This window comes from Triturus cristatus, chromosome 4_2, assembly GCF_964204655.1.
Source record: "Triturus cristatus chromosome 4_2, aTriCri1.1, whole genome shotgun sequence".
Taxonomy (NCBI): Eukaryota; Metazoa; Chordata; class Amphibia; order Caudata; family Salamandridae; genus Triturus; species Triturus cristatus.
The window spans coordinates 157,236,220-157,308,308 of NC_140586.1; the positions used below are offsets into that span (position 1 = coordinate 157,236,220).

The 72,089-nt window shown below is 41.1% G+C and overlaps 1 long non-coding RNA gene across 2 annotated transcripts; it reads right to left on the minus strand.

Annotated features, from left to right (window-relative positions):
* Nucleotides 1-28,694: 28,694 nt before the first annotated feature.
* On the minus strand, nucleotides 28,695-35,623 carry LOC146833233 (uncharacterized). 2 transcript variants are annotated; one of them, XR_014960547.1, is made up of 4 exons: nucleotides 35,544-35,623; nucleotides 34,754-34,780; nucleotides 34,503-34,565; nucleotides 28,695-28,753 (listed from the first exon to the last, which is right to left on the minus strand). It is a non-coding gene; the product is annotated as an uncharacterized LOC146833233 (long non-coding RNA). The 2 variants fall into 2 exon arrangements; XR_014960546.1 differs by lacking the exon at nucleotides 28,695-28,753 and having other exon boundaries at nucleotides 33,391-34,565; nucleotides 35,544-35,619.
* Between the last annotated feature and the right edge of the window lie 36,466 nt (nucleotides 35,624-72,089).

Here is a 72,089-nt window from a genome sequence, read left to right on the forward strand (position 1 = left end):
GCAACTTGCTCACTACTCACGTGTTTTGAAAAAAAAAAAATCCGGGCTGGCGGTATCGGCATAAAGCATGCACCGCCTCTCTTTTCTTATGCACGCCGTGGCGTGCTACATCCTGCTTGTTTTTAAAGGCGTGCCCTCTATGAAAGCTTCACTTGGCAGCTGTGCGGTCACTAGGTCCGTTTCCTTTAATAGGTGAATGGGGAGTGAATAATATGCTATATAACGTTTAACTGTCTTACATGTGATAACATAAGTGGTGGATGCTTGCGCAAAACATATTTGTGCAGTAAAACAATGAAGTGAGCGCAACGTCAAACGGCTGAGCTTTGGGTAGTGATTGGCCGGCCGCCTGTTAATCTATGCAAAAGGCAGCAGCGTGCCATACAGAGACAGATGTACCTAAGCATACTAGCATGACCTGGCTTGTGGAGAATCCTAACTCCAATCAAATCTACTCAACAACAACAAGCGAAACATCGACTGATATACCCATGTGTAATATAATTGAACCGTCTTGTTTTCAAGACATTGTCTCATAAAGAGGTGTCATCAGGTGTCACTCTGCCAGGCCCGCCTAGTCTCTTGTGACACCAGCGTCAAATGAGGGACAGACCTGTGCGCACCAAAACACTGCAGACACATTGACTGCAGATGTGACCGTCTCTGGAGCTGTAGCCGTGTGTCACGCTGCTCCTCATTTTATCATCCTCAACATACCGGTATTTTTTCATGCCACAAGTCCTATAAAATATGCTCTACGTGTTTTTGATATTGCTCGCTGGTAGAGTGCTAGACTCGTTTGGGTGATATGGGCACACACAAGGTGGCACTCCTTTTATCCTCTTGGGAGGTGCCCGGTGTTTCACTGCGGGAGTGTTGCTATTTTCCAGGAAGGGTATTTAAATATTATCTCACTTGCAAAATAAAATTGGTGTAAAAGATTTTATTAAAAGGAGCATTGGGAAAGCCAACATGCCTCACCTTTAATAACGAGTCATAGAGGTATTTGTTCTGCCAATGTTTGTTTGTCCCATATAATGAAAATTCCAAAGTGCCCCTCAGTGGATAGGTATGCATACGCGCGCATGCATGCACAGCATCCTAGAATGCCTTTTTAGGTAATGATAAAAAAACATTACAAAATGGCGGCACATGCGTGATCATGCCTCCACCATTGACCTCCGTGTATGTGCAAATGCATGTTGAGGCACTAGACGCCATAGTGGAATATTTGTTTTGCTTTGATTTTCCTTTCCAAGTGGCTGATGACTATACATTTATAAAAATAGAGTTTGGGTTTGACACAGCACAAACTAAAATAAGTGTGTAGCCTGGTAGCACTGTGCAGTCGCTGTGCCATTGCTAAAATATATTAAAAAAAGCATTGGCATAGCCAATAGGTCTCGCTTTTGGGACCTTATAAGTATTTAGTTATGCATCACAATATCCTTGGTACAACAAATTCAACTGTTGCATGGCTAAACACTTATAAGGTCCCAAAGGCGAGACCTATTGGCTATGCCAATTCTTGTTTCACTATACTCTTTATCAATATTAGAATGATTTGCCTTTAACTACACAGACTTGTGACAAATCCAGCTTTGTCTATCACTTGCTTGATCTTCATTCATAACCTTTACACATTTATTAGTTAACTGTCCAGATCTTCCAATAATGTAGGATTACAAGCACTCCACAACTTTTTCTGAATTGCAACATTAGAAATATGCATCATAAATTGTTTGTGAATATATTCATCTTGATTACATGTGAATGCACAATTCACAAATAGTGCCCTGAATCCTGAAGCAATGAATCAATAGTTTCATCACTTGCTTGTACGGGAGAGAAAAGCTTGTAGTGCTCCAGGATAATATTAGTTTTGTTAATACAAGTCAAGTTGTTTCAGAGTTTTTGCGTACATGGGATGGGAATATCAGGCAGAGTGCAACATATCTTCCAACCCTCTTTACCTAATGAATGTAACAACATGGCTTCTCTTCTCATCAGCCATCCTTTCGTTGTCCGCAGCCTACATATATATTTTAAAACCATCAATCCATTCCTCACATGGAGTCACAGGATCACCTGGATTTGGCAAAATAATGTTGGAACAGACAAATTGTGTGCCATTCTCCAGCAAATTAAAATTAAAATAAGTAACATAGTCACCGTCGTCACACACAATCGTAGTGCATTAACTGCTGCCACAATGTCATAGTCTGGCCGATGTACAACCTGCAATAAATGCGTTGTTAACCGTATAAATAATTATGTTGGTAAAATATTAACAAGTTTCAGGTGTGCGCATCACCATGCCACGCTGAGAGCATACAACACAGTGATTCAGCATTGCCAAATAAGCATTTAAAGAATTTAGAATAGCGTAGCGCAATTAGTTACATGGTGTGAGTTTCACCGTAATAAATTAGTTACACACTGGTGTGCGCATCACCATAAACATACTGGCAAAGACATGCTGAATAAAGTGTACTGGTATGTGCATCACCGTTAATACAATGTCAGAGACGCGCTGAATAAACTTTAAAAAACAATACTCATTAGGTGTGCACAGCACTGTGCCAAATAGAATGCTGAGGAGATATGTGTGCCTTAAACCCAAAATGGCGGAACGTAATGTTACGCCAGCATTGCCCCTACAACTGGTGAGGAGATGCATGGATCTCAAACCAAAATGGCGGGATGTACTGTTACGCCAGCGTTAGCCCAACAATGGATGCTTCTTGATGTCATGTACGCGTTGTTATGACAATGCTGCATGCATCAGCCTGCCCTTGCAGTGATGATCCTGACGTCACTCCCTGGTGCTGTCGAAATGTGCTTCTCTCGCAGCAGCCAGTTGCACTTGCACAAAGTACAGCCTCCCAAAAAGGTGTTGTTAGTGTCTCCAATACCTTCTCCACCATGCACAATCACTGGAGTATAAATGTACGCTGACAGGCACAAATAAATGACACCTCTATAAGTCCAATCAGTGGATCCTTGGTTGGGTGGTTGTCCACTCGTAGCCAGAAATGTGGTATATTTCGCATACAAACGTCCAGGACACCGTACTATGAAAGATAAGTATCTTTACAACAAGGACTCCCAGGGCCGCTTCTCTCATCCTCAGTCCGCTACCAACAGATCTGTTTTCCTTTCAAGCTCAACCGCTGCAATCTCCCTGCATTCCACATTCCAAACGCGAGACATTGCAGCCCATAAGTCATAACGCCCCTGATAGACAGCGTGTATGTTTGGGAGCTTGTGTGGTCATGAAAAGACGAAGGGAACAATCCATGAAATTCTCTGATCTATGGCATGGGTTTTAGGAACCTTACCCTCTCTGAAGTTGAAAATCCTAGCACACTGTTGCCTTTGTGGCTCAGTCCGCACGGTATAAATGCCATTCATATATAAATACATTCAGGTGATACAATATTTAAAATTGTTGATTAGTAGGTAGGTTGATGCTCAAACCTCTCGTCTCCTGAAGGGTAGAGACTGATTCCTTTTGGAGTCCTCCACACCCAGCAAGCATCAGTCTGCATACCATCCTCAGCTGGTAGGAGAAACAGTAGAAAAGGAGAAGCAAATGACACTGAGAATGGTGACTCTGTTCCTTATTGTACTGAGGCTACAGCAGAAGAGCCCTTAACCTGAGCCAGGAGGGTAAAGAGGTATTCCTAGGGGGGATATGTCCTCCCAAAGCTTAATACTAATCCAAAATGGTATCCCACCTGATATGGAGACGGTCGGGCACTATTTTCAACTATAGGGGCACCATCCGCTCAGACGCGGGGAAGGAAGCAATTCCTTCTTGTTAAATAACTCTCACACTCTAGTAGTGTCATGCTTTATCATCGGGTTGTGATTGGTTTGAGCGCTGTGACCCGGTGCTCAGTCAGGGGCTGGAGGGGTGGGCATATTCTCCATGCAGGCTGTAATGCAGCCTGCATGGAGAACAGGGAAGTGTGCATGACTGTTTTGGGCGGCCCGAGAGGGCCGAACAGTCACTGCGCACAGGAGTGTTCTACCACTCCTCCCCTGCTCTGCAGGCCCTTCCCCTCAGACACGCTGCCATAGCAGGAGGACAAAATAATGTTTTCCTTTCTGTTGCTGCTTCCTGGCAGTCGGGCGATGCTCCTGCGCCTTAGCGGAGGAGCCGCCACTGGTCGTGACACAGGTATAAGAATTCCCGACACCACTGCAGCACTGTTGGTATCCCCAGCCCTTCAGAGTGAATGCAACGGGGAAGAGTACATTCGGTTACAAAGCCCCTCAAAGCGTCACCCCATTCATCAAGTGGAACTATAGACTGAGAAGCAGGAGCAGGAAAGGATGCTCAGCCTGTTTCCCTTTCCCCCTCTATCCCACATAATTGGCAATAGCAAAGCTTGTGCAGCATAAATCTCTACTGTACTTGTTTTCTATGTTGTGAACATTTACTGCTGTAAAGGGCTCTGACTCAAAAGCTTTGTATGGTCTTGTTATCTTTGATGTGAATATTTACTGTTGTAAAGCGCTCAGATACCTTCAGGTCTAGCTAGCACTATATAAAACTCTCAAATAAATAACTAAATAAATAACTAAATACATTAATTAATTAATACATGAATAAATAAATAAACTATTCCTGTGTGGACCTAGATAACCCAGCCTGCTGAACACTGTGTCTAGTCGGATAGTCTGTGTGTTGGCTGTTGTGTTATCTGCCTGTCGTGGTCTCTTATGCATTTACTCTGTCTTTGGGGATGAGCAGTCTGCTTCAGTAACTGGGCAGATCTGTGTCTTGTAGAACCTGAGAGCTACTTGTCATTCAGACTTCTAAGTTGTGGGTAATGCGAAAAGCCTTGGATTTTCCTGAGTCACCCAAAAAATGTATGTTGATGGGCTTTATCCATGGACGTTCAGCATTCAATTTAATTGAAGCCCAGGACAGAACAGTTTTCTGTGATGCAATTCATTTATAGGTGAAAGAAATTGATGTTTTGTAGGGGACCACTGATTCTCATATAAATAAGGTTGCATGCCATCTCATTTTGCTACAAAATGTTACCTTCATCTAACCACAATTTATTTTCCAAGCATGACCCAGTCATATTAGTGATATAAAAAGCTAAGTTGGAATCAAACCAAAGCCATCCAGTCACTCACAACATCATAGATAATTTCCAATTCATACAAACTCATGAAGAAATGTTATGGTTGTACAAACAAAACATATTTTGCATTAATAAAAAAAAGAACAGTTTTTTCCACAAATCAAACAGAACAAAAATATCAATACAAACAAAAACAGAAGGGCACGAACTCCAATTTGTTTAACTATTTGACTCGTATTGGTCATTTTTTTTTTAAAGCTTTAACATCATTTTGTAAGCATGCACATGCAAATGCACTCGCCTACAAAATGATACGGGCGGATACGTCTTAGTGCCGTGTTTTTCTGTTCACTCTGTGGTCATATTGCACGGTGAGTAGTCTATATATCGACTTTTTAACATCGAGGGACATAAATATCGAGACAAAAATATCGAATGTACAAAATATCGAAATAGATAATATCGATGTGAAAAATATCGTTTTTTTTTTTTACTGATATGTCGATGTAAGTAATATCGTTAGTAATAATATCGACATGTGAAAATATCGTTATTGTGTGTTTAGTAAATATTTTGAAGTTGTTTGTATAAATAGTTAAAATGTATATAATATGAGAAATATTTATATTGTTTTAGGGGCGGGATGTTGGGTTATAGGGGATAAGGGTGGGGAGTGTTTTAAAAAAGTTAATTAATTTTTTTAATATATTGTATAATTTAATTAGTAAATTTTATTTAAAATGTGAAATGTATATTTAATTTTAGGAGCGGGATGTTGGTTTATAGGGGATAAGGGTGGGAAGTGTTTTAAAAAAAATTATATATTGTTTAATTTAAAAAAAAAATAATTTAGAAACTGTAAATTAAATTTAGAATTTTACAAATAATTTTAGGAGCGGGATGTTGGTTTATAGGGGATAAGGGTGGGAAGTGTTTTAAAAATGTCTATATATTTGTTAATTTAAAAAAAAAAATTATTTAGAAATTGTAAATTAAATTTAGAATTTTACAAATATTTTTAGGAGTGGGATGTTGGTTTATAGGGGATAAGGGTGGGAAGTGTTTTAAAAAAGTTTAGATATTGTTTAAATTTTTTAAAAATGTATTTAGAAATTGTAAATTAAATTTAGACTTTTACAAATAATTTTAGGAGCGGGATGTTGGTTTATAGGGGATAAGGGTGGGAAGTGTTTAAAAAATGTTTATATATTTGTTAATTTTTTATTAAAATTATTTAGAAATTGTAAATTAAATTTCGAATTTTAAAAATATTTTTAGGAGCGGGATGTTGGTTTATAGGGGATAAGGGTGGGAAGTGTTTTAAATTTTTTTATATATTGTTAAATTTTTGTAAAAAAATATTTTGAAATTGTAAATTAAATTTCGAATTTTACAAATAATTTTAGGAGTGGGATGTTGGTTTATAGGGGATAAGGGTGGGAAGTGTTTTAAAAATGTTTATATATTTGTTAATTTTTTATACAAATTATTTAGAAATTGTAAATTAAATTTAGAATTTTACAAATAATTTTAGGAGCGGAATGTTGGGTTATAGGGGATAAGGGTGGGAAGTTAATTAAAAATGTTTATATATTTTTTAATTTAAAAAAATAATTATTTAGAAAATTTAAATATAATTTAGAATTTTACAAATCCTATAATTTAATATAGATTTGAGTCAGAATAGTAAATTAATTAAGTTCAGTGTCCAGCACTTATCTTAATTAAATATAGACTGGAGTGGGAATAGTACATTTATTCAGTTCATTGTCCAGCACCTACTGTAATTTAATATAGTTTGGAGTGAGAATAGTAAATTAATTAAGTTCAGTGTCCAGCACTTATCTTAATTAAATATAGACTGGAGTGGGAATAGTAAATTAATTCACTTCAGTGTCCAGCACCTACTCTAATGTAATATAGGTTGGAGTGAGAATAGTAAATTAATTAAGTTCAGTGTCCAGCACTTATCTTAATTAAATATAGAGTGGAGTGGGAATAGTAAATTAATTAAGTTCTGTGTCCAGCACATACTCTAATAAAATATAGGTTGGAGTGAGAATAGTAAATTAATTAAGTTCAGTGTCCAGCACTTATCTTAATTAAATATAGACTGGAGTGGGAATAGTTAATTAATTAAGTTCAGTGTCCAGCACCTACTCTAATGTAATATAGGTTGGAGTGAGAATAGTAAATTAATTAAGTTCAGTGTCCAGCACTTATCTTAATTAAATATAGATTGGAGTGGGAATAGTAAATTAATTAAGTTCTGTGTCCAGCACCTACTCTAATTTAATATAGGTTGGAGTGAGAATAGTAAATTTATTAAGTTCAGTGTCCAGCACTTATCTTAATTAAATATAGACTAGAGTGGGAATAGTAAATTAATTAAGTTCAGTGTCCAGCATCTACCCTAATTAAATTTAGATTGGAGTGAGCATAGTAAATTAATTAAGTTCAGTGTCCAGCACTTATCTTAATTAAATATAGATTGGAGTGGGAATAGTAAATTAATTAAGTTCTGTGTCCAGCACATACTCTAATTAAATATAGGTTGGAGTGAGAATAGTAAATTAATTAAGTTTAGTGCCCAGCACTTATCTTAATTAAATATAGACTGAAGTGTAAATTATTAATTAATTCAGTTCAGTGTCCAGCATATACTCTAATTAAATATAGGTTGGAGTGAGAATAGTAAATTTATTAAGTTCAGTGTCCAGCAGTTACCTTAATTTAATATAGACTGGAGTGGGAATAGTAAATTAATTAAGTTCAGTGCCCAGCAGCTATTCTAATTTAATATAGGTTGGAGTGAGAATTGTAAATTAATTAGGTTCAGTGTCCAGCACTTATCTTAATTAAATATAGACTGGAGTGGGAATAGTAAATAAATTTAGTTCAGTGTCCAGCAGCTACCCTAATTTTATATAGGTTGGAGTGAGAATAGTAAATTAATTAAGTTCAGTGTCCAGCACTTATCTTAATTAAATATATATTGGAGTGGGAATAGTAAATTAATTAAGTTCAGTGTCCAGCACATACTCTAATTAAATATAGGTTGGAGTGAGAATAGTAAATTAATTAAGTTTAGTGTCCAGCACTTATCTTAATTAAATATAGACTGGAGTGGGAATAGTAAATTAATTAAGTTAGTGTCTAGCAGCTATTCTAATTTTATATAGGTTGGAGTGAGAATAGTACATTAATTAGGTTAAGTGTCCAGCACCCACTCTAATTTAATATAGGTTGGAATGAGAATAGTTAATTAATTATGTTCAGTGTCCTGCACTTATTTTAATTAAATATAGACTGGAGTGGGAATAGTAAATTAATTAAGTTCAGTGTGCAGCAACTACCCTAATTAAATATAAATTGGAGTGAGAATAGTAAATTAATTAAGTTCAGTGTCCAGCACTTATCTTAATTAAATATAGATTGGAGTGGGAATAGTAAATTAATTAAGTTCAGTGTCCAGCACATACTATAATTAAATATAGGTTGGAGTGAGAATAGTAAATTAATTAAGTTCAGTGTCCAGCACTTATCTTAATTAAATATAGACTGGAGTGGGAATAGTTAATTAATTAAGTTCAGTGTCCAGCACCTACTCTAATGTAATATAGGTTGGAGTGAGAATAGTAAATTAATTAAGTTCAGTGTCCAGCACTTATCTTAATTAAATATAGACTGGAGTGGGAATAGTAAATACATTTAGTTCAGTGTCCAGCAGCTGCCCTAATTTTATATAGGTTGGAGTGAGAATAGTAAATTAATTAAGTTCAGTGTCCAGCACATACTATAATTAAATATAGGTTGGAGTGAGAATAGTAAATTAATTAATTTCAGTGTCCAGCACTTAACCTAATTAAATATAGACTGGAGTGGGAATAGTTAATTAGAATAGTTAATTAATTAAGTTCAGTGTCCAGCACATACTCTAATTAAATATAGGTTGGAGTGAGAATAGTAAATTAAATAAGTTTAGTGTCCAGCACTTATCTTAATTAAATATAGACTGGAGTGGGAATAGTAAATTAATTAAGTTAGTGTCTAGCAGCTATTCTAATTTTATATAGGTTGGAGTGAGAATAGTAAATTAATTAAGTTAAGTGTCCAGCACCTACTCTAATTTAATATAGGTTGGAGTGAGAATAGTTAATTAATTATGTTCAGTGTCCTGCACTTATTTTAATTAAATATAGACTGGAGTGGGAATAGTAAATTAATTAAGTTCAGTGTCCAGCAACTACCCTAATTAAATATAAATTGGAGTGAGAATAGTAAATTAATTAAGTTCAGTGTCCAGCACTTATCTTAATTAAATAAAGATTGGAGTGGGAATAGTAAACTAATTAAGTTCAGTGTCCAGCACATAGTATAATTTAATATAGGTTGGAGTGAGAATAGTAAATTATTTTTTTTTTTTTTTTTTTTGAAACCGTTTATTGCAATCTCAAATATATACAAGTATGGGCCTACAACCTTCCGGCCGGCCGCTAAAGTGACAAAAGCACATGACATACATACGATAAGGCACTTGGCTTTGCATAGACGATGAAGCAGGAGGTATCAACAACGTGGGCCACATAACTCTGAACCCACAATACGGTTTCGTTTTCTACAACACAACAACATAAAACCACACCCGCAAGGCAACCCACGATCAAAAATGACGACATGTGCCCCTCAAGTGGGGAACCCCAACCATCTAAAGAAATCCAGAGGGGGGGAGGGAAACTGATCCAGGACTGGGAGAACAATGTGCCCAGGGCTGAGGGAGGGGGTCAACTATGGGGATGGAGCTGGTGAGGCGGGAGGCAACAACGGCGGCTCGCAAATACCCCCGCGGTAAGCGTTCCAGGGGCCCCATATCTTCACCCATGCCCCAGGCTTACCCCGCGCCACGTATACCACCTTTTCTCGGAACATGCACCAATCCATATGTTCTTTCCAAGCCGACACCGCCGGGGGTCTCTGAGATCCCCACAGCTGAGCAATGTCACGTTTAGCTATCATATATCCCAGAGTCACCCATCGCGTCTGCGGAACCGAGTAATCAGTCGGTTCCCACACATTCAGCAGGCATCTCCTCGCTTCAGGCAACAGCGCGACATGTGTAACCGCTCGCAGGACCTCATGCACACCACGCCAGAATCGCTCCACCCTCGGACATTCCCACAGAATGTGTAAAAAAGTCGCCAAAGCACCACACCCACGCTTACACAATCCATCCTCAGCATAGCCCATACGCTGAAGCCTTGGCCCCGTCATATACACCCGGTGGAGTATCTTAAGCTGGACGAAGCGAAGGCGAGCCGGGATGGCCACCTCCTTCGGAGAGGCCACCGCGGAAATCCAGTCCTCGTCGTCCAACTCCAGCCCATCAGCAACCCAAGCCTCGCGGAGGCCAGTCAGTAAGCCCGAGCGGTCATTTATCAATTTCTTATAAATGAGGGAGATCGTGCTGTCCGGAACGTGGCCATCTAGCACTCTATCCTCCAGGGGGGAGGACTCCGGGATGGAGGCCACGTCTGGGAAGACGGAACCCAGTGCGTGACGGACCTGCAGGTAGCGAAAGTATTCACTGCCCTCCAGCTGAAACTCCGCCTGCAGCGTCTCGAATGTCTTGAATCCTCCCCTCGTCCAGAGATCTCCCACTGTACTGATGCCTATCATGTCCCACCTCGCGAAGCCCTTCGAGGTCCACAAAGAGCCAAGCCTCTCCGACGCATACAACGGAGACGCCCGGGTCAAACGGTCCTTCCATCCCATAGCTGCATTAGCCGCGTGCCATACTCGCACCATGACACGCGTGGGTCCCGTCAAGCGGGAATCGGGCACGCTAGTGTAAAGCGCTCGATTGTAGTCGCCACCGGGCAGGAGCATTTTGTCCATTTCAAATGCCGGGTTTAGGGCGGGCCCATAGAGGCCGTGATTAATTGCAGCTAACTGGGAGGCCCAGTAATACCGCTTAATATCCGGGAGGGCAATCCCTCCGTCGTACCACGGAAGCTTCAATTTTGCCAGGGCTATACGCGGCCTCCCGTCCCAAAACAGACGGCGCTGTAAGCTTTCCACCTCACGGAAGTAGCGCGCCGGGACCAAGTCCATAGTGTTCTGGAGAGCGTACAAAAAGCGCGGCAATGACATCATCTTGAACAATGCCGCCCGGCCGAGCGGCGAAAGCGGCAAGCGCCGCCAGCGCGCGACGTCCTCCTTCAAGCGCTGGAGGGGGGGAAGCAAGTTTCGCTCGTAGCGGGCCACCGGGTCCAGCGTGATATAGACCCCCAGGTATCGAAATCCCTGCGAGGCAATCTGGATCGGACAGCCCCGAGGGAGGACAGGAGCCTCCCCGGAAAGCACATAGACACAGGATTTAGCCCAGTTGATGACAAGGCCAGAATTACGGCCAAAGGAGCGCAGAACATCGACCAGGACAATCAGTGATTTGCGCGGGGAGGCTAGGTACAAAAGGATATCGTCAGCGTAGAGGGACACGCGGTCCTCATACTCGGGGGTCCAACGGAGACCTCGGATAGAAGGGTGCCACCGCAGCCACTCCGCCAGGGGTTCCAGGGCCAATGCAAAAAGGAGTGGCGACAGGGGACAACCCTGTCGCGTGCCCCGTCCCAGCACGAATGGGGCCGAGACTCGACCATTCACCACCACCTGTGCCAATGGGTAGTAAATTAATTAAGTTCAGTGTCCAGCACTTATCTTAATTAAATATAGACTGGAGTGGGAATAGTTAATTAATTAAGTTCAGTGTCCAGCACCTACTCTAATGTAATATAGGTTGGAGTGAGAATAGTAAATTAATTAAGTTCTGTGTCCAGCACCTACTCTAATTTAATATAGGTTGGAGTGAGAATAGTAAATTTATTAAGTTCAGTGTCCAGCACTTATCTTAATTAAATATAGACTAGAGTGGGAATAGTAAATTAATTAAGTTCAGTGTCCAGCATCTACCCTAATTAAATTTAGATTGGAGTGAGAATAGTAAATTAATTAAGTTCAGTGTCCAGCACTTATCTTAATTAAATATAGATTGGAGTGGGAATAGTAAATTAATTAAGTTCTGTGTCCAGCACATACTCTAATTACATATAGGTTGGAGTGAGAATAGTAAATTAATTAAGTTTAGTGTCCAGCACTTATCTTAATTAAATATAGACTGAAGTGTAAATTATTAATTTATTCAGTTCAGTGTCCAGCATATACTCTAATTAAATATAGGTTGGAGTGAGAATAGTAAATTTATTAAGTTCAGTGTCCAGCAGTTACCTTAATTTAATATAGACTGGAGTGGGAATAGTAAATTAATTAAGTGCAGTGCCCAGCAGCTATTCTAATTTAATATAGGTTGGAGTGAGAATTGTAAATTAATTAAGTTCAGTGTGCAGCACTTATCTTAATTAAATATAGACTGGAGTGGGAATAGTAAATAAATTTAGTTCAGTGTCCAGCAGCTACCCTAATTTTATATAGGTTGGAGTGAGAATAGTAAATTAATTAAGTTCAGTGTCCAGCACTTATCTTAATTAAATATATATTGGAGTGGGAATAGTAAATTAATTAAGTTCAGTGTCCAGCACATACTCTCATTAAATATAGGTTGGAGTGAGAATAGTACATTAATTAAGTTTAGTGTCCAGCACTTATCTTAATTAAATATAGACTGGAGTGGGAATAGTAAATTAATTAAGTTAGTGTCTAGCAGCTATTCTAATTTTATATAGGTTGGAGTGAGAATAGTACATTAATTAAGTTAAGTGTCCAGCACCTACTCTAATTTAATATAGGTTGGAGTGAGAATAGTTAATTAATTATGTTCAGTGTCCTGCACTTATTTTAATTAAATATAGACTGGAGTGGGAATAGTAAATTAATTAAGTTCAGTGTCCAGCAACTACCCTAATTAAATATAAATTGGAGTGAGAATAGTAAATTAATTAAGTTCAGTGTCCAGCACTTATCTTAATTAAATATAGATTGGAGTGGGAATAGTAAATTAATTAAGTTCAGTGTCCAGCACATACTATAATTAAATATAGGTTGGAGTGAGAATAGTAAATTAATTAAGTTCAGTGTCCAGCACTTATCTTAATTAAATATAGACTGGAGTGGGAATAGTTAATTAATTAAGTTCAGTGTCCAGCACCTACTCTAATGTAATATAGGTTGGAGTGAGAATAGTAAATTAATTAAGTTCAGTGTCCAGCACTTATCTTAATTAAATATAGACTGGAGTGGGAATAGTAAATAAATTTAGTTCAGTGTCCAGCAGCTACCCTAATTTTATATAGGTTGGAGTGAGAATAGTAAATTAATTAAGTTCAGTGTCCAGCACATACTATAATTAAATATAGGTTGGAGTGAGAATAGTAAATTAATTAAGTTCAGTGTCCAGCACTTATCTTAATTAAATATAGACTGGAGTGGGAATAGTTAATTAATTAAGTTCAGTGTCCAGCACATACTCTAATTAAATATAGGTTGGAGTGAGAATAGTAAATTAATTAAGTTTAGTGTCCAGCACTTATCTTAATTAAATATAGACTGGAGTGGGAATAGTAAATTAATTAAGTTAGTGTCTAGCAGCTATTCTAATTTTATATAGGTTGGAGTGAGAATAGTAAATTAATTAAGTGTCCAGCACCTACCCTAATTTAATATAGGTTGGAGTGAGAATAGTTAATTAATTATGTTCAGTGTCCTGCACTTATTTTAATTAAATATAGACTGGAGTGGGAATAGTAAATTAATTAAGTTCAGTGTCCAGCAACTACCCTAATTAAATATAAATTGGAGTGAGAATAGTAAATTAATTAAGTTCAGTGTCCAGCACTTATCTTAATTAAATATAGATTGGAGTGGGAATAGTAAATTAATTAAGTTCAGTGTCCAGCACATAGTATAATTTAATATAGGTTGGAGTGAGAATAGTAAATTAATTAAGTTCAGTGTCCAGCACTTATCTTAATTAAATATAGACTGGAGTGGGAATAGTTAATTAATTAAGTTTAGTGTCCAGCACCTACTCTAATGTAATATAGGTTGGAGTGAGAATAGTAAATTAATTTAGTTCAGTGTCCGGCACTTATCTTAATTAAATATAGACTGGAGTGGGAATAGTAAATTAATTTAGTTCAGTGTCCAGCACCTACTATAATTTAATATAGGTTGGAGTGAGAATAGTAAATTAATTAAGTTCAGTCTGTAGTGGGAGTAGTATGTTAATTAAGTTTGGTAAATAGCAAATATTAGAATTAAATATAGAGTTGAATAGGAACAGTTAAATTAATTTGTTTTAATTTACTAAAAATCTGTAGATTTTAGTTTTGGTTGGATAAAAGATAGAAGTTATATTAGAATGCAAATTCCAATTTTTTTTATAAAATAGTAGAAAGGAAAATAAGATTTGTTTTATAGTTGTTGGAATGTATATTCATTAGAGAGAAAATATTGTTTATTATTACGTATATTCTAATAATTAAATCATTGAAATAAACATGTAATAAAATAATTAATATTTAACATTGTATTATAGTCATAATTTTTTTATAATGGATATATATTTGTTTAATGTATATTTTGGACATGAATATATGAACACACAAAATTATTAAAAATAAAAAAATATGATTTATATAGTTGTTTAATATTTTTACATTTATATTGTGTACTCTCCAAATTTTTAGACTTTATTTGAATTTATAAGAAATTGTATGTTTTGAAATATATGATTAATATATTTTAATTATTAATATTTATATTAGATAATTAATATTGAAATTGTTTACATTTTAGAATATGTATTTTTTTATTTTTTTTTGGTATGTTGTAGATACAATATAATAATTATATCATGTTCATCAATTTATTTTGGTAATATATACAGTTTTATTATTATATTAATAAAAATATTTTATTTATTATATTTATTTTTATACGTTAAATAATTTTCACATACATAAAAAAATAGGTATTCTTTTTGAGTATTTTATTCTAATGTTTTACTAATTTTTAAAGTAATGTGTAATGTTCAATAAATAGTTAGGGCATTTATTAGTATTTTTTTAGTTGTTATGTTTGTTTGGGTCTTTTATTTTGTAACCGCTCGCTGTTGTTTTGGGTTATTTTGGTCGAATCCAGGTCGCGGTCGGGAGCTGTTTCGCGTTTGAGAAGGTAAGAGTTATTTTCTTTATTATTAAATAGTTTTAAGTGTTTTGTGTAAGTAGTAATGTTGTAATAAGTGTGTATGGATTGATGTTTTAGAAGTTAGGGTGTTAGTAATAGTTTTTATACGGTTTTATAATTTACGTTGTGTTCCGTGTTTGTGGCTTTGTTAGTGTTTTGTTATTTCGGTGTGTTAAAGTTTTATAGTGTTTGAATAACGTTTGTAGTGATGTTTTTAGGTTCCTTATGTGTGTTTGTGTGTGGGTGGGAATGTTTGTTTCTCTTTTGTAGGTTTTACGGAGAAGATATTTTCGTCGGTTTCAAACACTTAATTTTTTTTAAAGGAAGTGTGTATTAGTTGTGTTTACTAATGTTTATTTTACACTTCCTTTATTGTTCGGGTTTCCAGGAGCGGTTATTTACCTTTTTAATATTTTTCGGGATCTTTATGGTTAATGGATAGTCGTTTTTTTGCGTACACGTTGTTTTCGATAAACATTTGTATTTTTACATTTTATTTGGATTTTTTTTGATACCTATGGATTTTGAACTATCTGGATTTCTTTGGAGGGAATGTTATTATCCCATTGGAGCAACTACACAGGTAAGTTCATTTAAATATTTTAATTGTTGGTGGCCAAATCTTATATATTTAATATTGTTGTTGTGTACTTGGTTTGTTTAATTATGTTGTCTAAATATATGTCGATGTAATTGATTTATATATTTTAGACCACATAATTAAATATGTGATATAATAAAGTGGTTTATTTATGTTGTGATAGTTGTTTTAGTAGAATTGTGGGTTAATATTTAGGAAAGGGTTTAGAAGAGAGTTTGAGCTATTATGTTTAAGTACTCAAGTCCTCTTGTGGATGGGTATAGCTGTACCTGTTGTTGTAGGTAATTATACATTTGAGTCGTTTGTCTAGATTGTTTTGGTTTTAATTGTAGGACAGATTGTTGCAGTCTTAATTCTTGGAAACTTTGTTCCTTTTGTATGGCAATTAGTAGTTTTTGTAGTGTTGGAGTTGTTCTCCCAGTAGAAGTTAGGAATGCATTATGCCAGCCCTCGACGGCGTTGTTAGTTTTGGCTTGTTGGTTGAGTGTACTTACATATACATTCCACCAAGGTATTTGGAACTTGGGCTGACGTCTATGGCCTGATCTGTGTAGTCTCCCCACCCAGGTATCCTCAAAATAATCTAAGAGGGGAGATAACTTTACTTCATTTTGTTTGTAGAATGGACTTTCTAATAAAAGATTGTAATGTTCTGCAACATCTGTGGTTGGTACATAAGCTAGGGCTGTTAGAAGTTTTATTTGATGTGCAAAACTTATGTTAGTGGCATATTCTACACTTAGTGAAGATTTTTGTAAATGTCTCCATATACATTGGTTTAGATGGAAGTAACATCCTTGGATAGCTGTATGGGGGTACAGTTTTAGAATGCAATTTATCATGGCTTGCTCAAAGTCTATGATAATCCTTTGAGGGTAAAAATCATTTGATTCTTGTTTTAGTTTTCCTAGCATTTCATTATATGTTGTGTTTTGTTTGTTAGGTAATAGTGCATAAATTAAAGGTATGGAAGTGTTGTGATATTGACCGTGTATTGTGTAAAGCTGGTAGAATGGTTTTGGGCATATTGTAAAGGTGCCATCCATCATCCATGTTTGGCATTGTTGCAGTTTAGTTATATTGTTTGCAGTAGCAAACATTATGATTCTTTTTTCTGTGCTTTTGTTATCAAAAAAAATAAAAGGTTCATTATTGTGGGTGATAGTTAATTCTGGTGGAATGATGATCTCTTGAAAAGTTTTAGGGGATGGTATAGTTGTCGTGGTTGCTTTTTTGGTCCTAGCAATAGTTCTTTTTATAGAAGCAATTGATGGTAATTGGCCTCTTGCTTCTTTGGGCACTCTAGGTAATAGTTCTTTTAGGATTACACTTGTAGCAGTTTGTGAACCAGTGCTTAATTCTTTGATATTTTCAAGGGTTGATCTGACTTCTATTTCAGAGAGATTGGGTGGATGGTTATGCTCTCTTGTATATAGTACAGTTGTTTCTCTTGTTGTTGCTCGTCCGTAGCATTTGTTAGAATAATATTTAGAACACTTCCAGTTCACTTTTCGGTCCGTCTGCTTTTCTTGGGTGTATGTGTAACCCATGTAACACAATAGGAATTTTCCTTTCTGCGAAGTTATAAATTGAGCTTCTTCTGTCATCGTGATGTGTTAGAAATCTGGAAAAAATGTATATGAAAATATATGCAATAGTACTTTATATATTTAAATGAAAATAGCAAAAAAGCATTTTTTTTATATATACTTACCAAGTGTTTTTGGTTGTATTTGAATGAAGATATTGTTTGTAGACAAAATGCTGTTTAGTTGATGTAGTCTCTGAAAGTTAAAGAACATATATTGTTTTGGTTGGTTTAGTTTTTTAAGTGTAGTGGTATTGCTGTTTGGTATAGACTATATTTTTTTTGTTGAAACGTATTTTATTGTTTTACAAATCAACAACTCAAAAAACATTCCCCCGCCTTCACCTGTCCCGGCAGTACCACACATTATTCATCAAGACAAATTATTCAGGAGAAGGAACAAACTTCCCACCCAGTTCTCTACCCCCCCCCCCCACCACATGTCAATGTACCCCCGTCCCCTACCCCTCTTACTATGTGCCCCTCCTCCCTAATAAATAAGATGCAGTAGTCCAACCTCTCCCTAAGCAAACAGAGCCTTCCCTCATGGCCAGTGGTATAGACTATAGGTGTTAATTTATACAGGTTTTTTAAAACTTAAAAAAGAGAACATGGATTTGTTTAGGGGTTTAGGATGTTTTGGGGTTTGAGTAGGATTTAATTAATATTTTATAAAGTATTTTGATAGTATACTTACTTTTTAGTGAGTCTTTTCTGGCAATCTTCAATATTTTCTTTAGCTGTTTGGAGTAATATCTGTAGTGGAAACATAAAGAGATGAAATATATAAGTTAGTTATTTATTTGAGTAAAGATAAATTAGTGTTTTAGTTTAATTTGGCAGTTTAGTTAGAAAAGAATATTTACTTACGTTTTTAGAATAGTAGTAGGATGTAGGTTTCTTCTGTTTAGCAGAGTTTCTTCTTCGTTCAATGCTTTGGTTTAAGGCACAGTAGAAGACTTGTTTTAATTGGTTTATATAGTGGTTTTAAATTGTTTCTTGAATGTTATTGGTTGTTTTCTGTATGTGGCCTTTCTATTGGATGGTTTGAATTTTTTTTAGTTAATTGGTTTCCTTTTATGGAAAATGCTAAGTAACAGTATATTTAGTTTTAAAGGAGGAGAGTTTTAAATCATTATATATAAAAAGATTGTTTATAATGTGTAGTAATTTTTTTTAAATGTGTTCGAAATGCAAATGTGATAATTATTTCAGTGTTTTTTTATTATGTTGTTAAATATTGAGATCGCTATAAATGTTATGTTTATGTTTAAGTAGAATCTGATTAGAAAATGTATGTTTTCGGAAAATATTGTCTTTATGTTGTTTAAAGTATTGGTTTTATTAGTATTAGAATTGTCGATATATTTTAAAAAAACGATATTATTGATGTCTATATTTTGGTTATCGATATTTGTGACATGTGTTATATTTATTTACTCATGTCGATATTTAGTATTGCGATATTTATGTGTGCGATTTTTGTGTGATCGATATAATTGTATTACGATATTGTAGTGTCGATATTAGTGTAGTTTTTTAAATAAGTATACAATGTCGATATTTTTGATGTCGATATATTTGATGCGATATTTGTGTAGTTCGATAATGTGTCTGTCGATAATATGTCAGAGATCCATATTGCACATCATCGGGGAACCTATACGGACATCAGTAATAATCGTTGGCAAAGCCAAGCGGTCCCAAACGTGCGACCTATTGGCTTTTCCAATTCTTGCTCTACGCAGGCATCACCAACCAGGTATTTAAATAGACACAATGGTATGTGGGTCTATTTTTTGTTATTTTTTATGGCTGCATTTCTTCATATATTTTTTTAAATTTTTGGTATTTATCAATACTTATTTTTTTTCAGAGGCAAAATGAAACACAGAAATTGCAACTAGTATATTTTCACTCTTATTTGAAAGAGGAATGTGCACCCATATTTCGATGTCTGGAAGGTTTCAGTTTGCTGAGTAGACATGTACAATTCAATTAATTTTTTTAACATATTATGCTGTCATTTTGCACAACCAACTTTTGGCTAGTTAAAACTAATAACATTAAGAGACACTCAAAAGAAGACTAATTGTCTGTACTTTTCTGTTTTTAGTAATTGATACAGTGACACACTTGTTTTCCATCTGCACTTATATATAAAAATCAGAAAAAAACTTAAAACTAGGAGGCTTACTGAGCATGGGCCCCAAATACTGATTTCCTTATTTAAAGTATCTTTCTGTCTGAAGCGTCATCTCCTGTAACAATCCTAAAATCCTACTCTCTATAGCTTATTTGAATGAGGTTCTGCTTTTGCCCTCTGATCACTGCATATGTGTGGTTAGGATGATCCGTATACCCTGTTATTTTTTAGGTCGAAGCATTTCGAAAAGACTTCTTGGGGACATTCGGAAAGCTTCCCTGGGAATGCATCCCACCCATTGCTTACCATTGGCGTCGTAGTTTGTAACTCACATTTGCCTGCTTTATATTTGCTAACTTATTGTCTTTGTCCCTCCCATGGTCATTAGCCTGCCTACCTTCACTCCTTGTATTCTTCCAGGAGAGCTCGCTTCCTGTAAACAGGCCTTTAAATGTTTTCTTATCTTGTCACATTTGCTGTGCAGTCAAAGACAGAGGTAAAATGTCAGGCTCTGTATTCTCATGGAGCTTGGTGATTACTTTTCTTTTGCTGACTTCAAAGTGAGAGGATTTATGTGACAATCTTGCTGGATACTGGTGGCAGGAGAGAAAAGGTTTCTTACTAGTACATCATGAAAGTTAAATCTCTAAAAATGAACTGTTGTAATTCTGATGTGCGGTCGAAACAAATATTTTAACACGATCAAAACAAATTAATACAGTAGGGCAGTGGTTCCCAAACTTTTCACTCCTGAGGACCCCCATTGAGTTACTACTGTAAGCCGGGGACCCCCAAGCAATTTGTATGACTTAAATGTCAAACATTAAAACTGTAATTCCCAAAAAAATAAACACACACGTGTGCACACCAAACAAAGACTAGACTTGAATTACTAATGGTTTAAGTATTTTTACATTAACAATATTTTCAAAAATAAAAAAATATTAATGGGAAGGTTGGTGCTGCATCTCCCAACTTTTCATTGTTTGGTTTTATTTCGCTGCCCGAGGCTCCTGCTCCTCCCAAGGCTGGACTGGAAACCTAAAGCTGCTCTGGAAAATGTTGTCACACCAGTCCTCTTATAGTGCACACCAAGTGCAGCAAGTGAACCTGACCACTACAAAGGGGACTTTGGGGGGCTCGCCCCCAAGAAAATGTGGGTGAAAATGGTGCATTTTACAACGCAGTTGTCATTATATATTAAATTGTATTAGCTTTTAAAGCATTGTAAATAATGACTTTACTATGCACCAGGCTACAACAATCTTTTGGCAATCTTCAATGAATGACAACCTTCAATAATTCCCTCACTACTGCCCTCCAACAGTGCCTCTCATCTCTCCATAGCACCACTGTCACATATATTTAATTTATTTTATAGCACCTTTCATACCACTGTAGGGTGTCAGAGCACTTTACATCACAACCATACAGAGACAATGAATTATGTGTGTACATCACTGAATAGAAAATGTTACATAAGGCAAAAAGGACTACAAGGTGTAGGATTCTAGGATTCCCATGTCATTCATTCTGGTAGGCATTTTTTAAGAGTGCTTGGTCTAGAGAAGCACCAAGTCAGGATTCAGAACATAACACAGGGGTTAGCGTTGACTTTAATAATAATGATGTATTTCTACCCAAACAATCCTTTTTAGCAGCATCGGAATGATGAAAGACTGGGAAAAAGCATAACTTACTAACTTGTACAATGCAGTTTGCATGCAGCTCTTTGATGGCAGTTAATAGCTCATTGTGCTAGATTATGATTGGATCTTGTGAACTGTACAATAACAAAATAATCTCTATGGCAAAAGGAGGAACCCACTGAGCTATGCACAAAACAAAATACTGCTTTTGAAAAAAATGCACGGTAGGCATTCTTCGCAGCAAGTATATTAGCCATCTGCGCTTCCTTAGATGAGTCAAAGCTGCCACTGGACGAAATCCCCATCTCTCTACAGCAGGTACATTAATCACCGAAGTTATCTTGACACTTTATTGCTACCCAAAAACTGATGATTATACAAGGAACTATGCTGTGCTTTTAAAACTGCTGCCTGCGGACCCCCTGGGAATGTGTCACGGACCCCTGGGGTTCCACGGACCCCAGTTTGGGAACCACTGCAGTAGGGGATATCACTTCCACACATTTTCATTTGTGCACTGTATAGTTTTATCAGTAAAACTGTGTGTGCAAATGTTATGGTCATTTCAATCGAAAATGTGTTGTCTCTAATGGCATTGCTCTACCACCCCATGCATATGCTACTTTACCCCCCTCCATTGTACGCCACTCTATGCCACTCTAGGACATTCTGCGTCACTCCACTCTACACTACTCCACTCTACAGCTCTCCACTCTACAGCACTTCACTCTATTCCACTTCACTCTACGAGACACTCCACTCCCGACACTCCACCCCACGACATAGCAGTCCACTCTATGCCACTCTTTGCAACTCTACACCACTTTACTCCATTCTACACCACTCTATGCCACTTCACTCTAGGCCTCTCTACTCCACTCCATGTCACTTCACTCGACACCACTCCATGCCACTCTATGCCACCACTTTACACCATTTCACACTATGACAGTCCACTCTACGACACTCCACTTTTTAACACTCTGTGCCACTCTACACCACTCCACTCTACAATACTCCATGACACTTTACGCCACTCCAAGACACTTCACGCTATGCCACTCCACTCTGTCACTTTACTCCACTCTATGGCCCTTTACTCTACCCTTCGCTAAGCTACGCAGCTCTACAATACTCCATTCTATACCCCTCCTCTCTTCGCTACTTCCCTCTATGACACTCTACTCTATGCCACCTTTCCATGCTCTACACCACTCCACTCTAAGACTCTCTACTCCACTCTATGCCACTAAACGCCGCTCCACTTTGAGGCACTCTATGCCACTTCATTCTAGGACACTCTAATCCATCCTTCTGTATGCCACACTATGTCACTCCACTCTACGACACTGCACTCTTCAAACTTTATACCACTCTACGCCAATTCATGCTATGCCACTTTACTCCACTCTATGCAATGCATGCTACTCCACTCTAAAACACTTTACTCTACTCTGTGCTACACCACTATACACCCTACCACTCTACACCACTCAACTCCATGCCACCCTACTCTATGACACTCTACTCCACTAAACTCCACACTACTACACTCTAAGAAACTCACTGCCACTCCATTGTACGACAATCCATGCCACTTTACTCGATTCTACGCCACTCCACTTTATGACACTGTACTCCACTCTATGCTACGTCACTTCACTCTACCCCTCTCCACTCCATTGTACAGCACTCCACTTTACTCCACTCTATGACTCTTTACTCCACTCTACGCTAAGCTACGCCACTCTACGATACTCAACTCAATGACACTCTCCACCACTCCACTCTATGACACTCTATGCCACTTAATTCTAGGCCACTCTATGCCATTCCACTCCACGGCCCTCCACTCTATGAATGTCTATGAAATGCCACTCCATGTCGCTCCACTCCACGTCACTTTACTCCACTCCACTCTATGACACTTTTGTCAACTCTATGCCACTCCACGCCATGCCTCTTCACTCTACGCCACTCCACTTTATGCCACTCCACTTCTACTCTATGACACATTACTCCACTCTATGCCCCTCCACCCTACTCCCCTCCACTCTATAATATTCCACTCCACTCTACGACATTCCACTCCACGACACTCTATGACAATCTACACCCCTCCATGCTATGACCATCCACTCTATGACACTCTACTCTAAAACACTTTACTCCACTCTATGCCTCTCTATATGACACTCTGATCCAATCTACTTCATGCCACTCTACTCCACTCTACGCAGTCCCCTGAAAGCTATTCCACTCTCTTTAGTCCACTCCACGACACTGTACTGTACCCCACTCTATGACACTCCCCTCTATGACACTCAACTCTGCAACACTCCACTCTTCAACACTCTACTCTATGCCACTCCACCCCATTCTACTCCACTCAACTCCACTACTCGCCTCTACACCACTCTACTGTACAATACTTATTGCCACTCCACTCAACGGCACTCCATACCACTACACTATACTCCCCTCTAAGCTCCTCCACTTTGCGACAATCTAATCTACAACACTCCACCCAATGGCACTCCACTCTATAACACTCTTCACCACTCCATGCCTCGACACTCTACAACACTCTACTCCACTACTCCACTCTACACTACTTTACTCTACACCACACAATGTAACTCCACTGTGTGACACTATGCCACTCCACTCTCATCTACTCTAGGAACCTCCACTCTATGACACTTTACTCCACTGTACGTCACTCCACATCACTCAACCCTATGCCACACCACTCCACGTTATGCCGCTCCAATTTTCTGTACGACACGTTACTCCACTCTACGTTACACCAATTCACTCTATGACTCTTCACTCTGCGCCAATCTATGACATTCCACTCTACTACACTCCACTCTAGTTCACTTTATGCCACTCCACTCTACCACAAACTACTCCACTCTGTGCCACTCTACTCCACTCTACCCCTCTCCACAACACTCTACTCCACTCTACACAACCATCTTTATGCCACTTTACTCCACTTAATGCCACTCCACTCTACTCTATGACACACTACTCCACTTCACCACTCCACTCTATAGCACTGCACTGTATGCCACTGTATGCCACTCCACTCTATATCACTCTACTCTATGCCCCTCCATTGTGCACCATTGTACTCCACTCTACACCACTCTATTATACTCCACTCTACTTCATTCTACTACACGACATTCAACTCTACTCCAGGACCCTTCAATTAACTCCACTCCAAGCCACTCCAAGCCACTCCACACCACTTCACTCCACTCTACTCCACTTGTCGCAACTCTACTCTATGACACTCCACCCACTGTCATCTAAACCAATAACTTTTAACCATGCAGAATAGAAGCCACACTGGTGTACAACATGGGTAAAACACATTGGCAAGGCTCTCTCAAAATGTTTTTTTTGGGGCCGAGCCCCTGACATGTATAACATTCCCATGCATTTATATTTTTTATTCTGAAATGTATTTATTTATTTATTTACAGAGAAGAAAAGTATGCATTCCCTCCATCTCTCATATTTGAAACTCTGCTTTCTCTAATCAAGAACATCATGCCTACTAGTTCTGAGATGGGTGATTAATACATGTGCCTCCCTTGTCTGCCTTTTCCTGGTGTATTATTACTATCCTTTGATTCAGCATGGTGTTTTTTCTCCAGCATTTCAATGGGTGTAAGTTAATCCCCTTTTCAAAAAGGTGTTTAGATAGTTTAATGTCAGGTGGACTACAGGATAGTTACTATTCTGCCAGCATCATAGGCTGTGCTGAAGAGGAAGACTGTTCTTCAGACTCAGGAGCATCATGATGTTCAACAGCTCCTTCACCTGCTGCAGTCAGATTTATTTGCTTAACCGAGGAACCGAAACTTCACTGGTGGAAGTTATGGAATATAATATGAACAACACAGACAGATCTGTGGGCTTGCACTCCTTAACTTGCCCGCAGCCTTCAGTTCTGTGCAAATTGAGAGTCTACTGTTCCAACCAGAGAAATAAGGTAAATGGCCTCTTAGTCCTCTCGACTGATCCATTTATTTCTTTTGCTTTGGTCCAAACAGTAGATCCTGAAAACGTCTAGTCGCCTGCCTCTAGCATCACCTTCAGGGTCTCATCCTACTTACCCACTCATGTTACATCTGCGTTGTAGGAAAGTGGGCTTCTGTTGCAGACTCTGATGCATCTTTGGCTGAGTGTGCACTCGGTTCCTGTTAACCAGGTTCCCAGTGCTTATGTTCTTTCCAAAACTGTACCTTTGTTTCCACAATTGTCAGACCTCTGTCCCACATATAAGTCCCTTGTAAAAGGTATCAGTGGTACAAGGGGCCTTGTGACCAGAGAGGGTCTCTATGGGCTGAAGCATTTACTATGCCACCCCAAGAGACCCCTCACCAAACACAGGCATACTGCTATAGCAGACTATGTTTTTTGGTTCAGATAAAAGTGAAGAGTCAACCTGGCACACATCCCTGTGTGCCAGACCTACCATCACTGCAAGAAGCATAGGTAAGTCACCCCTACAGCAGGCCTTACAGCCCTATGGCAGGGTGCACTATACCTCATGTGAGGGTATAACTGCATGAGCAGATATGCCCCTATAGTGTTTAAGTCCATTCTTAGACACTATAAGTGCACAGTGAAGCCATACCGAGTACACAGGCTTGAGCTTGTCACTAAGAGTTCCACAGCTCCATGATGGCTTCACTGAATTCCACGATGTTTGCTACCAAACATCCCAGCTTAATAAACCCATACTGATGCCAGTGTTGGATCTATTAAGAAATGCACCCCGAGGTCACCTCAGGGATGCTCCCTGAAGTCCTACCAATTTGCTAGTGTGTGCCTGACTAGTCCCCACCAGCCTGCTTCCTCTAGACATGTTTCTGACCCCCTGAGGTGGGAGCCTTTTGCTCTTGTGGGTCAGAAACAAAGCCTGCTCTGGGTGGAGGTGCTTCACACCTACCCCCAAGCAGGAACAGCACAGAAAGGCTGTGAGCCTCAAAGGCTTCCCGTCCGATGTTATGCTGACCAGGGCCTCTCCTGCTAGTACAGATACTCCCCCCCCCCAACTAAGTCCCATTTTTAGCAGCAAGGTCAGTGGGAAAATCGGTAAGCAAGAGAGGTGTATCCCTTCTCAGCCAGGCCCACCCCTAAGGTGCCCTGAGCTAAAGTGACCCCCTTCTTTCAGAATCCTCCATATTGTTTTGGAGAATTCTAGTAAATACAGTAAGGGATATGCCCCCTCCCCAGAGGGAGTGGACATACAAAGGTTGCAGGCACCCTAAAGGTAACTAGCCCATTGGCTACTATCATCTCACCCCTCTAATGCCTCTAACGTTAGTACTTAGGGGCACCCCTGAACCTTAAACCTCAGATTACCGATGACCTACAAAGAAGAGGACAAAGAAGAGCTGATCTCTGCACGACAAGAAGCTCCAGCCACCTACTTGGTCCCAGCCCTGCCAGCCTGTCTGCGAACTTTGAACTTTGCTGCTCCCACAACTCGCCCCGCAGACCGGCAACCCCCAAAACCCTGGGAGGACTGCCTGCCTTTCATAAAGACTCCTGATCTACTGTGAACAGCAGACCTGTTTTAAAATAAAACCAACTTTAAAGACCAAAGCTCTGCCTGCACAACTGAGAAACCCACTACCTCTGCACCCGACACCCATGGCCCGAGTTCCAGTAGCCCACTGGTCTAGCAAAAGTTACCCAGGATTTCTGAGCAAGAGTCCACCATGGGCTGACCCCTGCCGGACTCCACATCAATGCCTGCAGCCTATGCACGACGACCCCCACTAACCGTGACCTGCATCGGTAAGCTGTTTCCCAGAGCTAAATGACACCCCTGCATCCGGAGCCCCTGGGCCCTGAGGAGATCAACCGACAGTGTCCTGACACTCCAGCACATCCCAACGTACCTATGCAGCTGTATGTCTCCTTCGATCGGTCTCCTGGCCTGCAGCCTTTTTTCAATTTCGAGATTCCTCATTGGTTTGCATTCGGTGTCCGACGCTATGTTGGCACTCTGCACCTGGCTGCCCCTGTGCTGCTGGAGGTGTAAGTTTGGTGCTGCCTTGTAGCCCCCCATGTGCTTAACTTAACCCCCAGGGACTGGGTTACCAAACTGTGCTGCTTACCTGTAAGTAGTAACCACTTTGACTGCCAAGACAGGCACCAGATACCGAGTTTAACCTCTGCACCCGGCCGCCCCAGTGCAGCTGAGCCTTACCTGATACTGATTCTTTATCCAGAAACTCAATATCGTAAATCGGTACTTACCAGCATTTTGCTGATTGTGCTTCCTCCCATAGGATAACATTGTGTTGTTGAAGAATGTGGTGCCCACCAACAAAGTATCTTTGGTTCTATAAAATAAATATACTGAAAGTATTATTTTTACAAACCATTGTTCTCGGATTTAGTCACTGAGTCTGTGTATCATTTATTGCTACTGTGTGTCCAACAAATCCTTAGCACTGCCCTCTGATAAGCCTAACTGCTCGCCCATGTACAAAGCCTAAATAGCTATTCAGTAACTTGTTACCAAAGTGCAATTTGGGTTTTGGGATTTGGTATTAGGAAGGGGAGTGTTAAGGGCATCCCTTCCTAATAGGTACTCGCTGTGCCTTGTACGAATGTTTTCGAGCCGAAATGTGGTCTCAAAACATTTGCTTTTTACTGCCAATTTCAATGAAATGGTAACCCATTCGCAAACGGAAAGGGCCATGGGACCCCATCCCCTTTGTGAATGCATGTGAAAACATTTTTAAAGCAGGCAGTGCACTCTTAAAAAATGAAACTGAAATATTTAACTTTTTTATTTGAAACGCATCCTGTTTTCCTTTAAGGAAAACAGGCTGCATTTAAAAAAAACAAATGTTTTATAATTTAAAAGCAAACACAAACATGGTCGTCTGCTGTTTCCAGCACTCCACTATCCCTGTGTTTTCGTGATTCCCAATGGGTTGCGAATTGCTATACTAATAGCTAGCCCAAGGAAATAGAGTGAGAAACTGACCATTTTAAACATTGATCAAACTCTATATGATTACGAGAAGCATATTTTAGCGTATTTGACAATATCTACAGGCTACTTACATATTTTAAGAAAGGGGAATTTGCGATTTGACAGATAAAAAGCTGTTTATACAGATTTAATTCCAAACCACTTTAGAAGTAGTCTTAGCAGTTATTTCAAGTCGAGGATCCTTTTTGCCAATTCTCTGAAAATCCCTTCTGTGAAATGACAATGAGCATATAAAACATTTTAAATTCCATCTTCAGAAAGACTGTACTGCCTGACTGGTGACCAAACAGGTGGTTTCAATCTGCTCATAAGGACGTTGCAACAAATGTCCAGGATCCAGAAAAGTAAACTTAGTGGGTAACGCACCTGATTTCAGGATGTATGACCGGCAAGTCTCGGGTTTTATTCTTAATGCAGCTTCCATTCTGTTGTAAATCAAAATAAAACAGCCGCTGTTAACACACCACATCAGCAGTTCTCATATGAGATTACTACATCCATCCAGAAAGTCACATGGTCTAAAGACCTGGTAAAATAAGTGTTTGCCTTAAAATGCCATTGTAATGAATGCTGTTCTAGCACTCCCAGGATATTAGCATTCTTTAAAGCATGGAGTGTGAGGCTGAAGGGTATGTCCTGCAAAGAAAGAGTGTATCGTAGTAGCATATGTTATAATAACAACAATCAATGTTTCAATTCTGTTATAAAGCCCCAAAAACAAATGGTGAAATCGATTAAAATATAAATGCTGTTTTTTAAATTCCTGCAGGGACAATTTGCATTATAAAATGCAAAATATGTTACAAATTTCTCCAAATGTCCTTTGAGAAGAATGGCCATATTCCCTATAATGGTTTTATGGCATAATGGCAATTTGTCTGGCCTGGGTAGAGACAGGGACAATCTTGAATGGGGCAGTAAAGACACACCAGGCAGACAACATGGTTACCAGTTTGTCATTGTAACACTGAAACTAGTAGCGAAGAAAGTAACATTTTGATTGTGCATCACTGTTGCATTGGAACCTATTATACACTATATCAGAATTATGCTACGTTTGATGGACCCAGGCTACATTTGACAGCAGTATAAGGTTTTACAAGCATGTTGCAGCCAAGCTACCCTAGCTTGAAGAGGTAGGACAAAGTGATGCGATGCCTATTTAAGGGTAATGTGGGCGTGCTGTGTCTGCACAGACACCATTCTAGCAACAACAAAAACAAGCATTGGCATAGCCAATGGGTCTCGCCTTTGGGACCTTCAAAGTGTTTAGCCATGCAACAGTTGCATAACTAAATACTTATAAGGTCCCAAAAGCGAGACCTATTGGCTATGCCAAGCGGCCGTGCGGCCGCGAAAGTGAAAGTAAATCGCGGTAAAGCGTGGCACGCGCGCCCGCACACATGCACTGTAGCTCTAGGCTGGCCTGATTGCACTTTTTGGAGCCCTCTCAATAAGTCTCGCCAGATCAGCGCATGCGCTGGGTCAGGCGAGACCTAACAAGGCATACATTACAGCAAATTCTACATCTATTTTACAAGGCACTGAACCTGATCATAGAGGGGTTTGCTTTAGGCGGATCTCGTTAGGCATAAACAATATATTCAGGCTTCACCGAGTCGAGCTTTCTCTCAGTCTACCCACAGGTCAGGCGGAATGATATGCATCAGGTGAAAATTCTCTATCACCAACGAACGAGAGCCACAATCTTTCATTTCTTCCCAATTTCTTCTAAAGTTGTCTCCAGCTCTGTTTTTAGGGTGTACGGGCACCTAATAAATATATTGAAAACCTATTTGTGAAAGATATGAGTTGAACTGTTACTTAGAAAGTGCACCGGAAGTGTTGGACTGAAAATGCGTCTGATCGACTATTCTAGCATTGTGCGGTTTAAATTAGCATTTGCGGCACCATTTTATATTCAGCCGCCATTTTATATGATGATTGAAACTAACTTCTGTCTCACTTTGTCTGCCTCAGCAAAAAGCAGCCTCAATATTTATTTTGTATTTCTCAAAGGATGAGCTTTGTTGCACTAATGAATAGATCTCTGTATTAATGCATTCTTTACTTGTTAGATAGGCCTGTTCTCATACTTACAGTGGCGGGCACCGGCAGAGTAACCTATGAAGCTAAGATAGCATGTACCCGGTCCCAGGAGTGTAGCTCCTCCTTCTGTGCCTCCTTTGTTCGCAAGCTCTAACTGGAAATTTCCAGTTCTGGGCGGATCTTTTGGGTATTGGAAATGTATAATATGTGTTACCATGTTGGTGGGGGTCAGTCACTCTGCAGCAATCTGAGGAGGCTGGTCAGACCGGACTCCGCTTGAGCGCATACTAATCAAATAACTTTGGTTTGTATTCTCTACTGTCTGACCCGACTCTTCATTTGTATGGAAGGCTGAGAGGTGGTCGAGAGTGACCCGGGTGACCCTAATCGGGTCACTTCCTTCAGAAGGACCTACAGCATCTTGACGCAGAACTGACTAACGACATCAGAAAAAATATGAAGATGATCAATAAAACAGATTACGTTGAAGAGTCTTCCTAAACACAAAATAGCCCTCTATTTTCCACAGGACAATTTGGAGGACATTCCAAACAAAAGAGGAGCACCCCATCTAGTCCCCACTGGGCCGTTCTAAATATGGGGTTCTTGTAGAAAGAGGGAAAAGCCACATCGAAGGAATTTTTTAGGCTTGAAAGCAAATATATAAACAGCATGGGGATTCTCATTATAGGGTCTATGGGCAAAGTCGAGAGCCTTATAACAAATCCTATGCACCTTAATGGATATCATCACGTATGAAGCACAGAGGCAGATTTGGAAACGGAGACCATGGTTTTTGTTATGGGATTTTGGCTTTCATTATTGCACATGGTAGTTACTGCTGAGCTGGCGTTGGATATTTAATGGGGAACATAATTTACTTCCCCTGAGTTCCCCAGCTCAGAATGAAGCTTAGCCTGTGGAATCAGTGTTTACCACACTTATTTCTGCATGTTTTGCATTTATTTGCAGGCTGCAGTGATTTTAGTATGTTAGGTTTTCTTACCAGTGAAATCTGGTTTGTTGTTCCCAGAGCTAGTAAATGCCACAGCAGGAGCACTAGACCTCTTATAATTGTGTGCTCTGGAATTCCACAGCAGAATCACACTCTGCACCTAATCGTGGCCGCCAAGCGCCTTGCAAACAGACTGATCAGGCAAAGAAACTGACACCATGAGGCACGAGAAGCAACGAAAAAACAGACAAAGCATCCTCTACCTGTAAATGTCTTTTGGGTGACCTCATGGCTAAAGGGGCTGTGTTCTATTAGGACTACGTTCAAAATCTTTCTTATTAATTATAATCAATCAATCAATCAATGAAAACTTTATTCGGATCATTACAATCCATAAAAGTACAGAAGAAAAACAAAACATTTATAAAATCATACAATTAAACAATAAAATGCAGTTTTGCACATAAGGGGTAAACCATATTACTTTAGGACATTGTTAACCGGGCACGAACCACAGTTTTTAGAAAAGAGCTCACGCGAAAGACAAGTTCATCGTCATCCAGGGACAAAATCATTGAAAATGCAAGTTCCAGGCTAAGGGGTTTTAGTTTTTTAAAATACGGGGATAAAAACCATTTAATATACTTCATATAAAATTTACAAAAAAATAAGAAATGTAAAATTGTTTGCCTACTCTGAGAGTCACAAGGGCATGGCTCAACACATTGGTCATTAAAATTCCATAAAGGAAAGCTAAGTGCATATTTAATAGTGCCTGCCCTAAGGCGAAATATAAGGCCACGCTCCCAATGGCTCAACGGGAGAGTTAAATAACTGGGTGTCGGATAAATTGTAGGATTACGGGCTAGGTATCCACGGACACTGGGTTTCAAAGACTCCCTTACTACCCTTTCAGCGTCAAATAACATATAGAGTGCTTTTTTAAGTTCACATTTGGTGGGGAGCACAGTGGTAGTTGGTTTTAGGAAGATATTTTCAAGGTTCACGCTGCGGAATACGCTAGACACCCCTGATAACCAGGGGATGGCCTGGCCCCTGTCACAGCGTAGACAATCCTCGATGATATCCCTAGTCAAAATGGCGGCAGGGTTTTTCCAAATCGCCAGCCAAAAAAGGGCTGGGCGTGCACGAATAAAATCCCCTATAAAATGCAACCCCAATTCCCTATGACATATAAAATGTGGGGAAGTGATGGGAACACATAGAAGTTTCCTACAAAATCTGTGTTCCTCGATAGTTAAATCGGAACAACTAGCAGTTCCCCAAACCTCAGCACCATAATTATAATAAAAGTTGTCATGCTTTAAAAAAATAAATAATAATAATACATTTAAAAAACAACCATACTAAAACAGATAATGCTCACATTCAGGTGCCTTTGGCTGAAAGTGATAAGAGATAGTCTCCTGTTCTGCGAATCCAAGAAAGAGGCAGTCAGCAAAACAATAAACAAGCCTTCTTGCTAGGATGCCTGCTACCAGTAATAAATATAAATGTGTGTAATTGGTTAATCAGCAAATCTAAAGGCTGCTTGGGAGCCGGTTTGTAGCTTTAATTGAGGTATTCCTTTGAGGCTTTATGGTAACAAAGGTTTATTCTTTTCAAAAGGTAATGTAAGGGTATAAGTTCACAGCTGCATTGTGGACTATGTCCTTCTAATGGAAACTTTATGACAAATTATTGCACTCTGATTCCATATTACTACAAATATATATATATTTTAACACTCTTGTTTTATCTTAAACTCTAGAGGCCCGAGGCACCAAATATCCATTGGCAAAAAGTTGTTGCAAATTGTGCACCACTTTTTGTGCAAATGAAAAAAAAATTGTGAACCAACCTATTTACTAATAGGTCTAATTAGAAAATTGCAAATCATAGTTTATCAAAATCTGACCTACCTCATCAATATTTATGAGGTAGGGCACAAATTGAAATTTAACATGATTAGATGCTGTCACAGTAATGGGTTTTGGCGTGCTGGGGTCAGTAGATCACCATGCCTGGGATCACATTTAAATAAAGTGAACTTTTTTTGAATGGAGCCTCTTTTTCTTTGTTTTTAACATTCACTTTTGCTAATATGTTACCATCCCAACTCAGGAGTCGGTAACTTTTCAATGTTTTGTGCCGGATTTCAGTTGCATGAGATACAATCCATACCAAATCGCAGTTTAGAAGAGATACCCTAAACATAAACACACCCTTTCCGAATAGTGATTCACTATACCTATCTAAATCTGACTTGTAATTTAATAACCTGTTAATAGATCACAAAATGGCTTTAGGACATTAAGAAAAAGCCATTTAGTGGTCGCAAACCTTTTTTTTGCAAATCGCAGGCTTTATGAAAAATGGCTTTTGATATCAGGCCTAAAATCTCTTTGCACATTTTGCTGCGGCCTATCTTGTACTGTGTGTAATACAATTTTACAATAATGGCATTTATGTTTACAGTGCTTTCAGTCACAAACCGGGACCTTTTAGTGCTTTAAATTGCATCACTATTTCATGGTGCACGAACTAGGATTTAGTTGTATGACTGGTTACACATACAGAGAGGATACAAAACAACATTATCCACGGGTCTATTCAGACACTCAGAACCACAAGAGACCTAGAAAAACAGTGAGCACTAACCTATATAACTCTAGCAGGTTACAAAAGAAAAAATCCTTTAAAAGGATGGATTCCCATCACTCACCAATGGTGACATGCTTCATCATCTGGGTCTCCTCCTAGTGTCACACTAGTGGCACTAAGGGCTGCAACCCTTTCAGAAAGAAAGGGGAGCTCGCGGATGTTTTTTTTTTAAGCTATACAAATTGTAGCGATAAAACACGCTATAATTGGACCTACAGATGTGGGCAATTGATTCATGTGGGAGTGATCAGTGTAGTGCAAAATAATACAAGATGGTGAGTTAAAATTGAACGATGAGAGAAAAACTTTTATTGATATCTCTCAAAGCTCAAGCTTAAAAACAGTGCAATCGACAGTTTTCAACAAATGACTGTCTATGTATGGAAAAGAGAGGGTCAACAAGTTTCAGCAGAAAAGGACATATTTATCCTATGCCTTCTTCAGGACCACAAAATTATTGCTACTGCAACGTGAAATAAATATGAAAAGGTTGGAACAAATACAACCTCGTCACCTGTGATCAGGGATATATAGCAAGTCCTCTGCAAGTGACGGAATGCTGATAGCTTCTGCAAAAGAGTAGAATAACGATCAAAATGTAAAGGTTGGCACGATCTCAAACATAGGACTCTTTAGTTCAAAACATCAAAATTCTATATATAGTGATATATTCAATCATCATCTATAATTATGCAAATTCACAAATGCATGTTTTCCATGCTCACCCGTGATGCACAAGGAAAAGACCTCACCTCACCTGGCTCAGGAAGAAGGAGGCAACGCTCTATGAGAAAAAGTCAGAAAGAACAAGAAAAGTTCATGGTAACCTACTTTTCTCTTTACCCTAATTTGTCTCTTATATAGCAGGAGCACCGTGTACACAAACACAACACAGGCCTGACTTGAAAATTACAGAATATTATGAAAGCGTTGTAAAAGCTGACTTATACAATGGTATCCGAAATTAACCCCTGATCTATACTAGGGATTCAAAATCTTGTTATTTTAGAGTTAGAGCATATACTGTCCGACATGACACTTTACACGGACAGGACTTACTCTGACTCACATTCTCTTTGTCAATAATCAAAAATTACCAATGTCTCCACGTGTAATTTCATGGTTGAAGCTTCAAGCTAATAGATCATAAACCTGACCCAGCCCATTTAATAGTGGACTCACAGACTGCATGGCCCAATACGGGTCTTTGCTCAAACTATAATGCTGCCTGACCTGGCAGACCCCAGCTTGATAGTGCACTTGGCGCATCGCTGCCTGTTGGGGAGCACGAATATGGAGCTATTTACAGTCTCCTTCCTACTCGTGGCTACAAATCTAATCATACACCTCGCGGCTGGCCTGGGCTACGTAGTAATGTGCGCTTCACCTCGTGTTTCAGGAGCCAAGCGGCACATGTAACCGTGATCACTCACACGGAATACCAGAAATCCTCCCTCAACACCTAAATAGCTTTCCTTATGTGATGTCACCAAACTGGTCAACCGGGAGTTTCGCACTATATCTGTATGCCAAACTTGAACGCTCACCTGTCCGTCTGTACCTCTGGCGGTTCGTTGAGCTGTCTGGGGAGGTACCAACCGTCGGGAGCCGCCATCTTAAAAAGACCCATAGACTAGCTACGTCATTCGCAATGTTTATGGCCCGCCCGAGTCAGCCAGGGCTAACACGCTAGGCAGTATGGGGATTGTAGTTCTAAAACCGGCATTCTGAATGTGAAACTATGACAGAAAAGACGGAAAAAAGAAGACATATTTTTTTTTAAAAGACATGTTTTTCGAAAAAAGACTGATGGTTTGCTCCTTTATTTTGGGATGACTGGCATTATTATCTCTAAATATACCAACTTATTTCGGCTGGCTAGATATGTCATATGACTCGACCAAGGCTATGCACATTAGGAATCATGGGAATTATAATCCCAACAAAAGCAGTGTATTGAACAAAAAACAAACAATGCGCAAAAAAAAGGGTTTAAGTTTCAAAAAGAGACTCATGAAAGAATAGTTGGTGCCTCTTTGATCTCAAAAACATCTTTATGTCTGCGTGTCTATAACAAGGAGAAACGCTACTTCATGGTTTGGAAATGTCTTCAGCATGTATGTCTATGCTGACCAATAATGTTAGGAAATCATGTTTTTGCGTGTTAAAGTGTACTCATCTCACATATGGATGTAACTCATAGCTTGAGGCAATATATAGCCCCTCTCTCACCACATCCATTGTGGGACCCCACTTTCCTTCTTTCAAGACTGAGCATCTAGCTGCAAACACCGGGTTCAGATTACAATAATACCCAAGGTATTGTATCATTCAGTCGTAATTTATCACTCTGTAATTTAAAAACCCATTTCAGTTCTTTAACCAATAGGAACTTGGAGATGTCTGTGATATGTTCAGGAATGAATGGTTGTTCTAATACAGTCCATCTAAAATTATCCGGTCGGTGGTTCACTTCAAGGAAGTGACTAGTCAATCTTGTCGCCCGCTTCTTACTTCTCACCGTGCTCTTGTGTTCCAAAATTCTCAATTATACCCTACGGGTGGTCATGCCACCATATTTTAAGTTACATGGACATATGATGAGGTAAATGAGTTTGTCACTGTTACAGTTGGTAAACTTGTTTTGTACCCACGGTCTGTTAGTCCCTATGTCAACAATTTTGGATTGTTGTGTCTTGGGGCAGGCTACACAAGACCCACAAGGATAGTGGCCCTGAACATCCAGTCATACCCTATTTTTATGTACTACCCAAGTTGCATAATCCACAGAGGCCACCGCCTGGGCATCCTATTATTTCTGGACTAGGATCAGTCTTAGAACCTTTGTCCACTTTTGTGGATCATTTTCTGAGACCGATGCATCAGGAGAGATGGACAACCTCACGGTGTTGGTTAAGCATTTCTCCCACCCACAGACACAATAGCCTTCGATAAAGGCAGCTTGTCCCCACAACTCCAACCACAAATACACTACACCCTCTTCACCTTCTCTATCCTAGCAGCACTGTGTCAGCGCCATCCAACTTTGACAACTCTCACTGTCCTGATGTAGATGGAACCCTAGAGATGATCCAGGAACCACAATCCCGGAACGCCCACCTAGTGACAGTAACTAACCCAGGCAGATCCCAGAGGCTACGTAAGCGAACATCTTCAGAATGTTTTCTATGTTACTCTAAAGTAAGTGAAATCAGAGTTTAGAGTGGACAAAACATGGATAGTTTGGAGGCTGGCAATATTGAAGAGGACATGCAAACCCTAGAATCACCTCTGGAAAAGTTATGTTATCCAAGGAGAATAGTGCTGCCAGCAGTACGCATGGCTACCAGGGTACAGCGGGGTTGACTAAAATCGCCCTCCATGCATCACGGATATTAGAGGAAAAAATTGGGGGAATTGTTTTAAACCCTTAAGAGATATCACTGAACTGGTGGTCCAGAGATGTGCCAAACTCCACCCCTGAACACTGTACAGCCTACCTCTCATTCTCTGATAGAAGTTCACATTTGTGTCTTTGTTTACGGAATGGTTTTATCGAGGGCATACTAGGGCAGAGAGTGCCAGAGTGCTTTCCATTGATATAGAGCAAACAACTATGGCATCAAAGAAGCACACATGGCAGGTTTATACACAAGTTGTCTAAAATAATGTTAAATAACATATAGTAAGGAGACAAGATCCATAGACAGGTATATACATAGTTTACGTACTAGATAGACACTCAGTAGTAGAGCATGTACTAGTTCTAGTGCGTCTGTGCTCCTGTCATCACTGTGTTGCTCTTTCTCGCTGTGTGCTTCTGTGCCCCGTGTTGCTTTCCCATGTGTGCATCTCTTCCTCTCCAATGTTATTTCCATAACCTGTATTGCTTCCCTCCCACCCTTGTCCTCTGTTTTGGGAAGTGCACTTTAAGAAGTTGTACTGCTGCACAGGGGACATGGATACTTCTGTCTGCAGCAACACTGGTGCACAGATTGTTTTTAATAGAGGTGAAGTTTTGGAGGGCATACAGGGTATTACAGGCGGAAAAGCTCCCGGCCCGGATGGGATTCCCCCTGATTTATTTAAATCTGATCCTAGTTTTTGGGCACCCATTCTAGAGTCTGTTTTTAATGCAGCTGCAAAAGAAGGATGCCCACGATCATGGGGTGTCTCCACAATTGTCCCGGTTTTTAAAAAGGGTGACAGGGGTAGCCCACACTGCTATCGACCTATTTCTTTAATAGACTCTATGGTCAAGATTGTAGGAAGAATTGTACTGCAAAGATTGTTAGAGTGGGTGGAGGAAAAGAATATTATGTCTCCCTCGCAGTACGGATTTTGTAAAGGCCGATCGACAATTACTCAATGCCTTAACCTCTTCCTGATCTTAAGCAAATATACCATAATACAGAAAGGTACCATTCATCTTGCCTTTATGGACTTGTCTTCCGCGTTTGACTGTGTCAACCGGGGAAAGCTGTGGCAGTCCATGAGGTTGAAAGGGGTTGATAGCGGTTTGGTTGATTTTTTGGTTGCCCTACACTGCAACACCAGTGCCAATGTGAGATATTCCCTGGATTTGAGTGTATCAAACAATTTTAGAATTGGAAAGGGTGTCCGGCAGGGTTGTATCTTGGCCCCCTTTCTTTTTAACTTCTATATTAATGACCTAGATGGTGTGTTACAGGATGTTCGTGCTGACTGCCCAAGAGTTGGCAGGCGTGGAATTCCAATACTTCTTTATGCAGATGATGCAGTACTTATATCTAGAACAGAGAGGGGTCTTCAATCATTGTTAACAGCGTTTAATACATTCATGAGAGATAGAGACCTCTTGGTAAATAATACTAAATCTTTTGTATTACAAATTGGTCAGCAACCAAAAAAACCCTTCCCTTTTAGGATTGGTGAAGAAATAATCCCTCTAACTAAAACATTTTCTTATTTAGGAGTCCATTTTGATACAAAATTAAATTGGGAACCTCATCTTGCAAAGAAAAAAGGTGAAATGGTGAGGGTTAACGCATCAATATTTAATTTTGCCACTAAACTGGGGAAAAAGCCAATTTGTGCTATGTTGAAATTGTACAATGCTAAGTCTGTGGCAACTGTATCTTTTGGTAGTGAAATTTGGGGGTATGTCAAAGGAGAGCAATTACAGATTGCTGAAAATCGATTTATGAAGCGTCTTCTGTGTGTCCCCCCTGGTACGGCTAACTTCGCTGTACACGAGGAGTTGGGGTCTCAATATCTATGTGATTTGCTTTCCTTACGCCCTTTGATGTTTTGGCTTAAAATTTGGCTAAATGAGAACATACCCCTAACTCATTTAATCATCAAGGACTTCTTGTTGCTGGACAAAGCACTGAGCTCTCCTTGGCTAAGCTACCTAAAATCAAATTTCGATAAACTTGGTCGCCCTGAACTCTTTGCCAATCCACAATTAATTACAAGGGGAGATCTGGAGCTCATCAAACAAACATTTTTGATGGACAAGAGGATTATGAGAGAAGAAGTGGAGCTTCAGAAACTAAGTGTGAGAAAGTTTGTTATGCTTAAGACTACTGCGGCCATCGAACCATACTTGGAAGGGTCATTGTCTTCACATGAGAAATTTTTACTGACCAGATTTAGGTTCAACCAGTTCCATCACCTGCTTATTCGACCTAAGTGTGCTATTTTTAATAAATTGGCAGCGCCCTGCGGCTGCGACGGAAAGTCTCCGCAGGATATGCTGCATTTTATCTTTTTATGTAAATTTTATGAATTTCCACGCAAACAATATTTAGTGACTCTTTTAAAAAAACTTGGTTTTAAACAAATCAGACCGGCACTTTTGTACTTGCAGCTTTTGCACAGTGACAGTATTCTCCAAATTAAGGAGTTTTTAAAACTATGTATTAGATTGAGAAACTGCCTGGATCAGTGAAACCATGTCCCACGTTTGTGATCATACTTTCTAAGTATTCTCTTCCTGCACTTGCATATTATGAAATGGTTGGTGTTTTTGTGATAATGTATTGTATATTTTATGTGTCTTTTATGGTTAGCAAATAACCGAAATAAAGCTTTTGACTTGACTTGACTTGTCCTCTGTTTTGCTTCCCTGCCTGGATGCTGGCCCACATCTCCCATTTTGGTTCCACGCCCCTCTCCAGCATTTCTTTTTCTTTTTCGTTATTGATACAACTCGGACTGGAAATAGAAAAAACGCACACACATCATTTTGTAGGTGCGCGTGTGCATTGTGCGTGCCCTTACATAATGACATGCCCATCTGCCTCAAAAGATTTAAAAAAAAATATTATTCAGCCATACTGTACAGAATCAGGGATGTGAGAAATGGGCCCCTTCCCTGGGCAAGGCAGGAAGTGTTATAAAGAAGCATTGGCAAAGCCAATAGGTCTCGTCTTTGTGACAGCTATTGCTTTGTCAATGTCTTTTAGCCATGTTGTACAGTAGCGCTGCTGCTGTGAAGCATGGCTGAAGGTAGAAAAAGCACTATGACATGATGTCACAGAGGTTTTATTTTTAGTGGGATGGAAGGGTGTAAGCAACAGCGCAGGACGGGGACGTGGCAAGCAATAACAGGGGAGTCGCGTGGGGGATGGGAAATGCAAGCAAGACCATGGGAGGTGGTGGGGGAATGGTGCAAGCATGAACATGGAAAGCAACAAAGTGCGATGGGTGGGAGGGAGGGGCGCAAGCAACAAAGCGGGAGGGCAGCAAACAGCAATACAAGAGGTGTGGAGGGATGGGGCAAGTAACAATGTGATAGTGGACAGGAGGGAAGTGGCAAGCACCGATGGGGCAAGCAACAACGCGGAAGGGCCGAGAGCAAAGAAAAGAAAAAAAGAACCTCTGAAAGTACAAGCAGTGGAAGGACACACACTGGGAAAGGAAGCTCCTGGTGAGGGACAAACAGACGAAGAGGAAGTGTAGCTGGCACATGCAAACCAAAGAGAAGTAAATAAATGAGAGTTACATTAGCCCTTCATCCGTAGGAAAAAAGGGGACTTTGTCAGGGCCAATACTACCATCTTTAATTTTGCATCTAGGCTGGGCACCGGACCTATTGGGGCCCTCTTGAAGATCTACAAGGCCAAGTGCATTACCAAGGTGGCTTATGGTAGCAGGATATGGGCTTACAAGGAGCACGAGGAACTCCAAGTCGTTGAAAATACTTTTAAAAAACGTCTTTTATGTCTACCGCAGTGTATCCCCTCTATTATAGTCCATGAAGAACTGGGTTCAGCTTTTCCTTCTGCTCTGTTATCTTACCATTCCCTATCTTTGTGCATGAATTTATGGCTTAGGGAGGGAATCGCACTAAGTAAGGCTATTTTAACTGACTGCCTTTCCCTGGATCACTTTTATCGTATTCCCTGGCTTAAGTATGTAAGGGATTGCCTTGTGGACTTGAGAAGGACTGATTTATTGACCAACCCAGAGAATATGTGCAGAGGAGACCTGTGTTGGCTGAAAGAGAACCTATTTAAATAAACGGCAGATGGATAGGGAAGCAGAGGAATTGAAGTAGCCCAGTGTGCGTGGGTATTTCCCTTTGAAAACCGAGCCATCAACAGAGCCCTATTTTCTACAGCTCAAAAGTTCCCACAATAGATTTTTACTGAACAGGTTCCGTCTGGACCTTTTTCAGTACCTCCTGGTCATTTGAGATGTCATCAGTGATGTCATCAGTGATGTCACTGACCATGTCATGAATGATGCAATATGTGACATCATCAGCAGTGCATTGCGGGCGCGCGAGTTAAAGTTGGCAGACCTAACTATAACGGAGAATTTCTATGGTTTTGTACGAGTGAAATGGCCAGCTAACTATAACCTATGTTTTTTTCGTGAATTTTTAAGGTTGTTTAAATGCTAATTTCTAACTATAATGTCTCTGAAACCTATGGTTTTTTCAGTGAATTTCAAAGCTTTTTTAAATACTAATTTCTAACTATAACGTCTCTGAAACCTATGTTTTTTTTCAGTGAATTTCAAAGGTTTTTTAAATGCTAATTTTTAAGTGTGATAGTAGTTATACCTATTTTTTTGTACTGATTTTCTACAGTTTTTTAACTGTTTATTTATAAATATTTTATTCCTTAAATAACATTATATATTCTTCTGAAAATTGCAAAAAAACATTTTTTAAACAATTCAAACTGAAATATTGATTAATTTTTTTGTTTTCATTTTTTATTTGAATATATTGATATTATTTTCTTTAAAAAAAAACAATTTTTTTTTCGGAGACGCCCACCCAAAGCGTAGACATCACGGTGGGTGCGCGGATTCTAGCTGCCATTTTTGAAAAGTCGTGAAGGATCCACGTACGGTGTGCGACGGCTGCGTGTTTTTTGTTACATCAGATATATTTAATATTACGTGATGTGCGCGATTGGTATGCGACCAGTCCGCGACTCCTGCTCCCACACATTCGCGACACATGCGCGTTACGGTACGAGATGCTTGCACGGTGGCGGGTCCCACGTTACGTCATATACGTGCTCGGGCGCGCTGGGTGCGCGACTCCCGCAAACAAAATGTATGTTCTAAAATGATATGTATGTGTCTTTAATATACATATTAGGCCAAGAGATTATCTAAAATATTCATAAAAATAATATATTTGTACTTATAATAAACTTATATTATATTTAAATATATTTTCGCAAAGTCGGGTGCGTGCTTTGTGAGCGCAGAGTGCGCGTGTCCCATGTGACCTAAAAAAAAAAGATTTCATTGGTTCATAACATTTCTCACTGTAACTATTGAAGGACCCCACCCATTTTAATCATTCTTGTAGGAGCATCTTTAGAGAGACATCTCTTTTCCTACAAGAACCCTTTTGCTTGTTTTATTTGGTGTTTTTCAAAAAATATCAAAGAAAATGGCATCTGGACAGCAGCAGGAGGAAGTATCTTCTGAAGAAGAATTCTTGCAGGAGGCACCACGTCCACAGAGGCCGGAATCTGTTGTGTGGAAATTCTTCACTTTTCCACCTGGAGAGAAGAAAGTAAATGTGAGAAAGGTGACGTGCAAAATTTGTGACCGAGTCCTGTCAAGAGGCAGTGAAAAAGAATACTCTTGTGGCACTGCTTCTATGTACAAGCATCTCCGGACCACACATCCTCTCAATCTTGCTCGGGAGGAAATGTGGCGATCTGCTTTGAACCCCTCACCTGCTGTGGCAAGTACGTCTGGAGTGTCCTCAGGATCACCTGCAATGGACATTAGGCCAGAATTTGCCTTTCTCGAGCAACACTGCGTGAAGTGTAAGAAACATATGCTTCGGTGAGCAGTCGGGGGATGCAGTTTGTGCTGCGCAACGCAACCATCGCTGTTAATGTTTTTTTGTTTTGTTTTTGGAATGATAAGTAATTCCAAAAGTTTACTTTTTTATTCATTCTTTTTTGTTCATTTTTTGAAAAAAACAACCCAAAAAATTCAAAATTGTTAAAAAAAAATACAAAAGAAAAAAAAGTTCTTATCAGAACTACCTTATCTGGTTAAAGAAAGAACTATAATTACAAGGAAATGTGTGAAAGTATGGTTGAATATATGTGTACAGCATGATTGACTGAAAGAATGCATTATTTGTGTATGGTGAATTTATTGGTGAAGATTTATGAGGAAGTACTGCAGCGTGACACTGCAAGCTCTTTAGCTGCACTGCACTGTGGCACTTCCGAAGTACAGGGATGTGACATATGTACATGAATATGTTGCAACTCTATGCTTCCCTCTGCACTGCTGCACAAACTGCAGCCATGTGGTGACACAGGCACCCTTGCACCATGGTGCAAGGATGTCTGTGTCGTGCGGAGATTGTTTTTGTGCAGGAAGGGACACCTTCCTGCACAAAAACAATCAGTAAAGGCATTTTCCTCTTTCAATGTATGCTGTGGAATGCAGCATGCATTGAAAGAGGAAACAATGAGGAGAAATGAAAACAATTCTCCTCGTTGCACCTTGCTACACCAACTCTAGGATGGCGCAGCATTCAGACACATCTCCAGATTTACGATTTCTCATAAATCTGGAGATGTGTCTTGTTCTATGGGTGTTGCGTGGGAACACCCACAGCAACACCTATGGAACGCCCCTTCAACGCAAAGTTCTGTGTATGAAGGGGTCGTATTTACAAGGAGAGGAAAGACCACGCAGGGTGGCTTTTCCTCTCCTTGTAAATATGAAGGAGTGCCTGGCGCCATCATTATGTTACAAAAAGTGACGTACTGGTGGCGCAGGGTGCTTGTAAATCTGCCCCATAAGTGCTTAGGTATTGGCAGACTGATACAATAAGAACATATTGCTGGATGGATGATTGAAGAATTGCATGAGACTGACAGGAGGTATCCTACGCTGCATGGGTACTACTTCAGTATTTAATGGAGTGGACCAATAGTATGTATCTGCTTGGAGATTTGTAGGGATTATGCACAGAATATTTTATGTATACTTGTGTTGGTGCCTAGGTCATTTTATAAGAATACCACAAGTAACTGGAATGATGACAGTGCTGCAAACAGAGTGAACACTTAATTTATAAGTGCTTACGTATTGATGGAGTGATAGGATAAGTAGATAGTGATAGATAAGTGATTAAAGAAGTGCATGGGACAGACTGGACGATTCCTACACTGCATGAGTACTAACTGGGTATTTAGGAGAGTGTATCAATAGTATGTAGCTAGTTAGAGGTCTGCATGGATAGTGCACAAAATATTGTACCTGCACTTGTGTTAGTGACTACGCCATTCCTTAAGTATACGACTAATAACTGGAGTAATTTCAGTGTTGCAAAGAAAGTGCGTGCTGAAATTATAAGTGCTTAGGTATTGGTGGAGTGATAGGATACGTAGATAGTGCTGGATGGGTAAATGGAGAAGTGCATGGGACAGACAGATGGATTCCTAGACTGCATAGGTACTAACTGGGTATTTAGAAGAGCGTATCAATAGTATGTAGCTGGTTAGAGGTCTGCATGCTTAGTGTACAAAATATTGTACCTGCACTTGTGTTAGTGGCTAGGCCATTCCTTAAGTATATGACTAATAACTGGAGTAATGTCAGTGCTGCAAAGAAAGTGCATGCTAAATGTATTAGTGCTTAGGTATTGGCAGAGTGATAGGATATGTAGATAGTGCTGGATGGTTGAATGGAGAAGTGCATGGGACAGACAGAAGGATTCCTAGACTGCATAGGTACTAACTGAGTATGTAAAAGACTGTATCAATGCTATGTAGCTGATTAGAGGTCTGCATGCAAAGTGCACAGAATATTGTAGCTGTACTAGTTCTACTGGCTTGGTCATTCCTTAGGTACATGACTAGTAACTAGAATAATTTCAGTGCTGCAAAGAGAGTACATGTTGAATTTATAAGTGCTTAGGTATTGCAGAGTGATAGGATACGTAGATAGTGCTGGATGGGTGATTGGAGAAGTGCATGGGACAGACAGGAGGATTCCTAGGTTGCATGGGTAGTACTTTACTAAGTAGCTGGTTAGAGGTTTATATATATAGTGCACATCTGAATAAAGGTGTGCATTGATAGTGTTTGGATTACTTAATCTTACTTTGACAGTCATACATATCAAAAAAAGCTAAACATTTGGATGGTCAGAGCCTTTAGAGCCAGAGAACTAGGTCAGCAGAGCTGCTTTAAAGGCAGAGAACCAGGTCACAAGAGCTGCTCTAGACCCTAAGGACCAGGTCAGCAGAGCTGTTCTAGAGGCAGAGAACCAGGTCAGAAGAGCTGCTTTAGAGGGAGAGAACCAGGTCAGCAGAGCTGATTTAGAGCCAGAGAACCAGGTCAGCGGAGCTGCTCTAGAGCCTAAAAACCAGGTCAGCAGAGCTGCTCTAGAGCCAGAGACCCAGGTCAGCAGAGCTGCTTTAAAGGGAGCGAACCAGGTCAGCAGAACTGCTTTAGAGCCAGAGAGGTCAGCAGAGCTGCTTTAGAGCCAGAGAACCAGGTCAGCAGAGCTGCTCTAGACCCTAAGGACCGGGTCAGCAGAGCTGTTCTAGAGGCAGAGAACCAGGTCAGCAGAGCTGCTTTAGAGGGAGAGAACCAGGTCAGCAGAGCTGATTTAGAGCCAGAGAACCAGGTCAGCAGAGCTGCTCTAGAGCCTAAAAAGCAGGTCAGCAGAGCTGCTCTAGAGCCAGAGACCCAGGTCAGCAGAGCTGCTCTAGAGGCCGAGAACCAGGTCAGCAGAGCTGTTGTAGAGCCAGAGAACCAGGTCAGTGGAGCTGCTCTAGAGCCTAAGAACTAGGTCAGGAGAGCTGCTCTAGAGCCAGAGAAACCAGGTCAGCAGAGCTGCTTTAGAGCCAGAGAACCAGGTCAGCAGAGCTGCTTTAGAGCCAGAGAACCAGGTCAGCAGAGCTGCTCTAGAGCCAGAGAACCATGTCAGCAGAGCTGCTCTAGATGACACTGACTGACACTGACTGACTGACACTAGCTGATTGACACTGACTGATTGACACTGACTGACACTGATTGACTGACACTGATTGACTGACACTGCTTGACTGACACTGACTGACACTGATTGACTGACACTGACTGACTAACACTGACTGACTGACACTGATTGACTGACACTGACTGACTGACACTGAATGACACTGATTGACTGACACCGACTGACACTGATTGACTAAAACTGACTGACTGACACTGACTGACTGACACTGACTGACTGACACTGACTGACGGACACTGACTGACACTGACTGCCTACTCTCTACTACTCTACTACTCACTCTCTACTACTCTCTACTACTCACTCTCTACTACTCTACTACTCTCTACTACTCACTCTCTACTACTCACTCTCTACCACTCTCTACTACTCTCTCTCTACTACTCACTCTCTACTACTCTCTACTATTCACTCTCTACTACTCACTCTCTACTACTCTCTCTCTACTACTCACTCTCTACTACTCACTCTACTACTCTCCACTACTCTATACCACTCACTCTCTACTACTCTACTACTTACTCTCTACTACTCTCTACTACTCTCTCTCTACTACTCTCTCTCTACTACTCACTCTCTACTATTCACTCTCTACTACTCACTCTCTACTACTCAATCTCTACTACTCGCTCTCTACTACTCTCTACTACTCACTCTACTACTCACTCTCTACTACTCACTCTCTACTACTCGCTCTCTACTACTACTACTCACTCTCTACTACTCACTCTCTACTACTCGCTCTCCACCACTCACTCTGTACTACTCGCTCTCTACTAGTCTCTACTACTCACTCTACTACTCACTCTCTACTACTCTCGACTACTCTCTCTACTTCTCACTCTCTACTATTCTCTCTATTACTCACTCTCTACTACTCTCCTACTCACTCTCTACTACACACTCTCTACTACTTGCTCTCTACTACTCACTCTCTACTACTCTCTACTACTCACTGTACTACTCACTCTCTTCTCTACTACTCTCTACTACTCACTCTCTACTACTCTCTCTACTACTCACTCTCTACTACTCACTCTCTACTACTCTCTACTACTCACTCTCTACTACTCTCTCTCTACTACTCTTTACTACTCTCTACTACTCACTCTCTACTACTCACTCTCTACTACTCACTCTACTACTCACTCTCTACTACTTACTTTCTACTACTCTCTACTACTCACTCTATACTACTTTCTCTCTACTACTCACTCTACTACTCACTCTCTTTTACTCTCTACTACTCTCTCTCTGCTACTCACTCTCTACTACTCACTCTCTACTACTCTCTACTACTCGCTCTCTACTACTCTCTACTACTCACTCTACTACTCACTCTATTACTCACTCTACTACTCACTCTCTTCTACTCTCTACTACTCTCTCTCTGCTACTCACTCTCTACTACTCACTCTCTACTACTCTCTACTACTCACTTTCTACTACTCACTCTATTACTCATTCTCTACTACTCTCTATCTACTACTCACTCTTTCCTATTCACTCTCTACTACTCACTCTCTACTACTCAATCTCTACTACTCGCTCTCTACTACTCTCTACTACTCACTCTACTACTCACTCTCTACTACTCGCTCTCTACTACTCACTCTCCACTATTGACTCTCTACTACTCGATCTCTCTACTACTCACTCTACTACTCACTCTCTACTACTCTCTACTACTCTCTCTACTTCTCACTCTCTACTACTCTCTCTGTTACTCACTCTCTACTACTCTCTACTACTCACTCTCTACTACTCACTCTCTACTACACACTCTCTACTACTTGCTCTCTACTACTCGCTCTCCACTACTCTCTACTACTCACTTTACTGCTCACTCTCTACTACTCACTCTCTACTACTCTCTACTACTCACTCTCTACTACTCTCTCTACTACTCACTCTCTACTACTCACTTTCTACTACTCTCTACTACTCACTCTCTACTACTCTCTACTACTCACTCTCTACTACTCTCTCTACTACTCACTCTCTACTACTCACTACTACTCTACTACTCTCTACTACTCACTCTCTACTACTCACTCTCTACTACTCTCTACTACTCTCTCTCTACTACTCACTCTCTACTACTCTCTACTATTCACTCTCTACTACTCACTCTCTACTACTCTCTCTCTACTACTCACTCTCTACTACTCACTCTACTACTCTCCACTACTCTCTACCACTCATTCTCTACTACTCTACTACTTACTCTCTACTACTCTCTCTCTACTGCTCACTCTCTACTATTCACTCTCTACTACTCACTCTCTTCTACTCAATGTCTACTACTACTACTCACTCTCTACTACTCACTCTCTACTACTCGCTCTCTAATACTACTACTCACTCTCTACTACTCACTCTCTACTACTCGCTCTCTACTACTCTCTACTACTCACTCTCCACCACTCACTCTGTACTACTTGCTCTCTACTACTCTCTACTACTCACTCTACTACTCACTCTCTACTACTCTACTACTCTCTACTACTCTCTCTACTTCTCACTCTCTACTACTCTCTCTATTACTCACTCTCTACTACTCTCCTACTCACTCTCTACTACGCACTCTCTACTACTTGCTCTCTACTACTCTCTACTACTCTCTACTACTCACTCTACTACTCACTCTCTACTACTCTCTACTACTCACTCTACTACTCACTCTCTACTACTCTCTACTACTCACTCTCTACTACTCTCTACTACTCACTCTCTACTACTCTCTCTACTACTCACTCTCTACTACTCTCTACTACTCACTCTCTACTACGCTCTACTACTCACTCTCTACTACTCTCTCTCTACTATTCTCTACTACTCACTCTCTACTACTCTCTCTCTACTACTCTTTACTACTCTCTACTACTCACTCTCTACTACTCACTCTCTACTACTCACTCTACTACTCACTCTATACTACTTTCTCTCTACTACTCTCTACTATTCACTCTACTACTCACTCTCTTTTACTCTCTACTACTCTCTCTCTGCTACTCACTCTCTACTACTCACTCTCTACTACTCTCTACTACTCACTCTCTACTACTGTCTACTACTCACTCTACTACTCACTCTCTACTACTCACTCTACTATTCACTCTCTTCTACTCTCTACTACTCTCTCTCTGCTACTCACTCTCTACTACTCACTCTCTACTACTCTCTACTACTCACTCTCTACTACTCTCTCTACTACTCACTCTCTACTACTCACTCTCTACTACTCTCTACTACTCACTCTCTACTACTCTCTCTCTACTACTCTTTACTACTCTCTACTACTCACTCTCTACTACTCACTCTCTACTACTCACTCTACTACTCACTCTCTACTACTTACTTTCTACTACTCTCTACTACTCACTCTCTACTACTTTCTCTCTACTACTCACTCTACTACTCACTCTCTTTTATTCTCTACTACTCTCTCTCTGCTACTCACTCTCTACTACTCACTCTCTACTACTCTCTACTACTCGCTCTCTACTACTCTCTACTACTCACTCTACTACTCACTCTATTACTCACTCTACTACTCACTCTCTTCTACTCTCTACTACTCTCTCTCTGCTACTCACTCTCTACTACTCACTCTCTACTACTCTCTACTACTCACTTTCTACTACTCACTCTATTACTCATTCTCTACTACTCTCTATCTACTACTCACTGTTTCCTATTCACTCTCTACTACTCACTCTCTACTACTCAATCTCTACCACTTGCTCTCTACTACTCTCTACTACTCACTCTACTACTCACTCTCTACCACTCACTCTCTACTACTCGCTCTCTACTACTCACTCTCCACTATTGACTCTCTACTACTCGATCTCTCTACTACTCACTCTACTACTCACTCTCTACTACTCTCTACTACTCTCTCTACTTCTCACTCTCTACTACTCTCTCTGTTACTCACTCTCTACTACTCTCTACTACTCACTCTCTACTACTCACTCTCTACTACACACTCTCTACTACTTGCTCTCTACTACTCGCTCTCCACTACTCTCTACTACTCACTTTACTGCTCACTCTCTACTACTCACTCTCTACTACTCTCTACTACTCACTCTCTACTACTCTCTCTACCACTCACTCTCTACTACTCACTTTCTACTACTCTCTACTACTCACTCTCTACTACTCTCTACTACTCACTCTCTACTACTCTATCTACTACTCACTCTCTACTACTCACTCTCTACTACTCACTACTACTCTACTACTCTCTACTACTCACTCTCTACTACTCACTCTCTACTACTCTCTACTACTCTCTCTCTACTACTCACTCTCTACTACTCTCTACTATTCACTCTCTACTACTCACTCTCTACTACTCTCTCTCTACTACTCACTCTCTACTACTCACTCTACTACTCTCCACTACTCTCTACCACTCATTCTCTACTACTCTACTACTTACTCTCTACTACTCTCTCTCTACTGCTCACTCTCTACTATTCACTCTCTACTACTCGCTCTCTTCTACTCAATCTCTACTACTACTACTCACTCTCTACTACTCACTCTCTACTACTCGCTCTCTAATACTACTACTCACTCTCTACTACTCACTCTCTACTACTCGCTCTCTACTACTCTCTACTACTCACTCTCCACCACTCACTCTGTACTACTTGCTCTCTACTACTCTCTACTACTCACTCTACTACTCACTCTCTACTACTCTACTACTCTCTACTACTCTCTCTACTTCTCACTCTCTACTACTCTCTCTATTACTCACTCTCTACTACTCTCCTACTCACTCTCTACTACGCACTCTCTACTACTTGCTCTCTACTACTCTCTACTACTCTCTACTACTCACTCTACTACTCACTCTCTACTACTCTCTACTACTCACTCTCTACTACTCTCTCTACTACTCACTCTCTACTACTCTCTACTACTCACTCTCTACTACGCTCTACTACTCACTCTCTACTACTCTCTCTCTACTACTCTCTACTACTCACTCTCTACTACTCTCTCTCTACTACTCTTTACTACTCTCTACTACTCACTCTCTACTACTCACTCTCTACTACTCACTCTACTACTCACTCTATACTACTTTCTCTCTACTTCTCTCTACTATTCACTCTACTACTCACTCTCTTTTACTCTCTACTACTCTCTCTCTGCTACTCACTCTCTACTACTCACTCTCTACTACTCTCTACTACTCACTCTCTACTACTGTCTACTACTCACTCTACTACTCACTCTCTACTACTCACTCTACTACTCACTCTCTTCTACTCTCTACTACTCTCTCTCTGCTACTCACTCTCTACTACTCACTCTCTACTACTCTCTACTACTCACTTTCTACTACTCACTCTATTACTCATTCTCTACTACTCTCTATCTACTACTCACTCTTTACTATTCACTCTCTACTACTCAATCTCTACTACTCGCTCTCTACTACTCTCTACTACTCACTCTACTACTCACTCTCTACTACTCGCTCTCTACTACTCGCTCTCTACTACTCACTCTCCACTACTCACTCTCTACTACTTGCTCTCTACTACTCTCTACTACTCACTCTACTACTCACTCTCTACTACTCTCTACTACTCTCTCTACTTCTCACTCTCTACTACTCTCTCTGTTACTCACTCTCTACTAATCTCTACTACTCACTCTCTACTACACACTCTCTACTACTTGCTTTCTACTACTCGCTCTCTACTACTCTCTACTACTCACTTTACTACTCACTCTCTACTACTCTCTACTACTCACTCTCTACTACTCTCTACTACTCACTCTCTACTACTTTCTACTACTCACTCTCTACTACTCTCTCTACTACTCACTCTCTACTACTCACTTTCTACTACTCTCTACTACTCACTCTCTACTACTCTCTACTACTCACTCTCTACTACTCTCTCTACTACTCTCTACTACTCTCTACCACTCACTCTCTACTACTCACTCTCTACTACTCTCTACTACTCACTCTCTACTACTCTCTCTCTACTACTCACTCTACTACTCACTCTACTACTCACTCTACTACTCACTCTCTACTACTTACTCTCTACTACTCTCTACTACTCACTCTACTACTCACTCTCTTCTACTCTCTACTACTCTCTCTCTGCTACTCACTCTCTACTACTCACTCTCTACTTCTCACTCTCTACTACTCTCTACTACTCACTCTCTACTACTAACTCTACTACTCACTCTACTACTCACTCTACTACTCACTCTCTACTACTCTCTACTACTCGCTCTCTACTACTCTCTACTACTCACTCTCTACTACTCTCTACTACTCACTCTCTGCTACTCACTCTCTACTACTCACTCTACTACTCTCTACTACTCACTCTCTGCTACTCTCTCTACTACTCTCTACTACTCACTCTTGTAGGAAGGTGGAATCTGACTATATGGTTGCCCCCACTTTTTTCCTGGTGTTTGAATGGTTTTTGACTAGTCTGGCTGGGATCCTGCTATCCAGGACCCCAGCCTATCTGCTTACTCCTTTAAATGATTGGTGTGCATATTAGATGCACTAGTGATTGGATACTGTGGTGCCTTGTGAACCCCTAGTATATGGTACCTTAGGTACCTAGGGCATTGGTACGTCACAGGCCTACCAGGGGCTGCAGCATGTATTATGCCACCCCTGGGAAGCATCCACAATCTGACACCACAGGCCTGCTACTGCAGCCTGTGTGAGGTAGTGTTAGCACTCCTCACTGAGGTATAGGTGCCTATATCTCACCATACACACACATATAAACCTATCAGTCACCCCTCTAGCAGGCCCTAACAATCCTGAGGGCAGGGTGCTTGGTTTACTATGTGAGGGGGTGCTCCTGCCTGAGCAGGGCCCCTCTGCAGCTGGCAGAGTCTATTCTCTGCTGCTGTTTGTGGATGTGGTTAAACCATATACTCTTAAGTGCATTATAACCTCGCGGTAAATGCTAACTTTGGAATGACTGCATCAAAACATGTCGTGTTTGGTGTCAAACAACTTGGAATCCTACCCCCACACCAGTAACTGGTGTGGGAGTAGGATCCCACCCTTCTAGAGGGGACGACATGTACACACTGTACTACACGGTAGAAATCATTCTAGAGCCCTGGCATCACAAAATGGATGCCACCATCACAGACACCGGGCTGCCCTCCTGCTGCTGACCGAAACTCGCAGTGGAGGGAGCTCAACAAAGGGTTTCCTGTCACAGGGAGGTGTCACCACCTCCCAGACAGGATTTAGTGTATTGGAGCTGGGTGGGTGCACTCTTAGAGTGCTTTGAAGTCCTGCACTGGGGGAGCAGCTCAAACCGGTTCAGGGGCTGCATGCCCCTGTCCTGGCGCGAAACTGGACAAAGGGAAGTGGGTGTAACCACCCACTACCCTGGCCCTCCTAGAGGAGTGGCCATAGAGCTAGTCCCTCCCATCTTATCAGTATAAGATACCACACATTGCCAATGCAATTCAGATTACACCTGGAAGACGGTCAACGAAGAAGAATCCTGGCCCTTCAACTTTCTACTATCTTTAGAAGACCGAAGGATCTCCCTTGGAGTCAAGGAGTGACTCCCCTGCTTGGCAGGCACCTAAAGGACTGAACAACGGTTGCAAACTTTACCGCTCCCGCCGGAGCCCGAAGTCCCTGCATCCCCTGAAGCTGATTTCCTGACCTCTCGTCGGCCATTTTGAGTCCCCAGCGGAGCTGTGGCATCTGGCCCCACGAGTGATGAGGTACAGCAATACCAGAGAACCATGCACTGATTTTGAGTGCAAGCCCTGAACGACGAACTACAAACTTGTGCTTTGGACCACTTAATGTTCAAGTCCCTAGCAGGTCTGGAACCCAAGATCAGCGGCCTACCTCGTCCCGAGTGACCGTGGGCTGCTCCTGAAGTTTCCCTGCAAAGGCGTCTTTGCGGTTGCTTGCCCGTTGGCTAGTAGCCCGCCCGAAGACTATCTGAACTGCTCCAAGGGTTCGCCTAGTTGCTCTGGGCCTGCCCTCACTTACCCTTGCTGGGTAAGTCCATCGGACCTTGCTGGTCTGAACCATCCAAGATCTTCATTCTACACAAGACTTGCAGTTGCCAAGGTTTGTTGGCTTCGATCCGAGTGCCGACACCGCCATCAGCTGCAAGCGTTGTGGGACCCTCAAAATCCAGCTGCTGGTCTTCCTCGATCTCTCCTGGACCACGTGGGCGAAGAGACAAAACACCATCAGCGACGTGAAGAGACTCGACAGTCGTGGTCATTTATCCTGAAGGCCACCGGTCACTGGCAAGTGACTCTGAACTCTGTCCCCTCAATTTCTAGGTCGCCTGCAACTCCAATCCATCGTTGGATTTCCACGGACACTTCACCCGACGACACAAGCAGCAATACTTCAACGATTCCCATTGAAAGCAGCATCGCGACCCGACACCAAAGGACACCTCTGCACCCGGCTTCCCTGGGTGAGGTAACTCTGGCATTACGGTGCCCAAGTGCGCATTGGCTATCGAAGTACTTACCCTGTAAGTTGTTTGCTTGTTGTCCATTCCGAAGTGCCCTAGAACTGTAAAATACAAACCGCGACATTTGCCATTGAAACGCATTGAAACCCGCGTGCGTGTTTAGACACTGCACGCGTCTCCTGTGGGCTGATTACTTACCTGTAAACACTGCAGCAGTGAAGCCCCAGCGATTCCCAAGGCCCCAGGCCTCTTACTTTTGCAAGTCGAGTTTGTTATACCACTATTTTAGTATATGGTCTGGTACACTCCTAGGGCCACAGCCATATTTGTGCTTAATTTATTGAGAACTGTTGATCTTATTAATGTTTACCTGGCTCTAATCTCTTAAAGAGATTAGTAGGGTATATTTAGAAATAAATACATATATATTTGATATATATACCTGTGTGGTGTCTTTTCATTTGTTAATTCAAGAGATTATAAGGTAAAACAAGCTGATTTACATTCCTCAAAGACTTAGCCTGAAGGCTGCTCTCCACAGCTACCACTAGGATAGCTTTCTTTAAAAGGTTGTCTTTAAACCTATCTACCAAGAGTCGAATTGGACTGGTGCAAGGTGGCCACTATAACTAGTGACCAGCATATGCCAGGCCAACTTCTCACATTGGTGGGCAGCGTGTGGGATTCCAGCTTGCCATTGTTTTACCAGAAAATCTCTATTTGAATTACTAACTGAAAACCACTTAAGGTACTCAAGGTACATATAAAGTCAAGCTAGTATCAATAAGTTCTACTGAACTTAGAGCTGTTTGTGAAGGGACAAGCACACCCTTGCTACAGCTCAAGCTAGGTGTAGTAGGCCACAACTAGTGTAGGTAGTACAACACTGCAAACACTAGTATGCCTCACCAGGATGGAGCCAGTGGGTCCATCCCATCTCAGTACACAGATATAGCCTACACTGAGCTGAAGGCCTTATGCTTTGAGAGAAATCTGAGGGTGGGCAGGAGTCCCTCATCACAACACCTGATAGATCTGCTAGTAGAAGATGACCTGAAACAAGCTCTAGGAGCAAGTGTGTCTGGATCAGGGGGTGGGTCACACATAGTCTCTGGGTCTGATGATGAAAATCAAGATGACCTGGACTCTGTGGGTGAAGGGCCAGACCCAGATGGGTCTGAAGAGAATAGAGGAAATCTCCCTAAGAGAGCTGACAAAGTGGGAGACAGGTCTAGGTCCCTCTCAAGGGACTCTGACAGGTCATACCACTCTGGAAGAGAATCTATTCCACAGAGGAACTCCAACTTTCCCAGGGAGACCTCCTCTGAAAGAAGGTTCAAGATGCTCCAGTATGAGGAAGCTAGGCTTGCCCTCAGAACCAAGCAATTGGCCTTAGATAGGGAAGCGTTCGAGCTCCAAAGAGCTTCAAAGAAGGAGGGGTTAGATGCCCCTGGTGGCAGCAACAGTGTCCCTAGAGGCAGAGATTACATGCCAGATCATAGGAACCTGTCCAAGGTTGTTCCTCCCTACCAGAGTGGGGATGATATCCACAAATGGATAACTGCTATGGAGAGGGCCTGTAAAGTTCAACAGGTCCCCCAGAAACAGTGGGCAGCAATCTTGTGGCTCTCCTTTTCAGACAAAGGGAGAGACAAGCTCCTCACTGTTAAGAGGATGCTTATGATTATGAATCCCTGAAGAGTGCATTAATAGATGGGTTTGGCTTAACCACTGAACAGTACAGGTTCAAGTTCAGAGACACCCAGAAAGCACAGACTCAGGATTGGGTGGACTTTGTAGATTGTGCTACCAAGGCTCTGGAGGGTTGGATAGTTGGCAGTAGAGTCACTGACTTTAAAGGATTGTATAATTTGATTATGAGAGAGCAGATCCTTAATAATTGTCAAAACCAACTCTTACACCAGTACCTGGTGGACTCTGATCTGACCTCTCCCCAAGAATTGGGATAGAAGGCAGACAAATGGGTCAGAACCAGGGTTAGGCCCAAGAACCAAGGTGGTGACCAGAAGAAAGATTCCACTAAGCCCAAAGAGAAAGGTGGGGATGATAAAACAGAAAAGTCCTCTGAAGGGCCCCAAAAACCCAGTTCTGGGGGTGGGTCCCAAAATCCTTCCTCTTCCAATAAGAAACCATATTGCCATGTGTGCAAGCAACCTGGACACTGGAAAACTGACTCCAGCTGCCCAAAGAATGGCAATAAAGTAAATGTTCCTCCCTCTGCAGCTCCAACACCTCCTGTTACTACCAGTAGTAATCCCCCAGGTGGTGGGAGTGCACCCAAAAAGGTAGTTGGGCTTTCTTGGGGAACTCAGGTGGACTCTGGCCTAACCAGGTCCCCTACACAAGCAGCTCTAGTCTGTGATGGTGGCATGGGGTTTGCCAACTTTACCATGAGTCCCAATACCTTGGGCAGGTACAGACAAGAGCCTATGATCAATGGTCAGAAGGCTGTGGCCTACAGGGACACAGGGGCTAGTGTCACCATGGTGACAAAGAGACTAGTGCCCCTAGAACAGCTTTTACCTGAGTTTAGCTACCAGGTGACCAATATTGATGGAATTAGGACAGACCATCCCATGGCAGTAGTAAATCTCAGCTGGGGAGGGGTCACTGGCCCCAAGAGAGTGGCAGTGTCCCCAACCTTGCCTGTAGATTGTTTACTGGGGAATGATCTGGAGATCTCAGCCTGTGCTGAGGTAGACCACAATGCTCATTTAAGAATGTTAGGCATCCCTGAGAGAGTGGATGAGACCCTGAGGGCCCCACCTCCACCCCAGGAGAAATTAAGGGGAGTGAAGCCTGAAACTATGGATCACTCCACACAAACAGAGAGCATAGGGGGTGAGGAACAGTCCTCCCCCCACCAGACTAAAGGTAAGGGTCAGCTTCCTAAGGGAACTGATCCTGCCCCTTGTGAAGTAACTGCCCCAGAAGTAGTCAGGCCTGTCCTGGCCACAACTCTGATGGCAGGGGATCCTTCCAAGGTGGCACCCAGTCTGGAGCAGGTACCCTGCCCCTCTCTACCCTGCCTCAGTCAGCCCAGGGCTGCAGAGGTCAGGGAGGTCAGTGGACCCTTAATGGGCCCCTGTCCAGAGGAACCCCCTCATCAACAGATTAGGGACACCCAGCAGAGTAGTTCTAGCCAGGTGAATATTTCTCTACAAACGGAGGGATCCCCTTTACCCCTAGGTACAGGTACCCCCCAGATGGACTTTGTTGGGCACAGGGAAACCGGGGGCATAGTTGCCCCAAACATTCCAATGCCCTCCACTACTCCAACCAGAGGGACCCAACCCCCAGCTGTAGGCAGCCAGAGGTTGACCCTTAGGGCCAGATATGACACAGTCATGGACAGAAAGGCTTCCATGGTGACCAGTGTGCTGAGGAAGTTGAGACCACCCCAAATAGGGCCTCACTTCCACACTCAGACACCCCACCAGCCTACTTCTGTACCAGAAAACAATACAGGTAATTTCCCTAGACTTTGGAGAAACACCAGAACCCCTTGAGGTAGGATTTCCCAAGTGGACCATGAGACAGGGAGCAACCATGCTAGTGCAGGTTCTTCCTTATATGGCCACTCAGGAAATAAAGGCTTAACTGGGCTAGGTTAGCCTTATCTCCTTTCGTTTGGGGGGGGGGGGGTTATGTAGGAAGGTGGAATCTGACTATATGGTTGCCCCCACTTTTTTCCTGGTGTTTGAATGGTTTTTGACTAGTCTGGCTGGGATCCTGCTATCCAGGACCCCAGCCTATCTGCTTACTCCCTTAAATGATGATTGGTGTGCATATTAGATGCACTAGTGATTGGATACTGTGGTGCCTTGTGAACCCCTAGTATATGGTACCTTAGGTACCTAGGGCATTGGTACTTCACAGGCCTACCAGGGGCTGCAGCATGTATTATGCCACCCCTGGGAAGCATCCACAATCTGACACCACAGGCCTGCTACTGCAGCCTGTGTGAGGTAGTGTTAGCACTCCTCACTGAGGTATAGGTGCCTATATCTCACCATACACACACATATAAACCTATCAGTCACCCCTCTAGCAGGCCCTAACAATCCTGAGGGCAGGGTGCTTGGTTTACTATGTGAGGGGGTGCTCCTGCCTGAGCAGGGCCCCTCTGCAGCTGGCAGAGTCTATTCTCTGCTGCTGTTTGTGGATGCGGTTAAACCATATACTCTTAAGTGCATTATAACCTCGCGGTAAATGCTAACTTTGGAATGACTGCATCAAAACATGTCGTGTTTGGTGTCAAACAACTTGGAATCCTACCCCCACACCAGTAACTGGTGTGGGAGTAGGATCCCACCCTTCTAGAGGGGACGACATGTACACACTGTACTACACGGTAGAAATCATCTAGAGCCCTGGCATCACAAAATGGATGCCACCAGCACAGACACCGGGCTGCCCTCCTGCTGCTGACCGAAACTCGCAGTGGAGGGAGCTCAACAAAGGGTTTCCTGTCACAGGGAGGTGTCACCACCTCCCAGACAGGATTTAGTGTATTGGAGCTGGGTGGGTGCACTCTTAGAGTGCTTTGAAGTCCTGCACTGGGGGAGCAGTAGGCTCCTCTGTGCATCTGCCAGCTCAAACCGGTTCAGGGGCTGCCTGCCCCTGTCCTGGCGCGAAACTGGACAAAGGGAAGTGGGTGTAACCACCCACTACCCTGGCCCTCCTAGAGGAGTGGCCATAGAGCTAGTCCCTCCCATCTTATCAGTATAAGATACCACACATTGCCAATGCAATTCAGATTACACCTGGACGACGCTCAACGAAGAAGAATCCTGGCCCTTCAACTTTCTACTATCTTTAGAAGACCGAAGGATCTCCCTTGGAGTCAAGGAGTGACTCCCCTGCTTGGCAGGCACCTAAAGGACTGAACAACGGTTGCAAACTTTACCGCTCCCGCCGGAGCCCGAAGTCCCTGCATCCCCTGAAGCTGATTTCCTGACCTCTCGTTGGCCATTTTGAGTCCCCAGCGGAGCTGTGGCATCTGGACCCCACGAGTGACGAGGTACAGCAATACCAGGGAACCGTGCACTGATTTCGAGTGCAATCCCTGAACGACGAACTACAAACTTGTGCTTTGGACCACTTAATGTCCAAGTCCCTAGCAGGTCTGGAACCCAAGATCAGTGGCCTACCTCATCCCGAGTGACCGTGGGCTGCTCCTGAAGTTTCCCTGCAAAGGCGTCTTTACGGTTGCTTGCCCGTTGGCTAGTAGTCCGCCCAAAGACTATCTGAACTGCTCCAAGGATTCGCCTGGTTGCTCTGGGCCTGCCCTCACTTACCCTTGCTGGGTAAGTCCATCGGACCTTGCTGGTCTGAACCATCTAAGATCTTTATTCTACACGAGACTTGCAGTTGCCAAGGTTTGTTGGCTCCGATCCAAGTGCCGACACCGCCATCAGCTGCAAACATCATGGGACCCTCCAAATCCAGCTGCTGGTCTTCCTCGATCTCTCCTGGACCACGTGGGCGAAGAGACAAAACACCATCAGCGACGTGAAGAGACTCGACAGTCGTGGTCATCTATCCTGAAGGCCACCGGTCACTGGCAAGTGACTCTGAACTCTGTCCCCTCAATTTCTAGGTTGCCTGCAACTCCAATCCATCGTTGGATTTCCACGGACACTTCACCCGACGACACAAGCAGCAAGACTTCAACGATTCCCATTGAAAGCAGCATCGCGACCCGACACCAAAGGACACCTCTGCACCCGGCTTCCCTGGGTGAGGTAACTCTGGCATTACGGTGCCCAAGTGCGCATTGGCTATCGAAGTACTTACCCTGTAAGTTGTTTGCTTGTTGTCCATTCCGAAGTGCCCTAGAACTGTAAAATACAAACCGTGACATTTGCCATTGAAATGCATTGAAACCCGCGTGCGTGTTTAGACACTGCACGCGTCTCCTGTGGGCTGATTACTTACCTGTAAACACTGCAGCAGTGAAGCCCCAGCGATTCCCAAGGCCCTAGGCCTCTTACTTTTGCAAGTCGAGTTTGTTATACCACTATTTTAGTATATGGTCTGGTACGCCCCTAGGGCCACAGCCATATTTGTGCTTAATTTATTGAGAACTGTTGATCTTATTAATGTTTACCTGGCTCTAATCTCTTAAAGAGATTAGTAGAGTATATTTAGAAATAAATACATATATATTTGATATATATACCTGTGTGGTGTCTTTTCATTTGGTAATTCAAGAGATTATAAGGTAAAACAAGCTGCTTTACATTCCTCAGAGACTTAGCCTGAAGGCTGCTCTCCACAGCTACCACTAGGAGCTTTTAAAGAAAGGATAGCTTTCTTTAAAAGGTTGTCTTTAAACCTATCTACCAAGAGTCGAATTGGACTGGTGCAAGGTGGCCACTATAACTAGTGACCAGCATAGGCCAACTTCTCACAACTCTCTACTCTCTATTACTCACTCTCTACTCTCTACGTCTCTACCTCTCTCTACCTCTCTCTCTGCTCCTCTCTACCTCTATACCTCTACCTCTCTACCTCTACCTCTACACCTCGACCTCTCTACCTCTCTCTACCTCTCTCTACACGCACACATATGCACATATATATATATGCATATATATGCATATGCATTTATATATATGTATGTGTATATATATATATATTCACTGAAAAAACCATAGGTTTCACACACGTTATAGTTAGGAATTAGCATTTAAAAAACCTTGCAAATTCACTTAAAAAACCATAGGTTTCACGCATGGTATAGTTAGGTGGATATTTCACTCGTAAAAAAACAACGAAATTCCCCCGTCATAGTTAGTTCAGATAACTATAACTCGCGCGCCCGCAATCCTGCTCATGACGTCACATATTACATCACTCATGACATGGTCAGTGGCATCACTCATGACATCACTGATGACATCATCCTTGTGATAGAGTGGCGGTCGCGTGGGTTATAGTTATCTGAACTAACTATAACGGGGGAATTTCATTGGTTTTTTACGAGTGAAATATCCACCTAACTATAACATGCGTGAAACCTATGGTTTTTTAAGTGAATTTGCAAGGTTTTTTTAAATGCTAATTCCTAACTATAACGTGTGTGAAACCTATGGTTTTTTCAGTGAATTTGTTCGGTTTTTTAAATGCTAAGTTATGTATGTATTATTATTTTTGTTATATATTTATTTTACAATAAATTACGTATTAACATTTATTTATTTTTGGTTTTCACCGTGCACGCACGGTGCGCGCACCCCCGCGAATTTTTTTTAAAAAAATTAAAATGTTTTTTCTGCCTGACAAAGGCTATGGGGTCAGGAACTCTCTACCCTGCCCCCTTTTCACGTTCGCCACCTTCCTTTTTCACTCTCGCACTGAAAACAAACAAAATGGCGGCCGACACTTCCTGGTTTCGACCGATTCGAACGTTGACTAACATGTAACCACCAATCAGAATTACGCTCGCGCACGTTAGGGTGCTCACACGGTGCTCGCACGGTGCACGCTTATAGATATTTATATGCATTTAAATGCTATTTTCTCAGGAACTACTGAACAGATTGACACCAGACCTGCAAAAGGCACTTCCCTGACCTGAGGACTACCTCTCTGCCAAATTTCAAGTAATTCTGTTCAGCCGTTCGGACTGTACCTTCGACTAAAGGTCCTATGGAAAAATGCATGGGGAAAACGTGTTTTGGGACCCCCCTTTTTTCTCAGCCCCCGCTTGACGAATCACCCCGAGACTTTCAGGGTAGGAGCTGAGCGGAGCGCCCCATTAGTTTTGAAAATTTCGCGAGGATTCGTCAACCGGCGCCAAAGTTATTCAAAATAGAATTTTCAGATTTCCTATGGAAACTCGGTCCTAACTATAACTATCTACTGGCGACCGCCAGTAAATAATATATATATACATACATATATAAACATATATATAATCTGCATATCTATATAGATACAAATATAAATGCATGCATACATATACATATATGCATACATATGCATGTTATGTACAAGAAAGTTTGAAAGACACAAATACAAGCAAAGCTAAAAAGCCACCTAATTACAAACAGAATTGCTTTAACTTAAACGAGGACAAGACCTATTGCATTTTCAATGATTGTTTACTTTGGTTCCATCAAGAAGGCATTCAGATGTGTCACACATTTGCCATAAATTCAGAATGTTTGCAATCTAGTTGCTTAATAGATCACTGTAGTAAAGCTACTGCTCACCAGGGAAGTCTGCTGCTGGTATTGAAAGGGCATGTTTCAGTCTGCATGTCAGAATATTTTAATGAAATAGAAGAGGATTTGAGAAGTCACTCAAAATGTGCGCACATTTTTCTTTTTTCAGCACTAATCATAATCTCTATGGCAAAATGAACCCCCTCATTGTGTTCCTTTTAAATTAAACTACTCACTCTCTACTACTCACTCACTACTACTCTCTACTACTCACTTTCTACTACTCACTCTCTACTACTCTCTACTACTCTCTACTACTCTCTACTACTACTCTACTACTCACTCTCTACTATTCACTCTCTACTACTCACTCTACTACTCTCTACTACTCTCTCCCACTCACTCTCTACTAGTCTACTACTCACTCTCTATTACTCTCTCTCTACTACTCCCTCTCTACTACTCACTCTACTACTCTCTACTACTCACTTTCTACTACTCTCTCTCTACTACTCACTCTCTACTACTCACTCTCTACTACTCACTCGCTACTACTCACTCGCTACTACTCACTCTCTACTACTCACTCTCTACTACTCTCTCTACTACCCACTCTCTACTACTCTCTACTACTCACTCTACTACTCTCTACCACTCACTCTCTACTACTCTACTACTCACTCTCTACTACTCTCCACTACTCTCTCTCTACTGCTCACTCGCTACTACTCACTCTACTACTCTCTACTACTCACTCTCTACTGCTCACTCGCTACTACTCACTCTACTACTCTCTACTACTCACTCTCTACTACTCACTCTCTACTACTCACTCTCCACTACTCACTCTCTACTACTCTCTACAACTCTCTACTACTCACTCTCTACCACACACTCTCTAGTACACACTCTCTACTACTTGCTCTCTACTACTCGCTCTCTACTACTCTCTACTACTCACTCTACTACTCACTCTCTACTGCTCTCTACTACTCACTCTCTACTACTCTCTACTACTCACTCTCTACTACTCCACTACTCTCTACTACTCACTCTCTACTACTCTCTACTACTCACTCTCTACTACTCTCTCTCTACTACTCACTCTCTACTACTCACTCTCTACCACTCTCTCTCTACTACTCACTCTCTACTACTCTCTACTACTCACTCTCTACTACTCTCTACTACTCTCTCTCTACTACTCTACTACTCACTCTCTACTACTCACTCTCTACTACTCTCTCTCTACTACTCACTCTACTACTCACTCTCTACTACTCACTCTCTACTACTCTCTACTACTCACTCTCTACTCTCTATTACTCATCCTCTACTCTCTACCTCTCTACCTCTCTACCTCTCTCCACCTCTCGCTCCACTACTCTCTACCTCTCTACCTCTACCTCTCTACCTCTACCTCTCTACCTCTACACCTCTACCTCTACACCTCTACACCTCTACCTCTCTCTACACGCACACATATGCACACATATATATGCATATATATGCATATGCATTTATATAAATGTATGTGTATATATATACATACATATATGAACATATATATAATCTGCACATCTATATAAATACAAATATAAATGCATGCATACATGTACACACATGCATACATATGCATGTTATGTACATGAAAGTTTGAAAAACACTAATAAAAGCAAAGCTAAAAAGCCACCTAATTAAAAACAGAATTGCTTTAACTTAAACCAGGGCAAGACCTATTGCATTTTCAATGCTTGTTTACTTTGGTTCTATCAAGAAGGCATTCAGATGTGTCACACATTTGCCATAAATTCTGAATGTTAGCACTCTGCTTGCTCATTAGATCACTGTAGTAAAGCTACTGCTCACCAGGGAAGTCTGCTGCTGGTATTGAAAGTGCATGTTTCAGTCTGCACGTCAGAATTTTTTAATGAAATAGAAGAGGATTTGAGAAGTCAAAATGTGCCCTAATTTTTCTTTCTGCAGCACTAATCATAATCTATGGCAAAATGAACCCCCTCATTTTGTTCCTTTGCAAATGAAATGTTTTAAGTGTTACCACTTTATTCCAATCAAGATGGCTTAAGGTTTGCCATACTTTTGTCATAAGTAAGACTGTTAGCGCTCTAGTTGTTCTTTAGAACACTCTGGGACATTCTGTCATTGGGCTATACTTGGGCTACATCTGGGTGATATTTGTGCTACATTTGGGCTCTTTTGTCTCTGGTGGCCATCTTAGGAGACTTATTTGTTATGAAGTTTCCTAATTTCCTCATTTACTACAGTCTCCTCAGTAGGAAATACTTTCAGTTTTTTTCTTTGATTCCATCAAGAAGGCATTCAGATGTGTCACACATTTCCAATAAATTCAGAATTTTAGTACTCTAGTTGCTTATTAGATCACTGTAGTAAAGCTACTGCTCACCAGGGAAGTCTGCTGCTCGTATTGAAAGTGCATGTTTCAGTCTGCATGTCAGAATTAATTTTTTTATGAAATAGAAGAGGATTTGAGAAGTCACTCAAAATGTGCACTAATTTTTCTTTCTGCAGCACTAATCATACTTTCTATGGCAAAATGAACCCCCTCATTTTGTTCCTTTTTAAATTAAGTGTTTTAAGTGTTACCACTTTATTCCAATCAAGGTGGCTTCAGGTGTGCCATACGTTTGTCATAAGTAGTACTGTTAGCGCTCTAGTTGTTCTTTAGAACACTCTGGGAAGCTGCAGTAGAACACAAAGGAATCAACTGACAGTCTCTGCCCTTATTGGACGTACATGTTTTACTGAGAATGTCAGACTTCATTCTCACATGACAGAGAAAGATAATGTGAATTTACAGAAAATATGCTCTCAGTTTAGCTTATAGACCACCTTCCATACCTCTGTGGGTAAAGCATGAGAAAATAGTTTTCTCTCAAACATGATTCATGATATCCCAGCAGAAGGGTTTTGCACATGGTAAAATCACCTTAGAACACACCACATTTCCTAAAATGAGTATGGTACCATCAACAAATGATTTATCATGTAACTAAAGTCTTAAAACCTTATATTAACTGCATTGCTTTTTAATGAGGTAATATCATGTATATTGGTCCCAAGATGGCTGCCAACACTTCTTGGATGAAGTGCTGACAGCCAATCAGGTCTCATGATGAGATGAGTGGTTAGGCTTCGCCCAGATATATCTATCTTTTTTTCCTTTAATATCTAAACAACTACTGAACAGATTTACACCATTTAACAAAAAGGCATGACTCTGAACCAAGACCTACCTTTTTGCCAAATTTGGTGTATTTCCGTTCAGCAGTTCGGGCTGTAGCTGCGATTAAAGGTTCCTATGGAAAATTGCATGGGGAAAACACGTTTTGGGACTCCCTTTTTTCTCCGCCGCCGCAAGACTTTCAGGATAGGAGCGGACCAGAGCGCCCCACCAGTTTTGAAAATTCCACGAAGATTCGTCAACTGGCGCCAAAGTTATTCCAAATAGAATGTTGCGGATTTCCTATGGATAATAGGTCTTAACTATAACTACATACTGGCGACCGCCAGTAGGTAATATATATATATATATATCTATATTGCCTCGGTCCATGCTATAGCCTTCTTTTTTATTCCAATAACTAAGCGGGCCGATGTCTAGGAACTGAACTGTTCAAAGTAAATTACGTGGTTTTTAACTAATCTTATCGTTGTCTATTTATTGCTGTACATATTGAACTTAGTTTTAAATGACGACTGGCGATTCACAGGGAAATTTGGGTAGACTGAAATGTATAGCAGGCTGCTATCTGGGGCTCTTTATTTTTTTTTATTGTAAAGGTATACATTTTAACCACGTCTTTGGATATATTTAATTGCACGTATTGTACTGAAATCTTTTTTAAACTATCCTGTACTTTTATGGTCTATCACATTAGATCGATTAAAGTTTAATGTATGTATGTATGAGAGTCACATTAAAGTCATCAAATGTTAAGCACTAGGGCGTTTTAAGGCCCAAGTATGAAAACAAAATGTCTCACAAGCAACAGCAAATGCGCTGTCTCAGGCGAAAGCAAGGGCTGGGGGAAAATTGAACTCTGCCCCAGTCCTTGCACCCCCCCCCCCCATTATGCAAAATGGCAAATTAATCCCCAGCTCTATGACATTGTTTTGATATATGTCGATTTTTTTTAATAGATTGTTTGGGGTCTCTAATGTCATCCATTCAAAAATATTTGCATTGCATCAAGGTGCTCGTCTGGGATCTTCCCTGAGTCAACTCTTTTTGATGTCTATGTCCACGTGGCTGATGTCATTGAAATATTTTGCTTGACTATTATTTCCTATGCGGACAATAGGCAGTTGATCATCACCCTCTCCCAAAATGGCAGTAATACTGCTTCTCAGTTGAGTTTGTGTCTCCTGGAAGTAGCAAAGTGGATGGATAACAACTGCTTGAAGTTAAATTGTGAAAAGACCGAGTTACTGATTTGTGAAATCAGCCCAATATCTGGTCTCCCGCATGAGGGCCTGCTGGTCTACGCCCTTTACCATCTTCAAAACAAAAAGTTAAAAATATTGGCATCTGGCTAGATTACAAGCTGTCGTTTACCTTCTAGACGGAAAATAAAAGTCCTTAAGTCAGCCCAGAAAACCTGTCATCCAGACCATGGTCATTTCAAGGCTGGATTGGTGCAAAGTTCTTTATATGGGGCTCTCACAAACAAGACTTAGACTACAGCGTATTCAAAACTCAGCTTTGCGTTTGTTGCTGAAACTTCCTAGACAAACTTCTATCCGGGCCGGCCTGAAAGATCTGCACTTGCTTCTGATAAGGATATAAATTAATGTTTTTTTAAAAATTCTTTTTATTAAATCAAAACAAGCTTCAGATATAAGCATTTCAAGGATATACATACAAAGCATTTGCCAGACACGCCTTATAGAACACAGTGAACAAGTATATTGTAGGCAATGCCGCACGCAACCCACTGGAATATATCTCTAAGCCCTCCCGGGAAACCCATTCAGAACCCCTCGTGGATATAAATTAATTTTAAAGCCCTCTGCTGTTATTACAAGTCTCTATCTAACTCTGGTCCAAAATATCTCAATTTTTTGGTTAACCTGTATGTTCCTGTGAGAAATCTATGATCATCTGATGCAAGGTTGGCTCTGGTCCCAAAATTCCATAAAGCCGAACTGTAAGCAGCTCTTTCACGTATCTGGCTCCCAAGATCAGGAGCACTCTTTGTTTAAAAATTTGGCAGGCAATATTTGAAGCTTCCTTCAGAACCAGTTCAAAATGTGGCTTTTCACTCTATGCGACTAGTCCCCCATAGAGTCTCCTTTTCCCTGAAGGAGAATCCTAGTGCTACGACGCTTATACGAAGTAGCCATATGCTCTACAAATCCGCTGATTATTATTGTTATTAGGAGAGATTAAAAATCAAACTCATCCTGCCCTTGTAAAATACAGAAGGAAAAGAACCAACTTTTCCACCACAGACCTTGGACAAGGCAGGGACAATTTCTTTTTTTAAAGAATCTGATTGAGGAAAATAACTGATTTTCATTCAGAAATGTCAATGTTGGTAAAAATTGCACACCTTGCACTCCTTAACCTTACCCAGGCATGGGGTGTGAGTATGTGCCACTCCCACACTTCCACTCACAGTGTCCAACTAAGTTCAGTGATGAATATTTGTTATAATCGTCTCCATTTGCCCTGGGGCTGGCATGGGCATTATGCACCCGATGCCCTTACGCCTTGCCCAATGGTGATGGGGGATTTAGCACCAAAAAAAGAAGCAAAAACGAACATGAGGCGGCTATTAGCTGCCCTGTTATTACTTGGTCTACAGTATTTTTCAGGACATGGAACAGTAGGGCAGCTGTCAGGTTGATGTGTGCCTTGTATGCAGATACAATTGATTAGTGTGCACAGTTAAACAACATACACACTGTAGGACATCAGACACCCACATACCCACTATCATACATCAACACACTCCTCATCAGACAGACACAAACACACATCAGGTACCTTCATCCAACATTATCAGACATCGACATCCACCAAAAATAACTTTCCAAACTTCTTATACTCATTTGCAAATTCTTTGCATGGAAAAAACAAAAATAAATGAAATTCCCTAAAAAAAAAGTTTATAGAGGAGATATGCTTGACTGATATGGTGACAGTGACTGAGCCACAAAACCCTAAAGTATAGGAATTTAGAAAGTTAAGATGCATTCTCTGATCTTTCACCACCTACACAATCCACACCTACTTTAAAATACGTTTTCAGAAATATAATTTCTGAGCCACCTTATTCTGATAAAATTCCAAACAATACCTATGATATTACTCAACCACATGGCAATATTACTTACAATGGATAGTACATAACAAAAACAACACATACTGTATGGATACATTTATCCCTATCATATTAAAGCCATTTCCATGCTAAACATGACCTTTATATGCCCCGGAAATACAAACACTAATACATTCAACCATCGAGTCATTCTCCGATATATAACCAGGCCACTGGAATTATATGATTCTGTGGCTGCTGCTTTTCCACCTAAATGTGAATTTGTGGCATCTGCCTCATAATATTGCTTCTGGTGCATAATCTGCAGATTGTAACAAAAAAATGATTCTAGCTCAAACGGATCAAAAGTTGCTAAAAACGCAGTGACGTGTTGCAGTGGAGTGGAAACCGTAAAGTGACCAGTCACAAAGGTTGACTGGTCACTTTACGGTTGATCAATGCTGTATTGGGAGTTAAACTGGTGCTAATCAGACAAAATCCTTACCCAAACAGTGTTAACTTTCACAAATAATAAAATAACGAATTAATACCATAAAAAATGTGCCTCATTACGCTGTATAATTTGCCTTTTCTTGTTGCATAATTTAGTCAACACTGATACATAATTTGTTCCTTGCCTGTTGTATAATTCCAGTGGCCCTGCATATGAGACTAGATCATGAACACAAATGAAGTATACTTTTAAAGCATCACCTATATTTACTACTCTGTCCACTTCCACAAACTTACCACTTTAGTTTGTCAACACTAACATAAAAACACATATTCAACAACTTACTTCTAATTTTGCTTTTAGGAAAAATATAATACTTCTGAAAGAAAATCACCTTACACAGAAATTATATTAACTTTGTTTGCATAATAGCTCCTTTTTTTTTTTTTATAACATTGCATAACCCTGTAGGTCATCAGAACATACCCGGATACATATTTCAGCATTAGACAATTGTGGCAAAGAGAGTGCTCTGATTTTTACAACCATCAAATATGATTGTGCTTTATAAAAACACGAGAAAAAAACAAAATTAACTATAAACAAATCCATAATTTCCTGATAGATACATTACCTTAACATAGACAAAATGTTAAATAATACATAGAAACTACAAACAAACAGTACACAACGCCTTGACAAAGACACAATATACTATTGTTATTAGCATTGTTTGTGATAAGGCAACTTAAACCTTTCAAAACGTTAACTATTAAAATGTCCAAAATGGAAATATCATGCTTCATCATACATTTACAAAAAATCTTAGCAGAGTTCTACTTGTAAATGTACGTTTTAAACAGTTCATATTAGAGGTGAAAGTTGACCATGAGATGTTCTATATGGGTGATTCTCCCATTCCATGTCTCCTCTTAATGTTGGTATTGCTTTTTAGGTCTCGCCTGGCGTTAGCAGCGCACAGCGCTGCTCACCATTCGACAGCTTTTTGTAATCAATTCACGATGTGCACGCGTACGGAGGGACAAAGATGGTGTCGGGTTGTCCGCATACAGCTGCAAATGCACACGCCATCTTTGTCCCTCCATACGCGTGCACATGTAAAAAGCCCTCGCATGGTGAGAGCAGCGCTGTGCACTGCTAACGCCGTCGGGCTGTCAATGTGCGCGTGCAAATGCACGCGTGTGTATTCGGACCCGACTGGACTGGGACGTGTATCTTTTTAAGTATTTTAGATTTGACGTTTCCAGTTAGTCTAGCCTCTAAGATTCATTAGCCAACAATAAAATATGACATGTTGTTCTTTTACAGTGCTTACTAGAGCCCTTTGTGTAGTTTCTAAGCGCCGTGAAAAACGTGTGCTTGCAGAATGCAGTGTGAAGACATTCGTGTGATCCCCCTCGGCAGGATGAAAAGCCTTGGTCCTGCCGGGATCGAATTCGCTGAACCATCCTGCAGGCTGCGTTCCCTTACACCATTCCCACTGCCAGGACACCGACTTCATTGTTTTTTTGTTTTTTTAAAGAATGTCGCAGTTCCTGATAAAATCGATTATTTTACTGCCTCGCCTCACAGTCTGGCCGGAAACTAACCCAGAGAAGTGGTGTTGATTTGAAGTGTATTTCTTTTCTGCCCTCATGTGCTGAGTCGGTTCCTAAGTTCATGCAGCATACACCCGAGGAGGCCAGCACAGCATGAGCCCCGGTGCTCCTAGAGACCTCTGCGTCACACACTCGTCATCCCAGTGCCATGCAGTCCTGGCGCACGTGACAAAGCAATCTACGAAACACTGGCCTCATAAACATGTTAACACATGCATGCACTGCGCTCTGGGAGATTGAAACATTATATATAGTTCAGCTAACTATAACTCACATGCCTGTAATACACTGCTGATGACGTCACATATTACATCACTCATGACATGGTCAGTGACATCACTCATGACATCACTGATGACACCATCCAGTGAATGTGTGTTTTTCTGAAAATTACATATGTTTTATATATGTATATCTCAAGGTCGATGGAAGAATAAAGGGGTATATAAGTGTCTATATGGATGATTTGTTTTTGAAAAATTGATTGTATAACTGACTGATTAAGTGTATCTTAGTGAATACATGGCTTAGTG